The sequence below is a fragment of the Toxotes jaculatrix genome, chromosome 6 (genome assembly GCF_017976425.1).
Source record: "Toxotes jaculatrix isolate fToxJac2 chromosome 6, fToxJac2.pri, whole genome shotgun sequence".
NCBI classification, from domain to species: Eukaryota; Metazoa; Chordata; class Actinopteri; family Toxotidae; genus Toxotes; species Toxotes jaculatrix.
This window is the reverse complement of record NC_054399.1, coordinates 14183241-14244188: the sequence shown is the minus strand read 5'-3', so window position 1 is coordinate 14244188 and position 60948 is coordinate 14183241. Positions and strand designations below refer to the sequence as shown.

The 60948-nt window shown below is 39.6% G+C and overlaps 4 protein-coding genes across 5 annotated transcripts; 1 reads left to right on the top strand and 3 right to left on the bottom strand.

The window, feature by feature from the left end:
• Window positions 1–1607: 1607 nt before the first annotated feature.
• ankle1 (ankyrin repeat and LEM domain containing 1) lies at window positions 1608–11515 on the bottom strand. Its single transcript, XM_041039493.1, has 9 exons — window positions 11133–11515; window positions 9991–10143; window positions 9582–9687; window positions 9288–9411; window positions 6409–8907; window positions 5791–5959; window positions 5275–5437; window positions 5037–5169; window positions 1608–4126 (listed from the first exon to the last, which is right to left on the bottom strand). The coding sequence occupies exons 1-9, from the start codon at window positions 11195–11197 to the stop codon at window positions 3960–3962; spliced, it is 3579 nt and encodes a 1192-aa protein (XP_040895427.1). The 5' UTR covers window positions 11198–11515; the 3' UTR covers window positions 1608–3959.
• A 775-nt stretch (window positions 11516–12290) lies between these two features.
• LOC121183404 (alkaline phosphatase-like) lies at window positions 12291–18001 on the bottom strand. The gene is made up of 11 exons (XM_041040462.1): window positions 17914–18001; window positions 17208–17324; window positions 15873–15988; window positions 15513–15687; window positions 14978–15150; window positions 14692–14817; window positions 14522–14591; window positions 13975–14107; window positions 13435–13628; window positions 13193–13309; window positions 12291–12562 (listed from the first exon to the last, which is right to left on the bottom strand). The coding sequence occupies exons 1-11, from the start codon at window positions 17999–18001 to the stop codon at window positions 12291–12293; spliced, it is 1581 nt and encodes a 526-aa protein (XP_040896396.1).
• Window positions 18002–19470: 1469 nt separating this feature from the next.
• Window positions 19471–34900, bottom strand: alpi.1 (alkaline phosphatase, intestinal, tandem duplicate 1). 2 transcript variants are annotated; one of them, XM_041040238.1, is made up of 11 exons: window positions 34656–34900; window positions 29467–29592; window positions 27456–27571; window positions 25830–26004; window positions 24865–25037; window positions 23925–24059; window positions 23758–23833; window positions 22700–22834; window positions 22422–22613; window positions 22049–22165; window positions 19471–20759 (listed from the first exon to the last, which is right to left on the bottom strand). In XM_041040238.1, the coding sequence occupies exons 1-11, from the start codon at window positions 34702–34704 to the stop codon at window positions 20485–20487; spliced, it is 1569 nt and encodes a 522-aa protein (XP_040896172.1). In that variant the 5' UTR covers window positions 34705–34900; the 3' UTR covers window positions 19471–20484. The 2 variants fall into 2 exon arrangements, with proteins under 2 accessions (XP_040896172.1, XP_040896171.1); XM_041040237.1 differs by lacking the exon at window positions 34656–34900 and adding an exon at window positions 30543–30718.
• Window positions 34901–41046: 6146 nt separating this feature from the next.
• srek1ip1 (SREK1-interacting protein 1) lies at window positions 41047–44692 on the top strand. Its single transcript, XM_041039540.1, has 5 exons — window positions 41047–41184; window positions 42121–42168; window positions 42324–42482; window positions 42753–42822; window positions 44084–44692. Exons 1-5 carry the CDS (start codon window positions 41172–41174, stop codon window positions 44322–44324), a joined length of 531 nt encoding a protein of 176 aa, XP_040895474.1. The 5' UTR covers window positions 41047–41171; the 3' UTR covers window positions 44325–44692.
• The last annotated feature ends 16256 nt before the right edge of the window (window positions 44693–60948 follow it).

Sequence of the window (60948 nt, the reverse complement as noted above, 5' to 3'; positions counted from 1 at the left end):
AAGAATGTGTTGAATCTGAATAAATGCACTCCAAAATTATGAATGACCTTTTTGAAATAAAAAGACTTTTTTGTTTAAGTGACCGCCAGGCAAACCACTAAAACGTAGATGTAAATATATTAAAATCCCATGATTTATTAACTGTTGAAATCAGTTTGGTAGAACAAGAATTTAAATTTCATCTTTCAAGTGGTAGGCATGTTACTATGGAAGAAAGCTGTTTTATTATGTGTATTAAAATTTGTACTTGTACTGTATGCTGTTTGGTTTCTTGCAGTTTATCAAATAAAATTGTCACAAGTTCAGCCCTAAGTGATGTGTTGTGTCTTTTTTCATTATTCTTATTGATAAAAAAAAGGGCACCACTGATCTTATGCGTGTTTAAATGTACCAAACATTTACTATTACTACTAAATATTTTTTAACAGCTTTGGCTTGTGCTTTTTTAAATAATAAAGGATTTAACGTTACAACACCTCTTTGCCTCACATTTTCCTGCAAAAAACAATATTTGTTAAATCATTTTTTATGTTGTCTTATATGCTATTTACTGGTGAGAAAATAAATATACTGAAAATTATTCAAATAATTAGAGAAAGTGGTCTTACACATTTTTGACTATAGGAATTTTGTACGCTCTATAGAAATGATTATTGAGTCAACACATTTGTCAGACATTAACAGTAGTGTTATCTGCACACACAACCCCAACAAGTCATCTGAGCAGTCAGCACAATTAAAATCAAAACAACTTGCAACACGATTACAACAACCTTTACAAAACTATCTCCACTTTTAATCTCGCCTGTTTACACTGAATTCACATAGACCTATAGACATAGATTTTTTTTTTTTTTATTTTAAACATAGTGTTAGTGTAAAAATGAATACAAAATAGTTTTACTACAAAATAAGTTAAAACCAGCTGCTTATCCTGTTTGCCCAATTGAGACCAAATTTTGAAAATGTAATTTTGGCCAGTATGTAATTCCAGTAAATTAGGTTTTAATGATTTGTATTTTTTAGGACCATAATATATTTTTTTACTCTCTGTACTTTGTCCCTTTTTGTGTATGTGTGTGTGTGTGTTTGTGCTTCTGTGTCCACTAAACCCACTGGTTGCTTTCCACTGCCTTGAGACAATTACAAATTATTAAAGCAAGACAGTAAAATGTGTCTAAGAGTTTACCTCCTAGTGTGATTTGCTAAGCCAAATCAGTGTGAATGCAGTGCTGATAAAACACCCATACATAGCGGTCTTTCACAGTCTGATGGGTGAGTTAGTCGGCTGTTTCTGAAGTGTACTGTCCTGGCCAGGAAAAAGTATGAAGGAAAGTACCTGCACAGCATTGCGAACTGAAGAGTGCCGATTCTGTGTTAAAAACCGCTGCTTGACCTGCAAAAGTGACGAACATTTCTGGTGCAACAGGAAAACCCCTTTTCGACTTGGTCTTTTAGTTTCAAGTAGTTTCACAACTGTAATTTTAAGCTTTTAAAATAGTCCTGCAAGACAGTAATGGAAATGTATAGTATAACCAATATTTTAAAAAAATTGCGAAATTTGTGTATAAAAAGGCAATTGTTCAGGTGACATATGCAGCCCTGCTTAGTCATGTAATTTAATGTGTCAGTTAAGTCACAAAGTCTCAAGGTTGACACCAGACACGCACAGAGGACATTCATGGTGTTTAGTGTATAAACCATGATGATGTTTGTAAGGAAATTATGGCTAACCACTTCCAAGAAGCTGTAGATCTATGGAACTGAATGAGTCATGATAGCGGTAACTGAAGGCCACTGTTCCTCAGTTAGATGTGCATCTTTTATTAACAAGAAGAAAAACTTTGTCTTGCATAATAATTACAGCACAAGCACACAATTAACTCCTAAATGGTATTTTTTTATAGGACTGAGGCAACTGAAGCCCTTCTGGGCAAAATGGTAAATATTACAAGGAACTTAAAAGTTGTGAAAATTAATTAATTTTTGACTATTGATGTTGTCAAGTAAGGATATGAGTCTAAAAAACATCCTATAGCTCTCCATGAAACAACTGCTTGCAGTATTAACAAAAAAAAAAAAACACTAATTTTGATGAATCATAGTGGTGAAGATCTTCCTACTGCATGCAGAGAATCTCCGTAGACTTGAAAGCAAAATTAATTCTTCTTTTGTCCACTAGAGGGACACCAAGGTACAGGACATTAAAAAGACCAAAGGGTTCAGATCGGGTTTATGTCTTCTGTAATTTTTTTTTTTTAACATAAATGCAAAGTAAGGGGGAAAACAAAGCAGTAACAGCAGAAGTTACTGATCATAATGAAAAGCAAGCAATTCATTATGAACACGTGCGCAGAAATTATTACATATATACACGACTAACAGTGTTTGGACAATCAAGAAATCGTATCAAACATCAATCAAAATGAAGGGGCTTTATAATTATAACCCTGAAAAACCTGAAACCTGAAAAGGTGTCAACATGTTTAATCAGTGTACTATTAAAATGGTTTTAAAGTTTAATTATTAGAGGTAATTATTTCCATGCAAAAAAAGTTAAAAGTTAATGCTAATGATCAGGTGTTTTACTCCCCCTGTACGATGGTCTCATGCCAACAAGGAGACTGAGAATGTAAAAAAATATTTTCTTTTCTAAAATTCTACAAATTTATGTTTTTAATTGTTAGTCTTAAAGCCTTTTGTGTGAAATAAAGACCACGTGCAGTTTACAGACAGCTGATCAAGTGTATTCCCTGAGGAGATAATGAATGGTTTTGAAGCCCACCACCCTGCTCATTAATGTTACAAATATGGATCTGTGAGACAATTTTTCAAGGAAAGACTGTTTAAATTGGATGTTACTTTGACTGATTCATTGCATTTTAATAGCTAACTAAAAAAGACTGACAGCTGTAACCCCAGTGTCAACATCCTACACTAACTAGTTCTGCTACTAACTAAGTGCAGATGTACTACTGACAACTTCGAGCAACCCGTTTCTACGAAATGCCTGATCGTACATTTATAAACATTATTAACAATGACAAAATGGCACAATAACGAAGTGGAAATCCAGTCATGTAAACGAATGTTATCACGTTTTAACAAACATCGTTTCTAAAACTCTATACTCCATTGCTGATTCATTCATGAAGCCCATTACACTAAGTACCACTAACTGGCATCTGATAAATTCACCACCAGGTTTTTTTTTTTTTTTACATTACAAGAGTAATCTGATTAACTACCAAGCTTTGTTTGTAAATACCACTCTCCCAGCCTGCTTGAAAAACACTTTTTAAGACATTATGTTTTGTTTATGTGCAATTTAGCACCTGCTAATTTGATTAAACTGTATAAGATATTTGATTTTGGTTGTGGATCAATATGAAAAAGTCATTAGTACTACAGCAGATGAGAAGAAGTGTCTCACCGGGAAGTATGATTTAGGAAAATAACTTGCTGTGCTTATTTGTTGTGACTTCTGAAAGACCTGCAGTTAAAATTTTGACTTCATCATCTTCAGCAATTATATTGTTCCACCTTACGTTTTTCTTTTCCTCTGGGCACTGTATTGAGGAAATGCATCCCCATTCCACATAATGCATATACACAAAGCAACATTAATGCGAAAGAGAAATAAGGGAGTGATTTTAACAAATCTCTAAAAGTGTCATCTTTAAGTAGACATTAAAATAGCAAAAAAAGCGAGATGATCTTCACTGACACATTCAAAAGATGTAAATATTACCAGAGGATGTCACGTGTGTAACAAACAGGTAACTTTGCTGTGGGAGGGATTAAATGCCAGGTAAGAGCTCAAAGGATCCTGGTGTTGAAAACCCCATCCAACTTTTGAGTGCAAAATTGTTTAACCAAGGACTGCTTTAACTAGTGGTATTTCCCCGTCTGTGCACTGGTCTTTTGCTGGTGTTCATACCTCTCTCCAGTGGGGGTCGCTACTGTCTGATATCTGCCGGTCTGAGCTGTCTCTCACCCTCAGCCAGGAAGATCTGCATGGCCCGGTAAAGCAGATGGACACCCAGCTCCCGCTTACGCTTCGCCTGCCAGTTGGACACCACGCCATAGAAATCCCCTCGCTTCTGATTAGTGAGCATCTTCAAACCTGGGAAGTGATTGGATAATTGAGTTGGTTACACAAGAACAATGTTCTCTGTGTCTGTTGTTTCATTTGTGTTTGTTTGTGGCTCATCTCATCAAAAACATGAAAAACACTGCTAGTGGAGAAAGGATTAGTCAAATCAGGACAGACTCCTCAGGAAAATATAACTAATGCCTTATACAGTCTATTGTCGAAGGCCTGGAAGACTAAAACTGCAGTCTATCAAAGCTAATATCTTATAAGGTAAAGAAAAAAAAACTATGAAGTGTACTAATAAGATTACATGTGCTTAAGTGCTATGTCTGATTTCCTAGAAACAGAAAAAAGGGGAACTGAAATTGTGAGATTAGATTTTCAAAAAGGAAAGACAGACAGATGCATATATCCATTGACATTTAAAGAACATGACAATGGATGAGCAGCAAACCAGGCTACTTTTCCTGATTATAGGCAAAAATATCAATAGCACAAGCTATCTATTCTGAGTAGACTGTCACATGGATTTAACCAATCAAATTTTTTTCGATGACCCCATTTTGTCTCTTCTACGAGTCCCTCATGTTGCTCCTCAAAACCACATCCCTCTCTTGCATCTTCTACATTCAACTGTTCCACAATGCAAAGTTTCTGCAGCTGTTTTCAAGTCTAGATTAAGGTCGGATTACGTTCAGACATACAGCCTTTTTTGCCAGCAGTCATGAAGTCCCTCTACCTCTGTCATATTTTATATTTAATATGTGAGCAATAATTAGCTGATAATTATAATAAAATAAGCCTTGACAGGGTGATTTAAGAGCCTGATAAACAGCAGCTTAGGACTGAGTATTCAAACTGGAGTTCTCCAGTGAATTATACCACTCTTTCTCACTTTAAAGAGATAACTGCTGATGAGTTTGACCTTCCTTGTACTCACCGATGGCCTCCACCATGCAGGCCTCTCTTGTGTAAGCCTCCACGGGAATGACGTTCTGGAAACAATGCAGAGAGATGACGCCCTGTCCGGCCTTCCACACCTGAAGGATGTGCTGCACTTTGCGGCACAATGTCTGTTACAGAGAAGAAAAGGTCAATGTTTTATCTAAAAAATTTATATCTCATTAATTTAAATTTAATTTTAATTAACTATGACTGATCAGTGTATGCTTCCCTACCTTGGAGGTCTTGTCCCCTCTGTAGTACTCTAAAGCCTCATACAGGTGGCTGTAGGGCCGGGAGCGTTTTCCTTTGCCCACATAAAATATAGCGTGGATAAACGTCTGGAAACACTCCTGTGGAGTCATGGTGTGACTCCGGAACGGAAGATTTTTCGTCACTCTGAAAAGGAGAAAAACAAACATCCGTGTAATTATGTTTTTAATTATGTTTCAATATTACAAGGCTGTGGGTAGATAAAACTGCTGAACATCATAGAAAAACAGTTAAAATAAAGTTAAAATAGAGATGATGATTGCTTCTCATCCACTCCAGTATTCACAGCCTCCTGTTCTAGTTACCCACAGTGGCTTGTAGAAATGATTTTCATCCAAAAAAAAAACAAAAAACTGACATCATCTCATGACATCTGACAAATTCCGAAGCAGTCACTGTCTGCTTTTCTAAGCGAGCTGGCAACACAGAGCAGAAGAAAGGAAAGAAAAGCACAAAGCGACATGAGACAGACAGCAGACCTTGGGTCGAGCAGCAGGTAGTTGAAGCTGGACTTGATGATGCCCTCCCTCCACTTTCTGTTTTGATCTGGTTGGTCAAACTGCTGGCACAGAGCCTGCTCGTCAGCCTGGCAATCTGGCAGCTTGAAGGTCTGGAGAGCCTGACACAATTCCGGAGTATAACCTAAATCTGCATGAATTTAACAAAAAAAAAAAAAAAACACACATGAAAAGGGACTGTGGCTGTGTAAGCGAGCTAAATGAAAGTCTATGCCTCATTTGTTCAGTGGCTCTAATCTAATCTATCTACAAAGTGTCTGAATCCCCAAACAGTGGTGGTGAGCTTCAATACAAATAATGAGTTTAATTTCCATTTTCACGCTTCTTTATAAGAGTGATTTTATGGTCTACTAAAGGCCTCAAATATTTCACTGCTTCACAGGACAAATATTCATTTAAGTAGTAACAATAATTCCTTTAATTTAAAAAACATTTGTAAGTTCCATTTCTCTTCTCACACACTTCCCAACTCACCCCAGAACTGCTCAGCACAAGTTCAGAAAAACTATCATCACCTAAGCATAGCTAAAGTTTGGTAAATAATAATCAAGAGATTTAAACAAAAAGCACAAGCGTCACCTGTTTGTGGCTGGTCTAATTGCTTCTGATGGCGTGGTGATTGGGAGTTTGACTGCAACAGGCGGCACAGCCTTCGCATGTAGGTGGGCCTGGTGCGGCTGCTGATAGGACCTGGACTCTCCCCCAGCTCCACTAACTTCAGTCTCAGCTCCTTGTCAGTCATCCCTTTTGTCTCTGGCACCAAAATGTCCTCACCCTCATCATTTTCCTGTTTCTGAGACACCATCTGAGGCTTCTGGTTCTCCTTTCCTGTGTTGCTTGTCATATCAGTCTGCATGGAACGCCAATCATAAAGGATGGTCTCCTCGCTGCTGGTAGTGCTCATGCTGGAGCTGAGTGAGGTGTTAGCTGTAGGCGGGACGTGGGTCTCAATCAACTTGTGGCCCTGTTCTGTATCAGTGTAGAGGTACTCCACTGGTTCATCCAGGTCCTCAATGTGCGGACGCCCACCAGGTGTGTAAGACAAGTTAGCCAGGTGCTGTGGCCTGCGGCAGCTCGACAGCCTGCTCATGCTGTACCTTGGGGTGCATCCAGTGCCCGGGGTGCACGGAAGGTCAGTGTCTTCCCTGGACCTCCTTGGGGAAAAATAGCTGGAGCTGGATGAAGATGACACAGAGTCCGGTTGAGAGGTACAATCCTCAGTGATCCAGACATCTTCATTTTTTAGGCTGTCAACTCTGCTCCCAACAGCGGCATCATTTACATTTCCCTTTGTTGTTGAGTCATCTGTACTTGTCAGATCATCTGTCATAAAATCCCCACCTCCAGTAAGATCCCTGTCTTGGCCTTGCACAGCAAGTGCAATCTCAGCAAGGTTCCTTTCATAAGCATCAGCTGAACAGTCCTGATTTTTCTCCAGTACGACTGTATCAGATAAAGTCTGTGATTCAGTGGTGCTGCCATTTACGCTCTTGGAGAGGATGAGGGTATCCGCTTGGCTATTGCTAACACTTGAACCAGGTCTCAGGGTGCTGGACTGTGTGTCTGGGCAATGAGTAGGCAAGGAGTCTGTCTCTGTGCTACCCTCTGAATAGGATGATGTATAATAAGGTGCACGTGGTGAACTGTAATAGTCTTCGCTGCTCTGAGATCTGGGCGTCTGGCGGCGCGTTCGAACTGGTGTAGGTAGGGTCTCCTCAAACAGAGAAGACGTAAGGAAGAGGCTCTCAGGCGTTCTGCTTGTTCTCAGCGAGCAGCGACTCAACCTTGAGCGAGTCCTGCCAGTTACGAAAGGACTGGGTGTGAATGGAAGGTCAGCTACTCCCTCTAATACCTCAACAGCATCATCTGATCTGGTCTCTGCTGTTACCTTTGTAGCCACCTTTTCAATACGATCTTTGCTTGTAGTATCCACAACAGGACCACTAGGATCGAAAACATCATTGTTCAAGTGGTTTGTTTCATGTAAGTTCAGTTTCTCAAGGAAACCTGGTAAATGTTCTATAGCTTCAGGTTTTGAATCAACACGGGGTTGATCTGGTGTGAGATTCCCATCTCGCCTCGTAATTTCAGAATCAGAGTCTTTAGAAGTCTCAAAGTTTTTGCCAGTTTTAGCCCCAACAGAAGCCACCTCTTCTGCAGGGAGTAAAACATGTCTGTGGTGTATGGAAGCATCCAGAGCACTGGTGTAATGGTCACTATCACAGCTACTGTAACGACTACTTGTGGTCCCACTGCTACTGCTGCCCCCACATGAACGTGCTGGCTCTTCAGGTATATTCACCTGATCCTCTTTTGGATTTTCCCCCTCCTGTTCATCATCACTCTCTTCCAAAGCACAACGACTGATGACTGTTTTCTCCATGTCCTCTTCTGTGCTCTCACTGCTATCCCGGCAGAAAACATAAACATGGTCCGGTGATGTGACGTCAATGCCCTGTTTCTGTAAAACAGTGGCCATGCGTTCTGTATCCAGGAAGTCAGAGTACTCTGAGGGGTCAAAGGGTAAGTTGCTGGTGCTGCCATCAACAGCAGGTTGCTGCTTGGGAGATTCAATACCAAAGACTGGGAAATATTCATCTACATCCAAAAAGCTCACGCTCTTGCGGCTCGCTTGCCTGGAGGGCAACACTTGAACAGTGTCTCTTCTGGAGGAACAGATTCTGCCATCAGTTGTAGCAGCATGTTCATTTGCTTCTGACGTGAACACATCATCGTCAGTAAATAAATCACATTCCTTAAGAACTGGCAATGGAGCCGCAAGTCCCACTGCAGACATGCGGGTGCTTGATAATATGGAGGGACCTTCAGATGCCCAACGTGCAGAGGAATTGTTCCAGTCCTGGCTGTGATGCCTCTTCGTGTCCATATCAGAAAGTCTGTTATAGGATATTCCTCTGCAACTTGGCCTCCCATTAATGTTAGATAGGTTTAAAAATGATGAGCGCCTTGTGCTACTCAAAGGGGCTTCGCCAAAGTCACTTATCATAGATGAGTGTGAACTGAAGCTGTAGTCTGATTCAGGATAGCTGGACATGTCCGCTTGGTCTGAGTACACAGCTGTGGTGAAAATAAAACATACATAAATTAACACAATTTGTACGGTAAGGTAAAAAATGACTGGAAAAATAGTTACTGACAAATTTCGAAGTAAATTAGGTACAGATAGCAGGTATTGACAAAGTATTTTCTGCCCTGGCTCTCAGTGTTATTCAAATCATGCAATATCCAAAGTCAATACAGAGTTTCCACGCTAAAAATATTACTAAGTTTTCAGTTTATTATGTGTGATTATGAAAATTCCAGGGATTTAAACAAGTTAACACTTCACTGGTTTGCAAACAGTTTAATAATTGTGATATTACTATGATATGACAATCTGCTAGTGTTCAAGTACAAGGATGAGGACATGGACAGAGCTTTCAAAAAGATTATCTTACAATATTGGAATTGAGGCAGGTCATCCTCCTCTGTGTCCACTGAGCTGGCCTGGTACTCCTGGAGGAGAAGGGCGCATTTTCGATTCTCCTGTTGCTCTGCAAGCTGCCCTGGCGTATTCCCTTCCTGCATGAATGAAGGAGACAACAGGCATAAACCAAACTGAACAGACATTAGGAGAATTTGTAATTACTGTATGTATTTTAATAACAAACTGATTTTCCGTGTCTTGAAACCTGGCCCATGCACTTCCCATATGTAAAAATACTGACGATACAAGAAAAAACAATTCTTACATTATCTTTAATATTTGGGTCCCCTCCGTTCATCAAGAGCATTTTCAGATTCTGATAACATCCCCACAGAGCACCAATGTGAAGAGGAGTTAGGCCCTCTGATGACCTGGAAGAAATGCAAGTAAATACACAACTTTACAAAACATCACATAATAATTATGGGACAGCATACTGGAGAGAGCATAATGCAGAAAGTCGCTGCATGCTTTTATATGATGCAAAAAGGGTGTGGAAGACTGCTCAGAAATCTGCATAACCTTTATATGCACTTAAGAATGCTGCATTCATTGAACAGAATTTTAAAAGTAATTTCAAATAAATGGCTTTTGAAGTTAGTAGAGGTGGAGAGTGTGATGAGGAATATTATCTAGCACAGTGACATGCAGATTTTTGTCATTTGTATTCACACCTGGTATTGGGGTCCGCTCCATACTGCAGTAACATTTTCAAGCAGCGTGTGTTCTTCTCTGTCTCTTTGCCAACAGCCAAGTGTATCGCAGCCACCCCTTTACTACCCACCAAGTCAGGACACGCACCTTGTGAAAGAAGCAGCTGCACAGATCTGCCAAGGAAGAGAGATCTCTTACAATCTGATATACACTGCATTGCGGCATACATTAACATGATGTTGCAGGACAAAATAACATTTATACAACAATTCTATATGTACATAACAGTTAGTGAATGTCTAGTATTTTTTGAAACTGTCAGGGGTGTTAGTTCCACTTTCAGTTAGCATTAGTAAGGGTCTTCTTCTGTCACTGCTAACTCCTTTAACAGAGCAGTTTCTATATATAGTGTATAATTTTACCATGATGTCTGGATTTGGACCCTTTTCCATATAATATAGTTTTGATGTGTTTTCCCAGATGTGCCAGAAATTCAAGAAGCTTTTAACTGCCCCTTTTATTTTTATAAACACAAATGTCAACAGTCACTGTCTGAAATGATGTCACACAGGTTGTTTCTGTGTTTAACACAGAAATACTGAACTGAAAAAGAAGTATATGTTATTACTATATATACTAATATCATGGTTTGTCTTATCTGCATATCTAGCAGTCACTACATCACTGATGTCAGTAATGCTGATACTCACTGTAGGGCTATTATAACTACGTGTTTACGGCAAAAAAAAAATTTGACAGATCATCGGGACACTGTGTGCTTATACTTTAAAGCCTGCTCCTTATTATGACATTGTATACCACACACAATCTGCAAAGCGTCTCACTAATCCCAGGCCAATGCTTATATATTTGCAAACTAATGCTGTAACTTTACATTACAGCTTCAACAATGATCAACAGGAACACACATTAGAGGCAGTGCGCGGTGGCTTTTAAGGGGGAGGTAACCGGTTACAATTTAGTCGTGACCGGAAAATCAAACACACTCAAGTTACTTCAATATTGCATCTTGTAAATAACATGAAACTGGTTACGATAGTGTATCCAGTTTTCGGATGGTAATTTTCCACCCTGCTCCTTGCATCTTTTTCGACGGAAGGCATGTCTGGGCAAAACAAAGAGAGAGTGGGCAGAACATCACCTGGGATCTCCATCGTTCACCGCTTTGCACAGCTGACTTTCCAGCCTCTTCGTCTTTCGGTCCATGATCAACACTGTCCGCTGACAAAGTAGTTATGATCGTATACTGGCATCTTCCGATTTTGCCCGCAGCCTAAATACGTGCCGCAAGCTGTGGATAACTTTTACTCGAGGCTAACGCTAGCTAGCGGAGCTCTTCGCGACCGAGAAGCTGCAAAAACCTATTGACACTTTCCGCACCCCGAACTACATTTTTCTATACAGATAGACAACAATAAAATATAAAAGCATTAGATCTGTCATTTAAATACATAGAGGGGTGTTGTTTTCAGACTCTAAAAACATACATCAATTGTTTGTCCACGAAAGCTGCATGGCTTTCGGTTAAACTTCCCTCCAAACACACAAACATCCGCTTTGGCCAGCTTGCAGCGGACATCCCGCCCACTGACGTATCTGATTGGACAATCATTGTATTGTCACCAATCACGTTACTCGAAAGGGAGGCGCAGTCTCAATTTGTATTTACAGGCAGTTTCTGTCTCACTTTGGTACTTAGTGTGTCTTTCTACCTGATGTTTGAATTAAAGATGCTTTGTCTTCTGCTAAAGAAGGATTCCGCCATAATGTATCATAGCCTGACTTTACTGAAACCGTACACACCGTACTTGTTTTAGTCGCTCACTGTGTTACAGCTTTTAAGAATAAACATTTACCTGTATTAAAGCCTAGCAGGCTATGGGAAGCTGGAAGAGGAAGAAAATGGCATAAATGGCATTTGATTTTCTACAACAATCAGGTAAACATGACAGGACAATCTTTGTCTAAGATCTGTAGGAAATCACTCCTTTATTCAGAAATATTTCAAAAATAATTACATATTATACACACATTATAAATAAACTCAATGGAGAGTTAAAAGTCAGGGTTCAATGCAGTATTACAGTAATGTTTTTTTTACAAGAGTTTCTGATCAGCTAGGACTATCCAAAATAGCAAGGATGTCAAAGTTGTGCGACTATACAGCTTTTAAATTACACAGAAAGTAAAGTGTAAAGAATATATATGGAGGGAGGGAGATTTTTTTTTCAACCAAAATGCCTGATTGGATAGTTATTCCAATGTAACCACAAATTCTTCAGAGGCCGTCATCTCAGAGTCAGACAGAGCTGAGGGAGAGGAGAAGGAGGCCCATGAGGATGAGCAGGAGGCTTGGGTGGATGGCTCCTGCGTGGTTGGGCTCAGGCAGCTTGCAGTTTTCATAGGGCTCCAGACAAGCAGCATAAGCCATGACATGGGCGATGTAGCTCTGCTCCTGGACCCCATGGAAGAGGTGTGACATGGGACCTTTGGCAAAGATGGCTACATCCTCTATGCCATGGGTTTCTGAATCAAGAGGAACAGGAGCCTGCTGACGGTAGTCTTTATCAGCTGAAGGACAATGGGACAAAAGACAAAAGAGCAGTAGATTAGCTATATCAGAGTTTTCTGATTATAAACAAAGACTAATTACAAACCTACAGTGAGTACATAGCGTGGGTAATTAAAATAAAAGGGACACATTACAGTATGATGAAATCACATACAAAAGGCAAACAATCACAAACTTTATGATATTAGTATTTATTGCAGAACTACGGTAGCATAACTGTAAATTGGAAGGTTTTTATATACTCAAATGCTTTTATTAGTATTGTGTATCTTGGACTGCTAATAATATAATAACATTTATCATGCTGGTATTTAAGAGGTGTTCTGTTTTTATTTGTAGCTGAAAAAATATCTCTTGTGCTGTGTCAAACTCTTGTCCAAAACACTGCATACACATTGCAGACAAACAATTCTTTGGTACATTTCAAAGAGAGGATACAATTGATAGTTATTACAATATCTTTGAAAAACTGGAGTTGATTGCTGTCCTTGATTTTTTAAAGAGGTGAGCATGTGGGGCTTCACTGTCAGTAATTCTTTTTGCCTCTACAGTAGATATCCTGGTACACCACAAGATGGAGCTACTTTATTACTCTGTCTTCTCTACAAAGATTATCAGTGCACACTTACATGAAATCGACTGATTCATATCGGGGCGAGTTCCATTAACAATCTGGTATCCTGGTCCGTTTCCATACACAGCAGTGGTGAAGTGCTTCTTGTCTTCAGCAATTGAGCGAGACACTCCTGTAAATCACAAAACGAATAGGTATCTACACGTTTGTTTAAATTTGGATCGTCAGATGATTTTTACTTTCTATTACAAATCCTCCCTCAAGCCAACCTTATCAAAGTGTAGAAGTGCATTTTACCAAAAACAGAGTTTCCTCTAACAGAATGTCCTCCGAAGGCAAAGACATGGGAATGGTCAGCAGTGACCACAGACAGGGTGTCCAGCTCACTGGTGAGTTCAGCTGCTCGCCCGATTGCCCGGTCAAACTCAACAGCCTCATACAAAGCTCTTTTGGCCTTCCCTGCATGGTGCCCATGGTCAATTCTCCCACCTAAAGTCCAAAAGAAAATCACTGGCAAATTAGTACACAAGTAACGCACCCATGCTAATGGCAATTCTTAATTTTTCTGAAATCTAATTCATGTTCCATAGATTTGTAGTATATTATTTTATGTATTCATATGTACAGACATACTGATTTGGACAAAGAAAGGATCATGCAACTCTAACAATAGATATCAACTATTTGAGAACTGTGATCCTTACATAATGATCACAGGTGTTAAAATGACCAAAGTCAGAACATTGGACAGTTTGAAGTGACAGTTTAACATTGACTTGATATTTATTGAAACTTTTAAGTATGGGAAAGACCTACAGAAACCAATTTTACTTATCTTCTACAAAGAGGAAAAATCCCTTAGGGTTCTTGCTGAGAATCTGTATTGCTTTCTCCATCATCTCAGTGAGGGACGGGTCCATGGACGAATCACGGTCCAACTCATAACGACAGTCTTTGGGCTCAAATAGACCTAAGTGCAGAGAGAAATTGCAGGGCTCATTTTTAAGATCTGACAAATGCCAAATGTGCAGGCCCTTGTGCGGAAAAAATGTCTTTGTCTTATTTCTCTAAATTGCAAACCTGGACTGTAAAAGTGAAAAACATTCAACAAGCTTTCCTCTTGACACCCCATCACCCTAAAGGCTCAAGGGCAGTTGAAACCTTTAAGAATCACTTGCTTGATAAATACCTCAAACAAATATAGAATAATTGTTTCAGCACAAGCTTTATCCGATGCCTTGGTGGTTCACATAAAGTCTGCATCCTAGTTAATGATTATAATGATTGTGCATTTTTTCTGGAAAGATATGGTTTACATCTCTCATAAAAACTAATGGTATGGTAAACAGTACACACTCTGAACTGGTGAAATGGTTCTTCTTACCCATCAGGAAGTCTGTATTTGCAGGATTGACAGCATCAAAATCAGCTTTGTTCCAGACATATTTAACATTCTGTAGGCAACAAATAAACTCTGTTGTAATTCAGTCAAAGGGCTGAAAACATTTATTTATACTCAACCTGATGAGCACACTCATAAAATCCACCATTTACCTTTTTGTTCTTCATCCATTCCGTAACAAGATTTTGTCCATCCTTTCGGTCTCCTGTAGAACTTGGATACTCTGGATCTGGTTTGTCTCTGGGAAACATGTATTGACGACCTCCACCAAGAATGACCTGGATTGAGAGACATGGTGACAGTTTATATATATTTCAGGCCTTTTAGTGCACTGTGCATGCAACTGAAACACTTTCCTCTAAAGAACTTTCAGATTGAGGGACTGGGCATGAGCTTTCTACCGTTCTGCTATACAGATACCTTTATATTAAGACTTACATTTATCTCTGTGTTGCTAATCAGCTGATATGCAATGTCACGGCATCCATTTTGGACAGCCTCAGCAGGGAGGTCAGAGTCAGAATACCAGCTGCGATCGGCAGAGTGAGCATAGTTTGCACCAGGAGAGGCGTGCTGCACACGGGTAGTTGTGACAATTCCGACAGATTTTCCTAAAAACAGAGAAATGTGGTCATAATTTGTTCAACATTTTGTGGACAGCATGCACATTCAACCTCACATACGCTGTTTATTCATTTTGTTTTGACAGAGAAAGCCAGACACACTGCAAACTGAAAACTGTCCTGTAAAGCATATTTTGTCAGAGTGTATTTGAACAGATTTTGTCAGGCACAGTAGCCTTACAAAAGCAAAATATGTGCAAACCACCAAAAACATAGAGAACAGAAAAATATTGTTCTGTCTGCACAAATTTCCTTAGTGAATAACACCAACAAAACAGCAACAGAACCAATGCAAGTCCACGGCTAAAGGAAGCCACTAAAAGTAAAGCTTTGTGGAACGATGTACCTACCTGCTTTCTTGGCACGGTGCAGAACAGATGTCACTTCATTTCCATAGCTAGCACTACAGTTGGACCTCGGGGTGGCAGCAGTGACACCCAGGGTGCCATAGTTAGCCTTCACACCACATAAGTATGCTGTTGCTGTGCCAGCGCTGTCTGGCATCTGCTGGTCTACATTGTAAGTCTGCAAGGGCCAAATACAATCTCACAGATTAATGTGAACAGTGTTAGCTCATCTGAATTGTGTGTTTTAGTTTTTGCAGTAGGGTTAAAGTTATGTCACTCCCTAAATGTGTGGTATCGCCATTTTAACTGCTTAAAATATACATTCCCACGTAGAAGTTAATGTGTTGGTCAGAGTGGGCTGACCTTTGACAGCGCCAGGTAAGGGAAGGTATCCATGACCAGACTGGTCTCCTCGCCTGATTTCCCTGCCAACTGGCCTTTGAGGATCCGGGCAGCAGTCACTGTTGGTATCCCCATACCTGGAAGCAGGTGGAAACACACCTGAGTGTTAGATAACATCGAGCAGGGAAGTACAGAGCTGCCATTGTGTTCAATAAACCTCAGAAGGCTCAGCTGATGTGAGAGTTTAAAGGCCAGTGAAAGACATCCAGGTTATTTACACTCACAGATGGTGGCGAATATGCAAAGCAAATACAGTAGTATTCCACATTTCTTCTCTTTTACAAACTTGATAGTTTATGGTAGAAGTTATTCCTACACAGAAAGGTATTACCATTGGGTCACTAACACCACGAACTTTGCGATTTGTTCTCATAAACATATCACTTATGGGGTGGTTAAATGTTACTGATCAATCTAAAACACTGATAAAACCCTAATTGTGCTGCTATCAGCGTGCATGTGGGTTGGGGCGGAGGTTGCTGTGACCATAAATCCATAATTAGTCAATAAATTTGTAATTTGTGCAGTGGAACTGCTAAATCATCGTGTCAACAGAAGGCGCTGCTCAGCAGTGGCTACACAATCTTTTTGCAAGGCCAGGGGGGTCATGGCTAAGGTTTAAATGTCATATCATAAAAATATCAGCTCATCTTGTTAGGTTTCTGTACCGAGGTAGATATGGATATGGAAAATACTGTTTTCTTTAGTCCTTACTGCAGTGGAAAAGATTCTCTTTGCTACATTTTTTTTTCTTTACATTTACACAGCCTAATTACAAAATTAAGAAAGGAGTTTTCAATCAAAAGTTACTTCATGGCCTGAAGTAACCTGTATATTTAAGACCTGGTCAACTACGAGTTTAAAGATTTTAGCATTGAAGCCCAAATTAATTTAAGAGGCGGCCAGTTTCTAAAACTTCAGCTATGCACGATGAACTTGTCTGAACTCTTTGCACTGATTTAACTTTTTTTGGTGTTAAGAAATAGTGTAGACTGTGGTTTAGCCTCAGTTCACTTTGTTATGTGTGGATTTCCAAGCAGTAGTAACTGCTGGTGATCTGATGTCAACATTCATCTCCTTCTAACCATACGCATACGCTTTCTGAGGGTCACATAATGCATTTGGTTTCAAAAACACTGTCACCCTCTGCCAGTGAACTCAACCACAATGATGATGAGACTCACACTTTCAAGCTCCATTGGCTTCCCCTCACCTGAGGAAATGAATTCAACCTAAAAGCAATAAAAGCTCAAAAGGACGTCTTAAATGGTGGGAGAGCTCCTTTCTCAGACTTACCGTCCCCCAGGAAGAGGATAAGGTTCTTGGCTTGGTGAACATTAGGCTGAATTTTCAGGGCGCTGTGAAGAGCCTGCCTTCCTTTGTTGTTCCAGTAGCTGGCATGGAGCTCTTCTTCTGTAAGCAAGAAAAAGTGGACTTACTAGATGTAATTTGTGTTGCATGCAATAATAGGTGTATAAACATCACAGACACTGAAAGCAAATTGAAAAAATGCGTACACCGAGCAAAGCCATGAAGGACAGGCAATTACCCCACTTTCCCATGCCACTTTTTCCCATACAAGAATGATGATATTAAATAAAAAGGTCATGAAAATTGATAACAAATAAGACCATTAGAGAGGCAACCTCATGACTTTCTTTTTTACCATACCATTTTACCATTTTTTTTTTACCAGTTTGTAATAAAAACTATAATATTTTAGTATATTTAATAATAATATAGTATATTCTCCTGCAACTGCAAAAGGTTCAATCAATTTAATTTCTCTTTAATCAATGAAATAAACAATTTAAAAAAGCATTGGCAACTGATTAGCACTGCTTTGGAGTCATCATGTAACTCTTTTATTACCTTATGTATTAAGCTTGTGTCATTGTCTTTGTGTTGTACTTGAAATTGAAGTAGTTGTGTAACTCCAATCTAAAAGCAGTTCTTAGTTTCTAAAGACACCTGACAGTAACATTGTGTAACCGATCCTTACCTGAAATACATACAGTCCACTGCACTGAAATGAAAATCAATAGTCCAGTGAAAATTAGTTTATATTTGCTGGCCATGGTGTTGACCATGTGTGAATTAAAGAATAGTGAATACAGGTGCTTTTTTCCCCACACTGAGGTCCTTTTATAGCTGCATCCAAGGAGCAAAGGGCACATGAGGAAGCCTTACAGAGTGAGCAAGAAATTATAGTGAACACACACACACACAAACACATAGCCTATCTATGATTTACTGGACCCATATGAACTCAGTAACAAGCCCACACACACACACACACACACACACACAAAGGATGAGAGAAGAGACCGCAGTCTTCACTTTGGCAGAAAAAAATATTTATACAACAGGCTCTAAATTCAGTGTGACAGGAGTTCACTGTGTGATGTCACACATGATAGCACTTCTGGTGGCAAAGCTGAGGCGAATTTGGACTTTGTGTCCAAATGGAGGAACATTTAAAGAAGGTTTCTCACAACAGCTGATTTTTGCCAGATATCCGGCCCCACACATCACTGTTGACAGCAAACAATTTCCAAGCAAAAATGATCTTGAAGTGCTTTTGATAGGTGTTGTTCTGAGTACACTTGGCTGAAAATGATAGGGTCTTAATTTGAAGAGGGGTATGTGTGCATGAGGCGCATTAATCTTAACTGTGATCTAATGAATCTTTATCTGGTTTTTTTTTTTTTTTTATGTTTGTCTTTATTAGTTCCAAGTCAGCTGAAGTGCAAACACAGCTGGAATACAGAACATTATCTGGCGATTGTTAACCAGCAGCAGCTTTAAGCACCATAAATTGTCATATAACGATGATAATGATTAGTGTGTTATGGTACTTTGCTTTTATTATTTTGCGGTCATACAGTCTCATATATCTCATATTTGAGCTGACAAGAATTTAGCCGTTGTCCGAATAGTTTTCTAACAGAGAACACATTTATTTGAATTTGTGGCGTAATTAATTGATAACATGTGAGCCTGTGTGTGTACAGGTGGGTCTTACTGCACAGCTGTGTGATGTTTTTCAGCAGTGTGGTTAATAATCCTCAGCACTCTTGCACGGGCTGGCCTTGTGTTTCAGACAGACCAACACAAGGTCAAATATTTTATTTTATTTTATTTTTTTTTTTCAGTTTGACCATTGAGTCCACTGAGTCTGAAAGACAAACATTGGACATAGTTTCTGTTGCTAGGACATGGAATGTGACCTTGACTTTCACCAAAAGGTCGATATACCATGGAATTTGCTGTAACTGGCAATGTTTTCTCAAATGTTTGTAACAGCTACTGATCCCAGCACAGATTCCTGTTTGTCAAATGTTTACCCTGATGAAGGCTTAGAGAGCAACTGCTTAGCTTTTTTTTTCATTTAAATGTTCAATTAAAGCACCTGTGCAGAATCCTATTCTGTTTTTTTTTTCCTTGAACGTTTCTTTATTTAGAAATTTGTAAGTTACAATTAACTGAAGGATCAGTTAAACACCACCATTTTTTAGGGTAAAATTATTTCTATTAAATGATCTGGACAATAGACTCATCAAGAAAAAAAGTGTTTTTTTTATCCTTATTTAAGTAACATTTGCAAAAACATATTATAAAAAATACATTGACAACATTTGCTTACAAAATACATTCATGTACAATCCAAATAGATTATGTACTGTATCAAGTGACAGGCAACCTGACAGAAAACAGATTTACTGTTTGGAACCAATAAGGTCAAGATACAAAGTATAAAAAATCTTAAAAGCTATGTTTTGTAGCTCAAAGAGGTACAGTATCTGTATAAGTTCTTGTAAGGTCTGTTGGTGTCGCAGCTTGGCATGGCATGGTGGCCCATAGCTCAGGTTTCTGTCATACAGTCATTTATTCCATGAGCATCAGTAGCTGTGTGTCCTGTCTCAGTGAACTGAACAGTGAGCCCTCAGCCTGCTTGCTTGTTTCAAGTTATTCTGGGTAAAGCCTCAGATTAATGAGTAAATAATCAGTTACAGCTCCTTGGATGTGCTGGATAGCTCTAAGTAAGCAGATCGGGCGAGCAGAGATTGTACTTAACTTGAAAACTATGAATAGGATAAAAGTCTAACTAACTAATGAAAGAACTAGTTAGTGCAAGATAGTAGTCATGTTGCAAGTACATGCTGGACATAGTCTTAGTAAAACACTGATGGATCTGCAAGGGAAACTATTGCATGGAGTGAGGAACCACTTACATATGAATAAATGTTAATGTTTGCATATCCCTTTCACAATCTTTGCATGTGTTCTAACCTGCAGTGTCTACCTGTTTGTTAGTGTGAACTTGAAAAAAAGAGATACTACACGCATGCTAAAGCCTGCATTTTGCATGCATGTGGATGTACACTGAGTGATATTTTTCAGTTGTCACACACAGTACTGTATATGTTTATCCCTGCATTCTGACTGGCCAGCCTGTGTGTATACAGTGAACGTGTGTGGCTGTATAAATGTTTAGTGCATTGTCTGTATTGCTGCATGCATACAATGTATTTGTGTGAGCACTTGTTTTGAGATGTGTGTTTGGGGGGGGTCATCTGAACAACCAGAGGAGCCCAAGCACGCCAAACAGGAGGCTTGAGGGTGTGTTCACACATCCAGTTGAGGTGTGGTTGTGAGGGTGAGGAGGGCAGTTTGTGTAGGGCTCCAAACAGGCAGCGTAGGCCATGACGTGTGCCACATAGTTCTGCTCTTTCACCCCGTGGAACAGGTGAGCCATTGGGCCTTTGGCGTAGATGGCTACATCCTCTCCACCGTGTGTCTCAGCATCCAACGGGACAGCAGCCTGCTGCATGTACTCCTCATCGTCTGGAAAGAAACGCGTGTAGAATGTAACCAAACAGACAACTCTCTACTGAGATGATCAACTGCAAATGCAAAACAGATGCTACCAGACCATAAGTTAACCAGGATGTCAATTCATATTTACTTAATTTCTCACTGTAACTGAAAAGGCACCTGTAGACTATTTACTGAGACGTCATACATATCACTGGGCCACACAAATAAAGCATAAATTACTACAAAACATGGAATATCCTGCCTTTTCTACACTGACATTAAGTTCCTTTTAGCATTGCTGTTACAAGAGATTGTACAAGAGATTCAACTGGATCCCCTTTGTTCCCTTTGTTTATGAACCCACTTCAGACAACGTCTTTGGATAGCTTTAAGAGTACATTTGCCTCGTAGATGTTTTTGTGGCTGTTTTGCCCATAAAAAGTGTTTTGCAAATGTTCTGTAATTTACATAATTAAACTTGACTACAACATTTTTAGAACCCAAAAGGTAATTTAAATCCTTTTGATAAAATTACAGCATTTACTGCCTGACTTTTCAAAGTTTACATAACTTTTTCCTCCTCCAAAACAAACTTACACTGCTGAACAGCAGTGTAAGTAAGAAAGTATCTTGAAATCATGATGTTAAAAAAAAAAACTGTAGTCCTTTGATGCACTCCAGATAAGGGGTCCTATTACAGTACTGTGGGATAAATTGTTTCAAAAATCTGTTGGAAGCCCTTATTCGCTTATTCTAATCACACCTCTACTATAACAGAAAATTAATCACAACATAGATGCTGACGTTTGCAGGATCTCATATTTCTCTGGATGTATGCATAAAGTTTTACAGATGAATCCCCCACTTTTAATCACACATTTACTTAAGGTGCCAGACGGGTTGAATGTGAACTTTTAAGACACAACTACTGGTTCCAAAAACATAATGAGAGGCCAGTCCAGGTTTTAAAAGGTAATTCATCCCTGGATAGAGATAGTTCCTCCTTCAGGTATACACACTCATGCAATGATTAAAACGAATGGTGCAGAACAAGAGAGGGAGGAACCACATCATTGCTGTCCAGTGTTCCACAAAGAAACACAAATAACCTTTTAAAGTACAGTTATATGTACACAATGAGGCCTGTGCACAGAGCAGAAGAGAAGACAGCACTGTGCCATAAACATCATATTTCATCTTTGCTTTACAGAGAAAAACACAGGCATGAGTCAGCCTCAACCACATCAGTTCACGCTGTCTGTACTCACATCGGCGCAGACGAGTGCCACATCTGAAACCCATTAGTTTGTACTTACAGTAATCCACCATTGTGATGTTTTCTCTGGTTCCATTTACATGGACATAACCGGGGCCGTTGGCGTACAGGATGCTGGTGAAAGGCATTTTGTCATCAGCTTTCTTTGGTGCCAGACCTGAACAACAAAAATGGTTGAAAAGGTGAGTAATAATATAGTGGTCACAGTATATTTTCACATATGAGCACACAGACTTAAATATTATGTAATCACCTCCATATATGAAGCTCACAAAACTAGTCATTCTAGGCTTGTTCTACTATTTTCCATTCTGTATCTAAATACAGGCCACTTTGTTACTCTTAATTGTTCTCCCCCAGCATATTGTAAATTTCAAGTTTCTGAGTTGGATTTTCATACTGATAAAGTTTACCAAAGATGGGATTCCCTCGAGGTGTGTTACCACCAAAGGTGAAGACGTGGGAGTGGTCAGCAGTAACCACGGTCAGTGTATCTGATTCTTTGGTCAGCTGTGCAGCGCGCTGAATGGCTCTGTCAAACATCACAGCCTCTGTCAGGGCCAGCTTGGCAATGCCATCATGATGGCCGTGATCAATTCTCCCTCGTGCTAAAACACCACAAAGCAGTTCAATTAGACCTGGCCCCAAACATTAAATCTTGAGCAGAAGATGAAAGGGACATAATACTCATCTTCCACAAACAGGAAATATCCGTTGGGATTCTTGCTGAGGATTTGTATGGCTTTCTCTGTCATCTCCACAATGGAGGGGTCTCGTGTGCTGTTCCGGAAAACCTCAAATCTCATGTCCTTTGGCTCAAACAGACCTGGACCACAGAGAAAAAAAGAAAGAGAGAAGAAATTTAAAAACATGTCAGATTTGATCCAGTGGTAGCAACAGAAAAACAACAAAAGAAAGAAAGAAAGAAAGAAGCTGGCAGGACTGTTAAGTTACATCTAAATGGCCATGAGTTAGGATAGAGAATGAGAGATAATGTGAGAGTGTAAAAGGTAAAAGGAGAGTGTAATCTATGCATACTTATATAGCTACTGATGATCATTTACAGTAAAATCTTAGAATAACATAATGGAATCTGGCCTGTATACAAGATCATGGATACTGTTTACCTATTGCAAACGAAATTGTTTCCTATTTCCATTTCCATTCACAAAAAATCATAACATTGGTCCTGCTTAACATTCAACACTTTCTGACAAGCCACCCGATTACTCAACAACGTATTCCAGTTTTGCCAATGACACTTTGAAGACATAATTATTGTCCTTTGGGGAATTTGGCCTATTTTCTCTTTCTCTTTCTTCTCTTATTATATGTACTTTAAATGTAAGAACACTTCAAAATACAAGAAAGATTTCACACAGGACATGTACATTTGTAAAGTGAAAGCTGTGTTACTGTGCAAAATGATAATAACACCAACTGCATCTGTATTACTGTCATACGCATTACTGTATCACTGTAGCAAGGGGTAATAGTACCAGGTGACTGATTTGATTTTACAGAGCACCATCATGATTACTTTACATGGTTGTAAAGATGAAAGTTGGCTTTACTGGAATCCTCTTGTTTCACAGCCCTTGATAGGGTTTCATAACTTTGATAAGAAATTTATCTGTCTACACCTGAATAATGTAGAGCTACAAATAGTGCCTGTGTGTGTGTGTATACACACATACACTGTCTATCAGATGTGTAGTGTAGTCAGTGTTAACACATTTGTATACCCACCCATGAGCCGGTCAGTAGTCTTAGCATTAATCTCATCAAACTCCTTCCTGTGCCAAACATAGTGTGATTTCTTGTTCTGAAACACAAAACAACGGATACATGAATCTGTGAGTGCTTATCTTTAAAATATGTGAAAATAGCTGACAGCAAATATTAAATGCTCCTACAGGCTTAGCCTTTAGCCACACGTCAATGAGGTTCATCTTGTCTTTGCGGTCCCCCTTGCGAGAGTTGGAGGTGGGGTACTCTGGGTCTGGGGTGCCTTTTGGTGTCATGTACATCCTCCCTCCCCCCAGAATCACCTTAAAGGAACAACAGACACTAAGATTTTATCATATGATCTGTTAGTATTTGGTGTGGATATCAAGTGTGCGACCCAAGTATGGCAGCCTTTTTTCACTATTAATTTTAAAAAGCCTTGTATTCAAGCTATTGTTAATCAGCTGATTGTTTTGTTGTGGAAGATAAAGAATTTCAACAGAACATGAACACACCAAAGCACAATAACAAGTGTTAGTTATTAATACACACCAGCATGCAATGAAGGTTTTAACACAGACACAATTATATTATAAAAGCTGCACCATGAGAAGAGTTTCTCTGACTAAACATGTTTATTGTATTTGTATGATAGTTGTAGCTGGAAAAAATAAATACTACACTGTGGATTGGGGCGTATAACTTGTATGAATAAAACTCTAGGCCTGTTCTTGTTTTCTTTTTTTCCCCGCACCATGTCTGTCAGTCCTGTATCTTGTTATGTCTTCAACCATTTAACCAGATCAAAGTCCTTGTGGACTCACAGCACTTTGAAAATAAAATGAGTCATATTCTAATAAAATCCCTCAGCTTCACTTCATTTACTTCTGAGCAATAGGGAGTACAATAAAATTACATTGCCTGTTATTCATCTGTAAACAAAATAATCATGAAAGGACTACTATTTTAGATAAGCACATACTTTGTTCCAGTTGTGCAGCTAATTGTGTAGGAATAGTACAGTACGTAACATTATAGTGTTTCTTAAATTGAACTTGAACAAGTTAATCAAATATCTTATTTGGTCATTAAAAAAAAAAAAAGCCAAACCAAATTGTTCTTACATACATCAATGTCAACGTTGGTAACCATTTGGGTGGCAATGTCCACACAGCCCTGTTGGCGGGCGCTGGAAGGAAGATCTGCATCACTGTACCAACTGCGGCTGACAGAGTGTGCATAGGCAGCAGCTGGGGAGGCGTGCTGGACACGGGTGGTTGTCACTATACCAACTGATTTACCTGGAACAATGCAGAGATGCACCCAGATCTGACGTGAAACAATAAAATAATCACTTGTTCAGTTCTCAGTGGGTGTAGCCACAGTCTTGTAATCTTTTCTGACCTAGTAATGAAGCCCAGTGGGAGAAGAAGAAAATAAAAGAGTTAAACATAGAACTTGTTTTTCTGTAGGAAAGTTAGAAAGCCTGCTGCCACAGCAATAAATAAGTAAGAAATTCTGAGAGGCCTTCCTTCTTTGCAGTTGTCAATAATTCAATTACAATGCCAATTAGCCTCTGGAAACTAATTTTTTTTGGCTCCAACCACTGAAGTTTCACTTGCCTATATACCTACTGTATCTGTGACACTCTACTGTGCAGTGTAGTGACTTGATAACAGAGAGACACATAAAGCAGAATAACACATAACATATAGGTAATGTTGCTGCACATGAAGGTATAATATTTCTCATAATGGACTGTAATGTGCCCTTTTACAGGAATCATAGACATGCCTTGACATCCAAATAGACATTCCCACACAAATGGCATGTTGTGGAATGGCCACCACCACAAAAGTGAAGGCTGGTCAATGTGAAATGACCTCCTAATTGTAAATATTCTGAACACTGAACTGTAACTGGTGATGCTCAAGTAGCAGAGAACATGCTTATCAGATGATTGTTTTATTCCTCACATTTTATTTTAAGATATATATGGTCCGTGCATATCTTGAGATAAGAATATTCAGACCCATTCACCTTTCCATTACACAGAACACCCACTACTTAGCCAAGTTATTTACGGACTTTACCTTGTGCCTTGGCACGTCGTAATACCGAGTAGACCTCGTTACCGAAAGTGGTGTTACACTCGTAGGCCACTGCATTAGCGCTGAGTCCTACTGTCTTAGCGTTGGCCTTCACCCCACAGTGGTAGGCTGTAGCCGTGCTAGCGCTGTCAGCTACCTGTTTATCCACACTGTAGGTCTGTGGAGAAGAAACACAAGCACAATTATTTATATTTATTATGTTTATAATCATATATTTAAAGTATTTCCCTTTTAAAAATGACATCTTTTTCTTTGCTTGTTGCTTAGTGCTCAGCAGAGATGAACTGTAACTCAAACAGTGTGAAATGGGAACAGTGGGAGATTCTGCAGGTGGCACACTTCAGCCAAGTTATTCTTATTATTATTCAAACAAATCACTGCTTCTAGATTCATATATGTAAGACTAGTTTTGTACAACAGACACAGGATATTCGTTGGAAAGATCTACAAGATCTACCCAACCAGAAAATGTTTTCTTTTTTTTTTTTTTTTTTTTGAATAAAGCAAATGTAAGCATTTTCAGTTAAAGTGTTGATTTAGCTAAATCCCTTGAAGTGCTTTTCACACAAAATGAGAGGGGTAGTACAAAGCAAGATGAAACATGTTGAGAGGACAAAGCATGTGAAAAATGGACACACATGCTAAACCACCGACCCTCCCTTCTTTACACCGGGGTATTCATCTGCAGTGGATCTCTCTCTCTCTCTCTCTCTCTTTCTCTCTCTCTCTCTCTCTCTCTCTCTCTCTCTCTGTCTCTTTGTCTCAAGGTTTTTTCTCTTTCTCTCACCATGTGTCTGATTTACCAAACAATCACAGACACATTCAAAGATTTATATACATGCACCCGAAGGAATAGCATGTTTGGTAATCACATAGCATGTAGCACTTCTTCCTCTCTCACACGCACACACAGAGACACACATGCAAAGTCTAACAACACCCAAAGATGACAGAGCTCATCCTTGGAGTCTGTCCATTGGTAGCAGGGTTGATTATGTGAGTGTGAGTGCATGTGTGTTTGTATGTGTGTTGGCAAAGCGATTCAGAAGTCACAGAGTGCAGAGACCAAAAAAACAAACTTTCTTTTTACAGCCTACTTTCATATTATTATTATTATTTTTTTTTTTTTAACTCTGAAGCATTTTTATAAATATGTGAAAAGTTCTAAATGAATGCTTTGTCTTTACTGCTGTGTTGTGTCCCATTTTAACTTTGAAATTGGCTAATGCTGATTCAGTGCCAAGGAGTTGTGGTAGAAAATGCTTTCTATTAAACGCTATAATAAATGTATAACCGTAACCAGGTCAGGAACATGTGCAGGTATGTACTGGTAAATGATGATGTTTATTTATTTAATAACAAAAGTTATAGCATTTTCAGGCACTAACTGTGGAAAAATAATGAACAGTAAAAAACATTTGGTATTTAAGCCTTAAAGCTTTGATTTCTGCATATAGTGCAATAAAAAGAACAGTTCTTCCTACTGAGAAATGGCACATAATTCATAAAATTTATATGATGAAACCCTACTGGCTCTCTAAAATTAGAAATGCGTTACAGTCTACATTTTGATGAAAAATGACCAAGAGGTCAGTGTTATGTTCTCACCTTAGACAGGGCTACATAGGGGAAAGTGTCCATGGCCAGCACCGTCTCCTCCCCTGATCCACCTTCCATTTGACCCCGCAGGATTCGAGCTGCCGACACTGTGGACACACCCATCCCTGGGAGAGAATGATTTACAGGTCAAGGTCACTGATATGCTCCAGCCAAATTTTTTAGCTCCGCTATCTCAGTCTAATGATTTATTGAACAAGGTATCAAAGATACAATGGTTTGAGCTTCTATGTGTACATATTCACATGATGTTTTTAAAGGTTGTACTCTTCTAACCCCACAGAGCAATGACAACTGTTCTCTGTGAAGTTTCTGAACTGGATAGAAATCCAGACCAGAAATATTAAAATGTGCTTGTTTGAAAAGCTCAGACTATAACTGCCACACTGAGGAAAAACATTGATTCAGTAATTCTCTAAGTAAACAAAGCCGAAGCATGGCAAGGTCATTAACATCAACTGAATCCGCAAATGGACGGGGTAGTTAAGGCAGTGGTTTTCTAGGAGAACCACATTTTCAAACACAGTCATCACACAGGCCCAACGCTGACTCTTCCAGGCAACTATTCAGACCAATATTTGTAGAACATTTAAGATATCAACATACATAAAAATAGTGCTATGTCCCCCGTTCAGCATGTATTACATAAAAGATACAGTATATGCCTTTTGTTCATGTTTTTAAAAACAATTAAAGAACTTGCTTTATCTCTTTCTGTGGTCCACTGTTGGATTCCACCTCTGACTTTGAAAGCCTGTCACTGAAGAACTGTGATGTACTTCACGCTCCCTTCAACATCACAGTCATAAAACCGAGAACAGGCTCTGGGCAGAGCATTACAGAAGAGATGCACAAAGAAAACTCAGCTCCGACCACCCAGAAATGTGACTAAGTAGGTTTGATTTAAAGCACACATTCTAGTAGTTAACAGGAAAAAAACACTCTTAAATCTCTGCCTTTAAACAGTTCCCCTCACAAAAATGACTTTCATGTCTCACCAGATGTAAATATATCACACAAATGGCAATTGATGTGAAATATTCAAATTTAAATGGAAACATTCCCCAACTGGAAATGGTCGTCTGTTTCGTTGACAGTACAGACAGCGAACGCCAGACTACACTTCAAAAGAATGAGAAAATGTAGAATGTCACCATCTTCAGAGTGGAAGCCACCCCCTGTGCTAGAAAGTGTTGCCACCTTAATTGTCACCCCACTTCCTGAGCTCCTAATTGGGTTTCTGGCCACCTGATGAATTGAAGTCCAATATTTGTTCTCCTTTTAGCTTTGTTTTGTTTTCCAAAAACTGCTATGTGAAACATCTGGCTCTTTAACTAATAAAGGCTCCATTGTATTCGCCAGATAGTCACTGACTTTGCCTGCTGTTTGGTGACTAGCAGGTAGTGTACAGTGGGTTTATCAAAGCTTCCCTTTTGCTTGCTGAGTTGGAAATACCTATGAACCACAACAATGAGCTGAAAGATACTCAAATGCTCGGTAGAAGTAAAATAAATTATCTGTGGGTTCATTGTCAGTGAGAGACCTTTCATTTCATTGGTCCATTGCTGCCATAAAAACTCTGATTAATCCAGCTTTAAGTTTAAAACTAAAACTACTTGTTTAAGGTCAAAGAAAAATCCTTTTTATAGTTAAAAGAAACCAGCGGACAGTCATTACATCAAATCCAAGTAAACTCAATTTATTTTAAGCAGCTGAACAAACCACCAGAACTGTCCAGTTTTATGACAACCACTGACTCATTAATCTTTACAAATCTTTACAAAAACACCCCAGCTCTAGTACTCATACACAATCCGCTGTCCAAGCCACGTTCCGTCAATACACTCTGAGCACAGCAAACAAACTTTAACTGAACTCATTTCAGTCCTGTTGCATATTGAGCCGTATTTGTCATTGCAACTGAAAGTAGCTTTTTCTGTTCAAACTTTACAAAGTGCTAAATGTCTGCTGGAAGAGAGTCCATAACGATAGCAGGACCTACCGTCGCCGAGGAACAGGATGATGTTCTTGGCCTGGTGATTGCGCGGGTGGAGTTTCAGTGCAGCATCCAGTGTTGCCCTCGCTTGAGCATCCCAGTATGCCGGCTCCCTCTCAAGTTCATGCAGTGCTTATGGTAGAATATAGATATTTGTTAAAATATTAGGTTTGACTGATATATGATAAATTGTATCATGTAACTGTGTTTGGAAACTGAGAATAGATAATGTTTGGATGGGGACAGGATGCATGTTTTGGTGGGTGTAAATAACAAAAGGTGTAATTAACAGGCTCTTATGATAACAATATGGTACCATCTACCCATTTGAATCCACAAGCTCAGCCTCAGTTGCTTCTTTAGGGAGCCACAACATGCTGCTCCATGGAAACACACAGATAGAGAATGAGATGAGTGAGTAGGGAATGTGGACATGAGTGGATCTCCTAGATAGAGAATAAGGCCTGTGATTGATATTCACTGCTTAGTATGTGCGTGGTGTTTGCATGTGTGGAATGGTAAAGCTCCGGTGCACAGGAGCTTCAAGTGAATTCAAGTGTGTCAGTGAGTGCCTGCATGCTCACGCATCTCTCTCTGCCTTTCTCTGACATTTTGAATTATATTTTGCCTTCAGGTAGAGAAGAAAAAGGGTTTTTCCAGAGGTGTCAAAATGACAAAAACAGCCAAGAGGACACTTTGGTTTCTGTCTGTTCATGCCCACTGAGAAGCTAACAGTGAACAAAGTCAAAAGGGAACATTCCTCCAGCCACACACCAAAACAACGGAAATACAAACAGTCCATCCCACATTTCACATAAACAGGCAGACACAGTCAAAAATATACTCACACACGCTTTTGTGCATCTGCACTAATACAGTCTCTCCATTACACCTACACACCTGAGTTCGTGCTCATGGACCACTGCAGCTGATGTTCTCAAGCACAGTCTGTCCTCACACACTCACCCTTTCCCAGGTTGAGGTTACCTGCTTAAGTCCCTCTGCGCGTCCATTTGTCTGCCCACAAAGTGCTACTAATATCACAACCGCAGGCAGCAATAATAACTCTGTCATCTCCTCACCTTGGCTGTCCACAGCAGCCTGACCCAAAGCCAGCAGGATGAGGCACAGAAGAATGAGCAGGAGACTGGGGCCCCTGCACTGTGGCATCTGCATCTCTAATCCAAGCAACCTGGAGGCTGGAGAGGTTGACACAGCCGGCTTTCAGAGCAGCACGCAGAGACCGACAGGCAGAGGCACAGGCAGAGAGCGTGTGTGTGGCTGCTACGACCTCCGGCCCTTCCTTTTTAAAGCCCCGCTGGGTGTGTAGTTAGGAAGGGCCCCGACAGCTCATAGGCTTAGAGCCACAAAAGAGGGAAGAGAGAATGTGAGAGAAGGAGGAAGAGCTAGAAGTGAGAGAAAAAGAGACAGGGAGCAAAGGACCACACAAGAGCACTGTAGCATCCCAGTCCCTCTACTCACTTTGATTTCTGAAAATGCACCACCCCCCCTTTTTGTTGTTTCAAAAGGCTGCTTTAATTTAGTTCTACCTCTTTTCCCTGAAGTGTGCATGATAGAAATTTAGACATTCCTTTGATGTGGTAAATGTATAATAGGTCTTTTTATGCAACCCCCTTAACCCCCCTTTAACAGGGGGAGAAAAAAAATGGCTGCCCAATTTGTGTTGGCATCCATCACGACACAAATCATAACCATGTCTCTTTCCATTTCTTTCCCCCCATCCACTGGAAAAACAGTCCAAGGGAAGAAAGGGAAAGAAACGTCCAACCTATTCTTAAAAATATCATGATTGAGTCTTGATGTGCTCTGCTTTTCATGTCAGGAAAATAGCCATGTTTCCATTTCCCCTCTCAGAAATTTTTTGCATTTAAAAGACCCCAATATTTTCCCTCTCTCACCAAGTCAACTTGGCTGTTTTTCCATGGGTAGTGAAGCTGGGTTTAGCATTTTTCTTCCGTGAGGTAGTGGAGACCGCCTGCAGAATGAAAATGTCTCTCTTCGATGCAAACACAACAGTTAATGTGTGAAATGAGGTGAGTTGAGCCAACTTTGCACCACATGACCAGAAGAATCAAATTCCCAGCGAACGGTTCTCGCCTTGTGAACCCGCAGGGCTGAATCTCGTTACAATTCAGGGCTCTGGAAGACCTCTGCTTTCTGCCAACCACTCACCCATTGCCAACGGGGGTTTGCAGTTAGTCACATGTGCCTAATCAAGACTGCAATAAAATCATAGCAGCAATCTGGGTAAAAGAGGCCTCACATGATGTAGCCCACACCACATGAACTGGAAATACCAGCAGCAATGTGCTAGAAAAACTTGCAGGGGCATGTCTGTCTGTCCGTTTGTTATGGGTTTGTCCCTGAGAGAGAGCCTAGCTTACGTTGGGAAAGTCAAATTAGTTTCCTGCAAGACAAGTGTAAACACCTGGTGGCAGTTTTAGGTCTCAGCGTGGATCATCTAGCCACCAAAAGGTGCTTAGGCACTTATGTGGCTGATTATGTGGTAAGCTTGAATGCTCATGGGAAGGCAGCTAACTCCTGGGAATTTAAAAGTCTGAACAAAAACAAAGCAATGTATAAGAACAGTTTACGAAATCCAACCCTAGTGTATTCTTTTATTCTATAAATTACAGCAATAGAACATTCAGTATCTAAGATTAAAGCTATACATCTGATCCAGTCTTGAAAAAAACATGTTACACACTAAATACTTGTTCTAGTATCTTTACAAAAACTAAAAAAAAACAAAAAACAAAAAACAATCACTTGTTCATATTTGTCCTACCTCCTACCTCTGAGGGGTAGATAATAAAAACATATTTCATCCATGTATTCTGCCAAGCAAAACAGTCATGCAAGAGGGGTATGGAGATACATGCTGGTTTTGAAAAAAAAACAACAAAAGAAAAGATAAACACATATTTTCCTGGCTTCCGATAGAGAGCAAGTGCATATGGGATATTTATAGTGTAGCAGATGGTGATTTGTGCACACTATCGAGATCACGAAGAGGAGGAAACCGTACAGTGGGGGGCTTTTCTTCATCATGTGATGTGCTTCAACAGATGTCCTGTTCCATTCAACCCCTCCAAAAAATGATCTCAGGAATATATAGGATCCATGCCAGTAAAGAATAGTCATCATCTACAACCACAGACTGTATATAGAATGTCCAAAACGAGGACTAATACAATCAACTGTTGCTAAAACAGTATTTTTATTTATTCTGAACCTATGACTGTACTGTGGTTGTGGGATGACACGAATTGTTTTAACTGTGACTTCCTGTGTTTGAATCAGATTTGAAGTTGTGAGGTTGTTACAAATAAAAGTCAAATACTCAAAAACTAACTGAAAAAATGGAAGAAAGGGATATGCTGGTGGTCTAAGCGCTAGTCCAAGTGCTGACACTGAATTAAAGCATTTCAGGTTTGAGTCTGGTTGGGGATTTTGTAGCGTATAATCCTCCATCTCTCTCTTTCTCCTGACTTCCTATCACCTGTACTGTCCATGGTCTAATAATGGCAAAAGCTGCCCTTAAAAATAGAAGAGCATATATTTAAAAGAAAACGTATCTGTATAATCATGACTTCTTATGGGTAAATTCCTCTCAGGAGTTTCCAGTATATGGTTGATTTATAAAGAACCTAAAACAGATCTTTTTAAAGTGTTTAGAAATATACACTGGTTTTACAGTTACACACACACACACACACACAACCACAAGCACTGCCTTATTCCAGCATCTGGACCCTGGGTCAGACTCTATTCTCCCCTCTGCTTTCCTCCACTCTGCTCTTAACATGCTGGGATCCTTAAACCTATAGATTCTGTAAATTACAGTGGTTAAGCAGATTTTGGGTCTAGATTACAACTCATGAGGGGAAATGTTTAGGTTCAGGTTGTCAAAGCATGGATGTTCATGTGGGTGGTGCCAGACCACACAGCCACATTTTCAAAGAAAGAGCCAAATCCTTTCCCCCTGACTTTTAAGGGACTGCTTTTTATTTATTTTCTTACACATTCTGATTTTGCAAAGATAGAGGAAAGAGAGATCAGGCCAAGGATATCGATGGTGAAAGTAATTGATGCTTGAGATGGTATCTGAAAGAAAGGAGGGAATCAAAAATCTAGTAGGGAAAGAATAAGAGGGAAGAGACAGAGAGACTGCCAGATCTTAAAGACAATAAAAACAGAGACAGCTCTGGTGAAACAATTAAACTAAGTCTGCAATGATGCCTGTGATCTATTTTGGCCCCAGCACAAATATAAGCCCCCTTCCCTCAAACACACACTCAGACTGACATCAACAAGACAGATGAAGAATATATCTAGATCAATTTAAGGAGGTACCATAAATGATGTAACTCATTTTTATGTGAAGGGCTAGTGACTGAGATCCCATCTCTGAATAGTTGGAAGGACAGTCATAAAAGGTTTTACTGCTGGCATGCAACTCAGTTGGGGGACAATTACAAGTGGAGTACCGAGAGACCCAAGTCCCAACTCAAGGCAGCCATTCACAGCAGCTTCAGCAAGTGATTGCTACCTCAACATCAAACAGTCTTACAGCTTCGAGAAGTGGCCCCTCTTAGCTTTTAATTGGACTCATAAAGGAAATATGGAGTTTATCCTAATTAGGCTATGGAGTGTGTGTGTGTGTGTGTGTGTGTGTGTGTGTGTGTGTGTGTGTGTGTGTGTGTGTGTGTGTGTGTGTGTGTGTGTGTGTGTGTGTGTGTGTGTGTGTGTGTGTGAAATGGTGAGAGAGTAAATTAAAGAGACTGGTTTAGCAAAACACAGAGAACATGTGAGTATGAGAGAGATTGAAAGAAAAGTTTATATGTATATGAGAAAGACAGTCTGTGTGCAAACATGCCTGCTTGGCTCTTTGTGATGTGTTATAAGTGTGCATGGTTTGTTATGTCTGACTTCAGACCTATAAGTTTTGACATGGAAAAAAGTAAATTGCAGTAAACTCATATCCAGGCTCAGAGCTCCAGATTTACTGTGAGCACTGAAGAATATATTGCATTTGACATCATGTCATAAAAAAATGCTTTCATGGGCACATTGCGACCACATCAAATCGTTGCTTATGGCTGTTGGTTTGCTAACCTTCGCCCTTTTTCTCGCTCTCTTAGCAACATCACAAATATAACATTCTGACTCACCTGTGCAGCCGCATCCAGTGAGGAGAAGTAAGCTTAACAACACTATCATCTTGCCTCTGAGCCTTAAAACCTCTTCAGCTGTCAGACTTATTTCTGTTTCCCAACACTATTCCACTCCACTTCTTCTTCTTCTTCTTCTTCTGCTTCTTCTGCTTCTTCTTCTGCCTCTCCTGCTTTCTCTTAAGCCTCCAAAAGCTTACAAAATTACAATCTCATACACCAATCGTCCTTCTGCAGCAGTTGCTGGCGAAGTTTCTCACCTCTAAGGTATCCAGAGAAGTAATAAATGAATGATGGAATACAAAGTTGTTTTTCTTCCACCACTACCATTTTGTAGCCTTGGCTTGCATCTTTTGTTTGAGACAGAGGCAGAGGAGGAGGGGGAAACACATTTATTTGGACACACACACACATATCCGCACCGCCAACAGCACTCACCTTTTTACCAGTTTGCGTCAGAAACATCCATCAAATCAGTGAGCGGACCCATTTCCCTCCCCACGCTGCCCATCTTTTTCCTCCACAATGCATCGACTCAAAGTGTTTGTCTCTCTTGGTCCTTTGTGGACGCACGTCTGTCAACAGCTCACACAGGTTTGGGCTTTTTAGTTTGCTGCAGGAAATGTCTGAATTGGTTTCAGAGGAGTCAAAGTGGGACAAAGGGTTTGAGGGAATGCTGGGAAATAAACAAGTGTGTATTTGTTGACAGGCATGTGAAAATAAACTTGTACTAATGAGCTAAATATTGATTGATAAACCATGATTATGCGGTAAGACAGAAACAGTGGAAATCCAAAGAGATACATTCGCATTCAGGATGGTCGAGAGTGGTCTGATGGGAGAAAACAGGAGTTTTACCTGTATCATATTCCTCGTCTCCCACTCAACTAAGCACTCTGCTTACCCTAGATCTCCTCCACATCAAAGAGCCCTCATTACAGAAGCCATCACACATGCACAGAAAGATTCAGGGAGGGAGAACAAGAGAGCTGGGAGGGAGTAAGGGAGGTGGAAGACAGAGGTGGGGGTGGGGAACAAACACACTCCTACGGCATACAGAAGTATCGTTCAAAACAAATCAGTTCCAGCTGCTGTTTGCCCCACCTGGCAAGACCTTGAACACAAAAAAATAGCTGTTGCCAAAGAATGATGTGCAAAATGATTCCTAAACCAGTTTGTACTGTAGTCAGAGTGAAAGTAAATGGACAAGAAGATACATGTTGATAAATTATAGAGTCCAGTCAGTGTAGTGGAACAGCATGAATTTGGAGTCTAACTCTTCCTCTTCATAACTTTTGTTTTCACCTCTGAGAGGATGCCAAAGAGAGTTCCCTTTTCCTGCACGGCCACCCAGGCGTGATACTCGTGCTTGTGGGAGGAACATTGTGTCAGGTGGTGGGGTAAGGAGACTCCACGACTGGCGCTTGAGGTCAGACGTAGGTTTATTTTCCTGGGAAGGCTTCCGTCCAAAAACATCCTCTGCAGCGTCCTCGGTGTCGGCCAGGTGCTGACCAGACAGAGCCTGTTAGCAGTGCAAGCAGAACTGCTGTGAGATGGACCGCTTCTTTCATTTAGGTCACACATTCGTGCATGGATTACCAATAAGCCATTCAGATGACATTTCTTGGAGACCATACTGGACCACCCAGGGGACTGCATGCACTGTAGATAAATTTGTTATTCACAGGGTTTTAAGTAAACAGCAAGCTTCAGTGATGACCTGTAAGCACTGCAGCAGCAGTTTTCCTCTCTGCCACACTTCCCACTTCTCCTCCATCTTCTCCTTGAAGATGAATAAATGCTACAGAAGCAACATGGATGCCCAAGCATTATTTTCTAGACTGTCTTCTGCATGTTTGTTAACTGTTCAGCTTTCATCTGCTACTCTCCTCACCCATTACTCACCTGACAGTCCAAGAAAAGGTAGCACTCTGTCTCTCTGAGCCTTTGCCAAGATTTCTCAGAAGTTGTAGCTATGTTGGTGGTGTGGCTCCAGGGATCAAAATGTTGGTCTGACACCTGGTCGGGCCATGTCTTTGGTCCTGACTGAAATACCTCAACATGATTTGGATGGATTAAGAATATTTTTTGTACATTTGATCCCCTCACTTTTCTTTACAGCAACATTTTTGGTTTTTAGTGATATATAACATTCAAAATAAGATGTTAGTGCAGAATCACAGAGCCACACTTTAGATGTTTTGTGCACACTTCTTTCTTATTCAAAAATGAGGAAGAAGTGTGCACAGAAGATTTCGACATCCTTCTCAAGATCAAAAATATTTTTTTCTGTGGGAAAAAACCCCTCATACCTAAACATCCTGCCAGCCCCCGGCCCAGTTCTCCAGATGTCTTGTTGGGGTAACATGAAATTGGGTGACAACAAATTCCAGGCTGGGGAAAACGGTTCAAGGAACCACCAGAGTACTTTCTTTGAGGCTGTTGTTTGAAGCCATGTCTTTGACATGTGTATGTGGCAAGAAGATGCAACTAATGAATACGGGTTCATTCAAAAGATGGCAAACAAGTAAATACCTTTTATATTTTATTGTGTGTGGAACATCCCAGCCGAGTACAGATTGTTTCAATCTTGTCTTTTCAACTTTGTTCATAAACAAATTGTCAAAACTTTATTGAAAACATTTTGTACTGATTTGACCTGGAGTGTAAAGACCATGATTAATTTCTTTTGGAGACTTTCATAAAACTCCTAAAGGAATGAAAACCAACCATGTCTATCTAAGGCACTTTCTATTGTGTGTCTTTGCATTGTTCAGCAGCTTCAGCATATGACTAAATAATGTAGTTATGTAACTAAGTAAGGGTTTACTGTCCCTGAGGAAGAATTTTTTTCTGTCAAGCCCCTGCAGGGCCAGCATTATTGGTTTCATTAGAAATGCTTTGCATGCAATACCATTTCTGATTCCAATATCAATCAAGAAAACTGTCTACATGTTAAATGGAAGAATCACATTTACACACTTATTGCCATCAAAGTTTTAAAAAGTTATGTTTTGTTTGTTTCCCCAAAAACAGCACGTTTTCCTTTAACAGTTGTTCAGTGACTCATAGCTGCTGCAGAAAGACATTAATGTCTGTGTTAGACAGAAGATTTTACAAAATGAGGAACGTGGTCAAAGGTGTGGCCTTTTGAATATAGTGGCACTGAATTAAACTGGAAATTTACTGCATATAATTTCACAGGTACAACTCTCCTTTGTTGTTTTTGTCAAGTAACAGAAGGTAAAATAGAGGACAGACATTGTGCACATGAGGCTTAGTTATCTAAGATTAAATGAAAATAGCACCAGAAAAGCAACAGAGAAATGTTTGTCTTATCACTGTCAGGGAACTTTTTATGACATGTGCAGAAATGTAGACAAGTTTGTGAACCAGCCTGTCAGCAGCTACCAATAACAGCCTCCTTAAAGGCCCAATCCTTAGGCCCAATTTAGGCCTGAGGCTTGAGTCACAAAGCAAGATTAGCTAAGTTGGCCAGCAAACTTTGGATTTGTTTTCAGACATCACAAAGTTGGCCCACTCCTAGTTGAACTAAATCACCATGTTCATTTCACAGCTAACCAGCTCCAGAGCAGATTCGGGGGAAGATCCAGCTCGGAGGATCAGATAGATCAAAATGTGTAAAAGGTCCACCTGCTAACGATTCAGCTTACTGGTAGAACTGAGTCATCATTTCAACAAGTTCCCAATATAAAAGAAGTGCTGTGTTTTCAGTAAACTGGCAAGTGCTAATTAGTACAGAGTTATATAACTAGGCTAGAAACGCCTTGATTTCCATGATAATTCCATTTAAAGCAACATGTGGAAAGTGATGACCATTTTTATTGATTAACTTTATTTATTTACTGACCTAATTTTTGCCCTGATCTGTTATGTGGTATGTGACTGGTTTCTGATTATAATGCACACCTCTACCTCTTTCTGTGAATGGGCACATAGCTAAACAGGCCAACCTGGGGTGAACACAACCAGTTAAAAACTAGCTTTGTGAGACTGCTTATCCAGGACTGGTGGACTTATTGAAATGAGAGAAGCCAGACAATCGAAATAGAGATTGACTAAGTTAAACTTAGAGCTTTTGTTCTTTCATTTTTGAGTACCTCCCTTTGTTTACATTTGGATGACATGCAATAAATCATATGCAACAAAGCTTTGAAGATGAATGAGATGAATAACTGTTTTTAAGTGGAACCATCATCTTAGACAGAGGCATCTGTGAGTGAAAACGGAATAAAAGAGTAAAACTTCTGAAAGCACATCTGGAATAACAGTTTGAGATTACATTATTTTGAATGTAATATGATATATACAGTAAATTAGTGGCCGGCAGAGGAGTCCCTCATCCCTCTCTGACTGGTGGAGTGCATTTCTTCCACTGTGCTGGCGTAGACAGACAAATGACCAATATAATTATAAATGTTGTTAACTGTCTGAATGTGTCATGCAGTTTTCTGTCTCGGGCTTGAAACCTACTGTATGTCCCATAGAGACACAAGTGGTATTGTGTCATTTGTCCTTTATGTGTCTATTCAGCCTTTTCTCTCTGTACTGTGGCAGCAATTGCAGTCTATTCATTTGAACTAATAGTCAACTATTTTGAACTGTTTTACAAGGGTTGTATCTCAAAGGTCTATCTGCTAAGTGTTCTTTGCACCTTCCAGTGGCTGAAAAGTGAATTTAACATGTCTCTTCACAGAAGAAGTCAACATACAGCAAACAGCTGCACTGGATTCTGACAAATACTTGTTGTTTCAATCTCTCACTTGAGGCAATAAACTGACACCGAGATAAAGCAGACTCCTTTGAACTGTATCTTAGCCTGGTTAAATAATTGAGGCTTCTTAACAAGAAGCCCAGATATTAATAACTGAAATTTGTTTTAAAAGCCAGGAGAAAGACTTTACTTAAACAAGATAATATAATGTAAAATTTACAAAGAGACAGATTACTGTGCTAAAGGAATTTTACAAGGGAAACATACCAATTACAATATTTTCAACCAAATATGAAACAAAAGGATCATCATTAAAACAGCCTAAGGCAGTCACAATGAAAGTTTCCTTTCTCAATATAATCTCTGGGAAGTTCAATTCGTGTGCTAGCATCAGTTTCATTACTTCAGTCATACAGAGACAAGGTCAATTATGTTAGACAAGAAAGGCTTAAAAGAAAAAAAAAAGATGCTCAAAGTTCCACAAATGTTTTCATTTCCGGCTTGCCTTAAATTTTTAATGCAAAAACATCACCTTCTCTACAAAACCTATTCAGATTTGTGGGATTCTGATAGTGAAATTCATGACAAAACGTGCAGGTACATCTGGCCAATCTGGAAAAGGAGCGTGTGACACGTGTTTTTAAACATGTGAGGTGACTACACAAGCAAAAGAAAAAATAAAATGAGGTGTTATGGATCAAAGTCCTTAGGCTGAGTGGAACTTCAGAGCTGTGAGGCAGCTTATCATGAGGCATCATCTGATTAGGTAACAGTGACTGGACTAATTTCAAGTTTAATTGTAACTAAAGTGAATTACAGCATTAATTCTGGCAGAATGGTCGCTGAGGCAGATGGCATCATCAAAATACAAAGATTTAGATTGTGTGTGTGTGTCTGTGTGTGTGTGCCACATTCACAGACGTGATGATGAGAGCATGTCTGGGGGCCCCTCATCTGTCGACATTTTCCATCTGCCAGTCTGACTCTGGCTGCCTTCAATTAACCCCTGACTAAAACCACAACTGGCTTTACTGGGAAAGCAATCAAGCAGTGGGCAAATATTACTCCTAAAAAAATTCTTAACATTTTTTTAATCAAGTAAATTAATGCATGGAATTTCCCAGGACCAGGGAAATTCAGGATATAAACTTTACTGTACTCTCACAGTGTGATGGTCTAAACTTTTCCACACACATTGCACCACACTACATGTCAGTCTCTGCTTGTGTGGCACCTTAATACCCACAAATAAGTATATGAACATTAAAAGATAACTCTTCTCTTAAATGAGAATTCATAATTGACACAAATATAAAAAAATAAGAGAGAACAGAGCCGTTTGCATGTGTTTTACACATCCTAAACACCATATCATACTATTTGCTTCTAGACCAGTGTTTAGCCTACTGTTTTTGGATGTGATAAATGCAAAACACACAGGGATTCAAAACAACTGATTTCAGGTTTACTTTGATTTAATTGTTGACATAAAAAATAAATAAATTTAAAAGTTCAGTTCCTCAAAGACACCTTAGATGTATATGTTAAGCCGTTAACGGAGGAACATACCCATTTAAACCAGTTGGCGGCGGTAATGCACCGGTAATCCGCATTTTCCGCCAGCGAGGACGGAAAACGGAACAAGTCGAGGGAACCCAGTGTTTTCTCGAACAAACGTTCCCAGTCGGCGTTATTTTGAGGGAGGGCCGGTGGAAGTTCCTTCGATTGGCGCCCTGTTAACAATCAGCCTTATACTTTTCGGCTTCACCGTGGAAAATACAATGGCTGTTCCAGGTAGGTATTAGAATTCAGTAATATATGCAAGTTGACATTTTTAGATGTGGGTTACACTGGAAAACTAATGGCAACGAGAGGAATGAAATGGTAAAACAATGTGGCGCTAACCGTAACGTTAGCCTAACGCCGACCTAACAACGTCTCAGTAACCGGCATCTTCCCCCTCCAACGAGAAACAGTTTCACACAATTAAACTGTACTGAATTTATATCCTCATAAATGTGTAAACATAGTGCTGTGGCAGACACAGCAGTTTATACGCAGTAGCTTAAATGTTTCTGTCTGAGCTTTTAGCGACTCAGAAACTGTAGCTCTAAGTGGAAAGTATCTTTGTAGTTAGTTGTACGTGTTTAGCAACACCTACAGACGTGGACTGTATTTCTTAGTAGGAATTAAAGTGGCATGTTATAATCACAGGACACACCGAGCGTTATCGCCAGATACAGTTTATACACAGTACTGGACAGAGGTTGTAGACACTAAAAGTAAAGTGAGGGTGCTTTCAAATATAATGCCATGGATGGCCTTCAGTTATCAGTTAACTTTATAAAAAGTGCAATAAACATAACCAAATCAAAATTTGGTGCGATACTGTTTTTGTAAACGTACTTGGCAGGTAGGTTGATCCAAACATCCACTTCTGTGGATTTAGGATGTTTCAGCAGCAGCTTCTGTAGGTTCATGTAATCCCAGACTGACTGCATGGAATTTAGATTGAGGCTCTGTACGGGCCAGACCATCTGCTGCAGGACTCTTTTTCTTCTTAAAAAAGATAAAAGTATACATAATTAAACTGCCTGAAACGTTTCCATGTTATGGAAATCGGTTATTAACCTAATAGTCTTGTTATAGGACATCCATGTGTATATGTCCACAATAAATACAACACAGTAAATTACTTCACAAAGTTAAAACACTCTTTTTGTATTACAGGTCCTAATAAGGACAACATCAGAGCCGGGTGCAAGAAATGTGGATATCGTAAGTAAAGCTTTGACTCACAAGTTCCACAGCAAGTTGAAGTAGGGGGTTTTTGTGTGTGTATGTGTACATGTGTTGCTATGAGTCGCTCTGTTAACCTGGGTAAATAGTAGTGTAAAAGTTATGTTGAAACTGATCTTTTGTTTTTGTTTCAGCGGGCCACTTAACGTTTGAGTGCAGAAACTTTGTCAGAGTTGATCCACAGAAAGACATTGTTCTGGATGTAAGCAGCACCAGCACTGAGGAGAGTGAAGACGACATACCTGCAGCTCAGCGCAATGAGAAGCTGGGGCGAAGTGGCCAGCATCGTAGAGGTAAGAAATACAATCAGTTTTTTTTAGTTTTTTTTAAACATATTATAAAGCTGGGTTTTGTCTACCTTGTCTTCAAAAGACAAGGGGTTTGGTGATTGTACAAAGATGAGCAGCAGGAGTAGCCTCAGAAGTGTAAGAGGTTGAAGCCTCAATCTTGCTGCTCTTGGGACATGCTTTTTCATATGTTGATGTACTTGTCTTTTTACTTTATGAGAAACTATTATAGTTAAAAGAATATTGACTGTTCTCTCTACAAATGTTACGCATTAGGTTCCCACGATGATGACACAAAGGAGAGACGCAAACTGAAGAAGAGCAGGGACAGAAAATCAAGAAAGAGGTAATTTTTTTCCTACCAATTTTTCTGTTCTTTCATTCACACTGAGAGTAAATGTCACTACTTTTATACTAAACTCCTCTGACAACAGAAACATAAAGATGTGTAAATATATGCTTTGTCTATATTGTGTGAACTGATATACTTAAATAGAAAATAAGTTATCACAGATTTAAAGCAGACACGTATTTTAAGCCAGTGATTGTTTTACCCATAATACCTGACTCATGCTTAAAGTTTGCGTAGGAATAAATACATTTCTCTGCATGTCTCCACACATCTCCCCACAAAAATTTTCAGTTGCTTAGTTTTGTAGGGGTGTAAGATAATATTGATACACTAGAGTATTGCGATATTGTGTTTTGTGATACTGTATTGAATTGATGCTGAATTAATTCATTTACATGCAAAGATTCATGACAGGCAGGTTTATTTTGTGTTGTGTTTAAATCCCCAAATCGCTCGATAGCAGTGCTGCAGTTTATCTTCAGCTGTTTAACTCTTCCATTCCAATGGAACAACGCAAGGGCATGCTGTTAACGTTAGCATTAGCAGACCAAGCGAATCATTACAGCATATCACAAAATGAATGAGTGGAAAGTGGACTTATATGTCATACGTGCTACAAAACAAGAGTGATGCGTGACAGCCACATAGGAGAGAACATCGCAGGGTTACTGCCGTTACCGAATGAAGCTTGGAAAGATCCTGTCATTGCAGCAGGCAGTGCATTCCGATATATATGCTGTGGCAGGACTTGCAGACACGACCCACGTACACAGTCTGAATCTCGCCTCACAGAAAGAACTGAAATTGCCAACAGTGGAGGGACTACTCAGCAGGATCAGACATGTCACAGCCTTTTTCAAATGAAGCACCTCATAACCACCCACCAGCTAAAACACAAACAAGACTTGCTTTAGCTTCCAAAATGTTGTCTTCCAAACTTTGTCACAAAGTGGAACAACTCTTACAACATGACAGAAAAATTTTTGGAACAGCATTCTGCAAGCAATTTTTTTTTATTGGCCGATGTTAATTACGTTGCTCAGATTGCTCAAAAAGCAGTGCTATGATGTTAGATGTTACAGAAACTGTGATAAATGCAAATGTTCCGTTTAAATAAGACTTATTTTCCTAATTTTTTAATGTCGTTTTTCACAGACATAAATTAGTGTTTAAAAAACAGCCAGATTTGCTTTTATTAGTCATTCTATAGGTTTGTGACCAGTCAGTCATATTTGTTTTGTTTTTTACTCCCTAGATCTGTTTCGTCGTCAGGTGACGAGGAGACCACTAAGAAGAAAAAGAAACGCAGCAGGTCCCAGTCCTCGTCAGATAGAGAGGAGAGGAAGAAGAAAAAGAAACTGAAAAGCCACAAGAAGAAAAGCAAAAAGAACAAAAAAGAGCATGGGAAGCATCACAAGAAGAGACACAAGAACAGAAAACATGAATCATCATCTTCTTCCAGCTCCAGCGACTCATCAGACGGTGAAACACCTTAACAGTGCAGTGTTGGCCTACATATTAGGTCCTACATATTTAATGGATGCTTGCATGTCCCTTCTCTTTTAAGTTCTATGAAAAACATTTTAAAAGGTCAAATATGGATGGAAAACATGATTCCACTGGGGATAATAGCTAAAGATGACAATGACAAATAGTTGTAGCTGACATTTTCTGATTTAACCACCCATACTTTGTTGGAAACCATCTGGACCTTTCAAGTGTTTATTCCAAAACATTTACATGTCACAGTCTTGGGAACTGAGCCTCATTATACATCTTGTTAATTTCCTATTCATTGTTTGCCTGTTTTGGTCTCTCCCCAATAAATGTTCTTTTATTTTAATAAATATATATTTGTATCAAACTGTTTTTTGAAGTAATTCATAATTGTGCCATGATAATTATGATGCCAGAGAGGTTTACTGACATTACATTACATGGAGCAGACAGTTATATTTCCTGTAGAGGGCAGCAACACACCGAAAATATGTTAAGATCTAACTGAAATCTCATGTAGGACAATGTTCTTAATCCAAATCTAAATTTAAAAATGTTATACATCATACATAAAGTTTAATATAATTCAATTAAACCATGGAGTTGTATTGAATTGTATGAAAAATTATGCTCTCAACTGACACCATTGTAACTGACCTCTCCCATCTTCTGAACATGAGGAAAAAGAAGCAAAACACAAAGTTAATAATTTGTCGAATTTCTACAAAAATTTGATAAAACAGTAAATGACAAAAGGACCAAATAAAAAAATATTATTAAAATGTATGTTTGTTTGTTTTTTAAGTAATTTCAAATGTAAAAAAAACAAGTTATTAAAACTGACCTTACTCACTGCAAATATCTTTACTCCGCCTAGTGGTCATGGTGTGAACATTGGGAGGCTGAGCTGAATCCCCTCACGTTGCTGCCATCATCTTTAATGATAATGTGCAATGAAGAAATAAACATCCTTGACACTTGTTTGATTTGCCAAATAATCATGAATAGACAGAAGTTGCTGAGTAACAAGACTTTTTGGCTCGACTCCCTAATGGCAGAGGCACCTGTGTCAAACATCAATCTCACTTTAAACAGTAAATGTTCTGAGGGAATTTAATAAACAGAGGTAGTCCTGTACATCACGTCCTCACAGAGAGATCTGATCCATGTACACAAACAAGTGCACTAAATGTACTATACACGTACAAGACGCATGAACATGTCATAAAACATCCTCACACATGAACGTTTGGATTCAGAACACACATATTTCATAAACACAAATTAATTCATAGCGTTATTGAATCCACATACACACACGTACGCCTTCCTGTCGAAACCTGCAGGAGAGAAACGCCACAAAGCTCTGCTCAGTTTTCAGAGTTTCAGAGGCAGGGCATGGGGGACAGCAGGGGGGAACCAGGGGGGACAAACCGTAAAGAGGAGACTGGGGCTGAACCACCTCCTCTGGGGACCAAGGCAGGCAGCCGTGGGCCCGAGTCCCCGTGGTGGCCTACGGGCAGGTACAGCCAACCGTGTGAAGCATCAATTTAATTTCTGCCCTCACCTTTCCACCTCCATGCAATCAATATCAGTCCTCGCCAAGACATGAAACAGCAAAAAGGTACAAACAAACCTTACAAACCAAGAATTTTTAGAAGGCCTTGTGCTTTGTTGGATCTGGGCTGTGTGACAGGTGTTTACAATAGCGCCATTAATTTCACTTTGCCTTGGGGAAGGGGATATCTTTTTAAACATCTGCAACATCCTGACAGCTACATGCATGGCTGCTGATCAGAGGCTGGCATTATGACAAGACATATCCCGCTCCTTTATCTTATCAAGGTCCAGAGGGGACATAGATTCTATTTTTGGAAAAGGAAAACAAAAAAAAAAACATTCAGACGCCGCTGACAACTAGGTGAAGACAGTCAAGCAGGCAATTAAGTTTCTGGGAATGAGGAGTTCATGATGTCTGATTCCTGTTAGAGCAACTGAGGTGATGGATTTGCAATCTGACATCGTGTCCTCAAAAATCTTCACACAAAATGGGTTGTTTGGAGAAGCTCTTTCGAGTTTGCAAGAGCAATACTTGCCACCACCAGGGCTGAATAAAGAAAGAGTGGCAACTAACGGAGGCATTGCAGTTGAATGAGAACATGGACACACAAGTTTGAACATTAAATTTCAAAGTCCTGACTGCAGACTGTTAGCTTAGCTTAGCAGAAAGACTGGAAACAAGGGGAAACAGCTAGCCTGGTTCTCTCCAAAGTTTAAAAACATCTGCCTGCCAGCCACTCTAAAGCGTAAAAGCAACCTGTTGTGGTTTCACAGTTGTATGCCAGACTTTGGGAGCAGTGACTCCAGAAAGTCACTGCATGAAATTTTCCATGAGCTTAATATTTTAACAGACAAAATAAAAGCTGATTCAACCTCCTCCTCTAACTTCTAAGAGTTCTGAGGACAAAAGATGTTTGTAAATTAAAAAAAAAAGATAATCGGCATTCATTATGTTAATTCTGAAATAACGGAACAATTACATGCATGCTGTACAACATATTAATACTGTGCATATGCTTAATACACTTGAGTCAGGGTCTTGTAAAGTGTTGACAAAAGAAACTTGGAGAGTGTGAAACTTCATAATTGCCCAGATGGTGGTAAGAGGACTAGATACAGAGGAGCCAATGAAGTCGAAGGATTGCTGCCATGTGCAGCCACATTGAGCTAACCATATGCTGTTTGTATAAGACAACAACAAGGTTTTCCTCTTTTCATCAGCTCATTGGCTTTTATTGAGCCTGTTGGGCTGTAGGAAAGCGGAGAGCAAATGGTTCTCCACTGAGCCATTTAAATGAAAATGAGATGGTCAAAGTCATCTTTAAGAGAGTTTAGCGGTGGAAGAAGCTTCCTTGTAAGCATCTTTGAGGCACTGATCTCAAACTGAGTGCAAATCCTTTTTGCAAAATGGCTGACCAGAATGACTATGCCATAGGGGTAAATGATCTCTCATTAACACAAGGTGTGTTTTTCAATTTGTTTGTGTAACTTTAGTGGCTCAGTTTCAGGCTTGTGTGGGCAGCCTGGTAGCCTCTGCACTGATGTCTGTTTTTAACCTTTCTTGGGGATTTGAGCACACATGCTCTTTTTTTCCAGCAACGCCCTGTTTCACATTCACATAGTTACATTCATCCGACCTGGGAGCGGCCCAGTGCAACCACAGTCTCCTACTGAAGCCAGTGCACAGATGCAGTTAAATGCTTGGCTCAAAGGCACCTCAGTGGGTAAAACATAACTCAGTCTGTTTTAGCACTTGCCCTGAGAATTCAAACCTGCAACCTTATGGTCATGAGCCTGCCTCTCTTAGCCTTAAGGCCACCACCGCTACACAGCAAAGCATAATATCTTCCCAGAAATAAAATGAAAATCCCTTATGCTGCACTTTGGTGGGAACAACCCAAGCTGAGAGATGGCGCCGGTTTTGCGTCTGTAACCACTGTTGAAATATTATTTCAGAGGCAAGCCGTCCCCGCATCTTGGAGCACGGTGAGCGCAGCACTTGAAAAACGTTTTAGGGCCAAGGGGCAAGTTGGAGGCTATACATTTGCTACCAATTTAGTTCTTGCATCTTAGATTTCGTTCTTTTTCTTCCTCTCCTGGCCCTGAAACCAGGCCTAATGTAGTAAATAACCTCTAGGATAAATAGACAGCAGGCTACATGACCCCAGCCATCAAAAACGGAGGCTGTAATAAATACTACATAGCTTTACAGGAAGCATGTTCAACAGTCTCCCAAAACCTGCAGGGAAAGAAAACGAGGGGGCGAACGGGGTGAGTCTCTGTTCACCGCTCTCTCTTTGGTCAGAAGCTTTTTTCCTGAGGTCTGTTATTACCGGCCTAGTTCCTGGGTTCCCATTCAGAGTGGAGCTTGTTCATATAAACCTTGAGGTTTTGAGGCATCGCTAGACTGACTGGGTGGCTTTCACCAGGGAATTAGCACAGGGTCGCATTGGATCATGATCAGTAGGCCCTCTACAGCTAACCTGTATTGGACTGCTTGTGCTTGTGGAGGTGGTGGTGGTGAGGACAAGTTTCCTGGCTCTGGAATATGGGTCAGACAGAACCCAGGATGTGTAGGCCCTGATCCTGTAAATCATGGATCCTCCTGATGCCTTTCTACTTACTGTGTAGCTTCTAAATCATTTAATTTAACCACCATTTTCCAGATTAGTCTTGATGAGATTGGGAATCTGTTCCACTTTAAGACATTTTTTTCCCCCTTTTTTTTTATAGCAGGAGGAAGTACAGTGTATAAAGTAGTAAGTAGTTTCAGCCACAAACTGTACAGTATGAAGATACTTGTAAACATAGAACAGCTTGAGGTCAGAGAGGACTTATAAAACCATACAAATTGTATTTATGGTGAGAGTTTTCTAGTTCTATAACCTTTGGCAACAAGAGAGAGGGGGTGAATGTAAATGATCTTTGTCTACATTTATTTGCAAATTCATGCTTCAAAAATATACTTAGATGGAGAAACATGGGGGTGGTATTTAGACTATGCATCAAATATTGCTTATGAAACAGCTCACTTTACAATTTCATGGTGTTTTGTTTTTTCAGCATCATACACCAATGGATAGTATCTCTCTTTTGAGAAACCACCAGCAAGATTCCATCTTGCCTGCCCCATCAGGGCAAATTCAGCTGTTTCTTGTGTGCCAGGAGCCAGGACTGAGGATATTTTAGAAAAGTTCCCACAAGTCCATGCTTAATGTTCATATGTCCATAATATCATTATTGGCATCAGTACTGTCACTTCAGCAGTCTGAAGTTCTCATGATAACCTTTTCTGAATGTTTATGCTGCTTGAATCAAGCGATTGATCAAATTGCATACTTGCAAGACATGGTTTCAATGCGTGCAAAACTTGTTTTCATCGACAACTGATTAATTTGTCCTTGCACCATTTGTCATTGTAGAGATGCTGTCCATCACAGTCCCCCAGGAGACTTTATTCTGTATTTTAAGTATTTTTTTCCTTGCTCCATGCAAATTCTAAATCTCCAACTTGCCTCCTCTCTTGCTGGCAATCCATGTCAGTGGTTGTTTCATTCCTCTGTATTCCCCTTTAACCTTTATTGCCTTTTATTGTCTTTTTCCTTTCATGGAAGCTTCCAGAGAAAACAAAAAGAAAAAATCAGCACTGAAAACACCCCACTCATCTCGAAGCAAATTCTAATTTTGTATGCACCTTTTGGGTGATGTTCATTCTGGACACACAAAGACACTCTTGACCTGTTGTTTATTCCTCCTTTTCTGATCCAATCCATATGTCCCACAGAGATCCAGAAGGTGGCAGAAGTGACACTGCTGACAGTTCACCAGCAGAAAAAAAAATACAACCAACCCAGCAGCTTCAGCACCACAGCTTCTTTCCTCTCTGCTGCTTGAATGACGATAGACGTTTTACATGTCCCCAACATCAGACACATGTGGCTTTTTCAAAGACGAACGACATGGTGTCATCTCTGCGCCTGGCACATCTGCTCACTCTTACTCTGGTTTTAGTGTTCTTTCCACTCCACATTTATATGGAAAGTGTTTTGTGCCTTTGTTCTGTTCTGTGGGGGGTTTCTGTCCCTTTGTTTGAAAGAGACATCAAACAGGGCCAGAGGGGCACATGATGGCTAGAACATGGTCAAGATGGTTATTTTCTGTTCCCTTACATTGTCACTAGCCTTGGCTCCTATTTTTTTTTCTCTTTTGATGGAAAACTTCATCATAAGAGAGAAAAAAGAAAAGTGGAACAGATGCCATCTCTTTTTTTGTTACAGATGTTGACATATGTGTTCACAGTCTGTTGGATGGTCGCTGTTGGTCACTGTCACGTTGAAGGTGTTTAGCCTCACTTATGCATTAACTGAAGGACATAAAGTCTTTCACAGGATTTTTTTTTTAAACAAAGAATACATTTTGCACATCCCACATATGTTCTCAGCACGTCATGATCTAATATTTGCTTATCTGTGAAAAATGAATTGAGCTTGTTTTATTTAGCAAAGTCCAGCTTTATGTTCAGGCTTGGGCGCTCCACTGGTCACTGACCCCAGCTGGAGCAGCCACAGGGTTCAGCGCCTTGCTTCGCGGCACCTTAGCTGTGGTTTTTAAGTGAGCAGAGCATGTTACTCATTTTCCCCAGAAACTTTCCCAGCTGGTACAGGGATACAAACCAGAAACCCTCTTGTCACAGTGTTTCTTCTCTGTAGCAGTTCTCATGAGCAGTTAAGTGCCTTGCTCAAGGCCTTCTCAGCAGTGGACATTGAACAGATTTGAAACCAGCGGCTCTTCCACTTGTACTGGTGTAATGTGGAAGCTACCACTGTACCTGCTGACTGAATATGTAATCAGAACATGTTGAGTTATTCTTGTTACATAATTACACTTCTTTAGAAAAGGAAGTTGACCCCATTCTTGGGCTCAAAGAATGAAAACTTTTTTGTTAGATTAAGTTGGAGACACAACATACAATACAGATTTTCCATATTTTATACACTTGAAGAAACATCTGGGTAAAAGCAGAGTGTGACAACAACTTCCCATCTTTTCCAATCACTAGAGGAGTGCCCTCTGGTGGTGCTACATATCAAAACTCAACATTCACCCTCTGATACCTCAGGTGTGTGAAGAGCATTTCATTTTGTTCCCCTTGTTTTTTTGAGCTTATATGCTGTTTTCTCTATTAATGGCAGAGTGAGGGAATGAGGGATGCAATCAAGAAAGTGAACATTTAAGATATATGTGTGTGTGTGTGTGTGTAAGAATGTCATGATCTACCTCACACACCGTACAACCTCTCAATGATATAAAACCATATTACTGTTACTCAGGGGCTATATTCATAAATGGAAAAGAATATGAGGCCAACCATGTACCTGAAGGTAGAAGACCTTGAGAACAGTGTTTTATGGTCAGTTTTTTTTTTTTTCTGCTCTTTCATGACTACCAAATTGTTTCTTCTAAAGTGCGGTATCTGGCCCATAAACTGCCAAAAGTTCCCAAGGCAAAATGAGCAGACGTCTGTAATTGTCTAGGTGGTCGGGTAAGTGTGTGTGTTTGTAAGACTGGAAAAGAGAAAAAGAGGAGATTGCAAAGAAAGAAGATGGAGGGAAGCCTATTAGGCAGCGGGAGAAAAGTAAGTCCTGTGTGGTCAGTGTGGGTGTGTTTTAGCATGGGGTTCCTAGTTAACGTTTTATTCAAAGGATCAATTATTAATTCAGGCCTGTGGCAAGCTTAGCTTTCAGTTGTGAACATCAATAGAGCTTAATATTATGGCAATTAAAAGGCACATTCTGGGGCTAATTACAGTGTTTTTTTCTTTGCAGTATCACAGAGAGCAGCTCCGTTGGAATACCCTCATGGTTCACACACAGAGCTGGTTTTATCTTCAATTTCATGGGCACTGGACTTTTAAAGAATAGAGAATGACTCCAGTACTACCTGAACCTGGCCATGCCTCACAACCTACGTCACTTTCTTTACATGGGGAAACAAAGAATGCAGTGAAAAGCACCTAGAACCAGGATGCCTGTGCCATCTACAGGCAGATACAAACATTTCAGATAAATACTGGATTTTCAAAAAAAGTGCTCCAAATAAAATGATAAAATGCATTGTTTGTAACTGACCCTCATAACAATGTATGTAATTTTTCCAATCTGACACCTGTCTCAGCAGGACACAGTAACAAATCACAGCTTTTGTGATCTTACATCACTATGCTAAAAGTTTGGTTAGGTTTAGACAAAAATCTCACCAACAACTTGGTACGGTTTAAGGAAAGATTATGGTTTAGGTTAAAACCATAATCCTCCCCAAAAACCTAAGATTAGAGAAGCACTGTTTGGGTTAAAATGACAACTTTAATTAGGTTAGGGGACCATCGTCATTGTGGTTACAATAATAACCACAGGGTTAAGGTCAGGGATCAATCGTGGTCATGGTTCAAAGGAAAAAGGAAGTGAACAATGGACTCCCACATCAAAGTCCAAGATTTTGTTGACCCATCCAGCCACTCCTGCATCATCCCTCGGTGGACTTTGTGGCTCTATAACATTACATTGCTTCCTCCTTTCTTCTCAGAAGACAAGAGTCATAGCTGTTGCTAACCTTCAGTAATTACATTTTTGTTTTAGACCTGGTTACCTGCTGGACCAGAATGCATTTAATCGTTCAATATCTTCTATTACCATATTATTTTAACCTTGAATAAATACTGACAATGACTGTACAAGACTTAAATAGAGAAGAAAAAGAAAATTTGCCATCTTGCGCCAGAACAGCTGTTTGGGAGGCTTTTGCCCACTCTTCTTGAGAGCTTTTGAAAACCCTTGATTGAGGCTTTTGATCAGAGGAATAAGAAGCAGGACGGTAGGATAGAGCCCAGCACTTGCATCCAACACTTGTATGAGGTTTCTCATTGCCAGTGAATAGCTCTCACCAACCTGTTTTTTAGGTCAGAGCGAGAGTATTGTCATTTTTCATTCATGACTTCAAACGAACCACTTGTAAAAATTGGTAAGGAGCATAGCCACAGAGGCGGAGGTAACCAGAGATGTTTTCTCAGTAATTCCTTCTTGGATTTGGATATAACCACGCCTGAAGCGTATGGGAAAGGCAGTTCACTGCAACAGTGAGAGTCAAAGAGACAGAGATAATAAAGAGAGCTATAAGAAAAAGCATGAAAGACTAGAGTGACAACTAATGAGATGAGAGAGCAGATGAGAAAGAAAGAGATAATGCCTTTTAATATAAGAAACATGGACTTACTGGGATGAAAGTGTTGGAGAGCTGGTTTAATTGACTTGAGGAGTTTTAGCTTCCAGGAACAAGATGTGGACAGTAAAGGTCCATATTTGATCCACTGCAAAACAAATGAAAACTCAACAACAACCTTGATAGATAAATGAAAAATTTCACAGTTAATTATGTGGATGTACAATATGTGTAGTTGAAATATTCAATCCTTTAAAACTGTAACCATTTTTTTTTTAAATTTTATATATTAATTGATAGCATTCAATTGAAATAGTTCTCTGGTGCTGGTATTAGTAAAAGAATAATGTGTCAGTCATTTCCATTTAGTGTTTATATAAATATACTTACAGTAGATGGAATGGTGCAAATTCTGAAACACAAGTTGTTGATAAGTTCCTACATCATAAATAATGCCATAAATAATTCATGTGCTTGTATTTAACTTGAAGGTAATCAGGCACGTCTGTTTAAGAGCTGAAACGTTGTATGAGAAATACAGAAGGTAATTTCATAAATATATTAAAAAAAACAAAGATAATCTACAACACTTGTTGAAATAGAACTGCAGTGGGATGGCTGACTTATTTTCCAGGTGTTTTAAGTGTAGTAAATGAAAAAAAGTAATGCTCAACCAAATCTTCTGAATTTCCAAAACTAAGATAAAACATACATTATGAAAATAATTTTAAGTAAGCTTTAGGTGAGAAATGCAATATGTACCTTTATGGAACTTCTTTTCCTGTAATATTAAAGACTTCCACCCCTACTAAAAATACCATGGTTATTAATTAATACAAAAAATTAATAAAGTTAGTCACCCTGTTGCCAGATGGAAATGATCTTGTTATAATCCAGCTAGAGCTTGAACAGTATTTCTTCTAAGAATAAGTGGTGGCTTACGGGTAATACTTAATGAATATCATGAAGACATGAAACGTGTGCCTTATTTATGTTTCACTTTTACAGATTAAAAATATCCACTTCCATCTGCCAAGTGTCATGTTTTTTTATTCCTCCTCTGTGGTGATTAAAGGGAAAACCACAGTGAAATGAACACGAACCAAAAAACCTTCAAATCATTCAGCTCCTGACTTTTCCACTTCATGTGTCACCTGTCAGGAAAATTGAGAGAAAAGAATAACACATGGATCAAATTACCAGAAACACTGTGCAAAGAAGGAAAAATAATATATACAAATTCCTCCTTACCTGACATTAATCTTGAAGCTTTGTGCTAATAGTTATCAAACTGTTCCTCTAACATGAAAGTGTGAGAGCTTAGATGTTCAGGTGCCAATTCAGCGCGGATGTGGAGAAAATGTGGGTGGACTGCTAACAAAAAGCTGCCTTGCACGTAAATGACCCATTTGGAGAAATGTGGTGTAGTTTTCCATTGATTAAATAGTAACAATAGGAGGACACTGAGAAAGAGAAGGATAGGGTCAGTGGAAAAGAGACACATCAGAAAACCTGAACCTAACCTGCTGACGGTGTGACCAGCCGTAGCAGCGAGGCTGACATTGTTTTCATATAGTGTGTCTGTGTGTGTTAAATCATGAGTAAAATGTGGCCTGTTCAAAATAAATAAATAAATAAACTTAAGCATTTCTCCCCCTAAAATTTATTCCTGGCAGTCTGGAGAATGGTTTGAAGTATAACTGAATTTAATTTTAAAAAACCAATACCCTGTTTGATGACGTCAGTACTGTATTTCTAAAATTTTAGCTATGTCCAGACCAATTTGATAAATAAAGGTAGAGGAAATATGCGTCACTTAGGTAATTCAGACAGAATATGTCGAGTGACGCTGATGTTGCTGACTGTTCTGAGCTGCAGGGGCTGTTTTAATTTTGGGTGTATGCTGCCAGTGTAAAGACTTCCAATATCTTCCGATGTCAGGGTTAACGGGTTCACTTCAGGATTTCTCCTATACAAAAGAATGCATACACTCTTTGTATAAAAGCAGCCACCAAATGACGATATTATACATACTGTTTAGCATCAGCAATTGATGAGTTGTATCTCTACTGCGCTCATTTAACTGCTGTCAGTTTGGTAAGTGGGTAAGCAGTTGCAGGTATTTGTCAGGCTGGCCTGACAGTACTACAGGAGCCACATGTTTGCATCAGGTTTGTGTGTGCAGGGTGGGGGTGGGGGGTTGTACTGTAGCCAGGGTCATTCATCAGTTCAGGGTGGGCCTAACGCTGAAAGAGACCGTGTTGAACTGCTTTGATTGATCTGTGCAGGAGATTGGTCATGGCCTGGAGAGGGGCAAGTCGTTCTCTGCTCCAGCTATGGCCAATTATGTCAGAGGGGGTTTTGACTTATGCAGTAGTTCAAAATACAGCCTGCTTTTCTCTCCCTGGAAAAAAAAAAGCAAGGCCCGAATATCCAACATCATTTTTATGCTATGTCTGGACATTTTTCATTTAATTCTTGTTGACTGTTACATAAGTGGCCTTCTGCTGTTGGCTGCCTGTACTATTGACGGCTTGGGAAGAAAATCTGAAACACAATTACCTTTTACATCCTTGCGGTTTTGTATTTCAGCATTTTTTGTTGATTTGACTCAATATTCATAAAAGAGTTTCAGTGTTCTCCTACAACAAAATTGGAGGGGACTGGATTGTATTTTATATTGGGAAAATTGATGTTCTCCTTTGAAAATAAATCGTTGTATGGACACTTTAGTGAGCAAATAAGGTAAATCTCAACAACAAAATTAAAAACGTAAATCTACACGGCTACATTTGAATGTTTAAGCTTTGCCTCAGATCGAATGGACCAAGGACCATGACTGTGAAAACACAATTAAGAGTCTATAGCCATGTTAGCGGCTCTATGAGGCTGTGCTCATGTTCACAGCGGCAATGCATCTTCATTTAGCACGTTAGCACACTAACATTTACTAAATAGCAATAAACACACAATCCAGCTGAGGCTGATGAGAATGTGCAAGTATTTGATAATAAAGCAAAATCGTGGACAAATTGAAAAACTGAGCTGATGATAGCGCTAAAGGAAAATTAGGGGCTCACCAAAGTTATTACAGTTTGTCCTGTCTAAGTTTCGTGGCAATCCAACCAATAGTTTTTTAAATATATGAGTCAAAACCACAAATGTCAACGGTCTGGTGGCACCAGGGGAGAAGTCAGAGAATCAAAAGTCGTTAGACTTGTAATTTTAATTGTTAATACAGTGTTTGAATGGGAGGATAGCGGGGAAAGTGGACACTTTGACTCTGGAGTGGCTGTCCCAAGTCTTTATCAAAGGCATTTACATTCTCAGTGCTGCAGTTTTATGTGTGCCAGGTGTTGTTTATGTAATGTCTGATTAACAATATGAAGTGACATAATTCTCCTTTTCCATTCTGGTCCTGTCGCCATGGAATCAGGAACTGCACAACCGTACAAGAAAGCAAGAAAAATGGGAGAAAAAGGGAAGGCAAGGTTGAATAATAGGACTGGGGTAATGGATGGCTGCTGTGTGTATGTGTCTGTCTGAATGTGTGTCCCTTTGTAGCACCAGGTTGGCTGTCACCCTGCTGTCCTGACATTGCGCTGGATGCCTGAGCTCTGAGTATCACTGCCAGAATGAACACACTCCTACACACCCCATTGCTCCTTAGCTTGACGTTTGCTCTTTAGGCCACACTGGGCGACAACAAAAATAACAAAGCAACAACACAGTAAGTGAATTATATTTTGGGTGGAGGTTGATTCCAAAAGCAAAATATATTGTTGATTCATCTTCTGAGACGTCAGTGTTTGGAAAAGGTCACGGTAATTGGAAACCAAAACAGCCAACCTTGAGTTTTTTTTCCAGATTCCCGTCTCCCTAAAATCAGTTTAAACTATTTTAAATTGATGATGTCATTATTTTGACAACAGCAACAGTTTGATCTTGAGGAGTCAGGCTGCCAGCTCATACTTTGAAGAGAATTTTGTACTCAGCGAGGGGCACTTGAATCAAAAGATTAAACCTGTTTCCTTTGGACCTCCTGTACGATAGATTGAAGTAGATTTCAAAGCTTTCGGGTGAGGGAATCATTTCCCTTCAGTGAGACTGAGCAAACTGAAAACCTGCATTACTTGGTTACCATTTGACAGAATCTGTGATCTCAGTTCAGGTGGTAGGTACTGTTGTGACATCTATGCCAGTCAAAAAACAGAGCAGTTCAAACAGAGGACACAAAGAACCAAGCTGCAGTGACAGAATGGTGCTGAGGCAAACTCAGACATCACCTGAAATTATAACTGGATGTATTCAGGACTGACCAGTTAAGCAACAGCTGAACTTAGATTTGACAAACATGCTGTCAAATCTTTAGTTCAACAGTTAAATAATGTATGTGAATATACCAAAAGTTTCAAGGTTTAGTTTATTTTTGGTAAACAAATAAAATGCATTTTAATGAAAACACTGAGTCGACACTGATTCTCTTGGATACACCTATGGAATCGAGGAGACTGTTCTCAATATAAATAGCATTTGGGCAACTGAAATATTTGAAGTCATTGTCCTTTGTGCTGTCTTCCCTGTATAATCTTTGCAATGAGCAGGAAATTCACAATGGCTCTGAAAACTGTTACGCTACCACAACTTCCACTACTACACTACTTCCTGTTAAGGTCTCAGAGTCTCTTGATCTTTCCCTTTCAAACAAAGACCGATGAGTCATATTTGAGGAAGTTGTGACTGAAAGAGAGTAGGGAACATTAAAGTCAAACACTGTCTGTAACCCCAAACAATGACTTCATCATAGGGTGGCGTGGGCTGCGGCTCTGTGACATTACATCAGTGTAAAAGGGTCTGATTCAATTTTAAAATGTTTTTTTTTTTTTTTTAAGCCGATGAAAACTTTAATTAAAACAAATAACAAGTCATGGTGTATTCCATCACAAACAAAGATCAGTTGATAAGACCAAGTCAAAGTCAGTAGCCTGAAAGCAATATAAATATTTTTAAGATGACACTGTAGTAGTGATTAATAAAATAAATAAAAAAGATCATACATATTACTTAACAGTCAGGTATGAAAAGTTAGGCATTGCACATGGATAGAAACTAACTAACTAGGAAAATGTGCCAAATGGTTCCCACAGATCTAATTACCACAGAATAATCAGCAATAAACTTTAACAATCTATTTGTATCCACACAAAACTGACTGTCCTTTCTCAAGATAACTTCAAAGCAACACTGAGGTTGAGGAAGGGTTTTTCCTTTTTTGCATGGAGCACTGGTGCTGAAGAACAGCTCCACTGTGTCCACTGGCCTCTAACACATCGGGCTGGTCAGATCCTTTGAGCAGACTCACTTTTCAATACTGTATAGTCATCACATATAAGTATGGTATAAGAAAGTCAAAAGTTATGTCAAACAGTTGTCCTATTTTAGAGTCATAAATAATACATATGAAAACCACATATGTGGAAGAATAACATTGAGTATTTTTATAGAACACTTACTTTCAATAAACATGTGATATGAGTGTCTTACCTTAACAAACACTGCAAACAGTGAAACAACATCACCAAACAACAAACTGGCCCACATATGCAAAGTGCATCTATGATAACTGATTTTTTTTAGATGCTGGGGCTTTGTGGTGTTTGTTTTCCTTAAAGTTCTTACAAGTAAAACCCTACTTTGGCCCAGACTGGAGTTACTGTAGTTGGGTCAAAGTCTTTTCACAAGCATCTGGGCAGGAGTCCAAAGCTAAAATGCCCGCCCCTTGCAATTTTTATGTGTGGGAGCTTTTAAACAAAGCTCTCGGAATATGTTTTTTTTTTTTTTTGGTGGGGGGGGGGTCTTTTTAGTTTTTAAACAAGATTATGCACTTTAATTACCTTTCCTGGATGGTTGCCCCATGATTTTTGGTTTCCAAACAGTAAAAAGCGTATTCATTACTGTATTTGTATAACCGGGATGCGTTAATTGCATCAGTCTCTCTCCCACGCTCCCTAAACCTTTTAAAAAGAGCTTTGTGCTATAGCAATCAGAGATGTTCACAAGAATGGCTAAAGTTTGCCACAATTAAACCGCTGTGTGCTGTATCAGTGTGATGGAAAACTGCTGCACATACTTCATTCCTCTCTATCAGTGATGGTTTTGGCAGAATGTTTGATGCTTTGATGAAAACATTAAAGCAGTACTTACTATTTACTCTTACTGTTAACTTTTTAAACTGTTTCCTCTTACAGAACACCTATGTTGTCGACAGAATGCAAGTCCCACAGGCCATTTAATGATAAACTATTCAGGAATTCTGGTGGCATCACAAGTATAAATCTATTAGCCAGGATCCAACGTGGGTACTGGATAACATGGCCTCTTCACTAACGATACCGACCCCGAAACTCCAACTGCAATACACAAGCCCCTCCTCTTACTAACCATCCGTTTTCATCATGAAGTCAACATCTGTCCAGCTTTCCACCTTCACTGCCAAAGAACAAAGGCTTTTCCATTACTACCCTGGGAAAGTGAACAATTATTTGGGCATCAGCAGTACACATAGTTGTGTAATGTAAGAGATACTTAAGGTTTTGGGAACTTTTTCTATTCAATATACAGTATAGGTCTGTGAAATTTTATATGCACATAAATATGAGATTCCACAGTATTTAGTTACAGTCTTAGGAATGATTCATCAGTTTAAATTGTGAAGCTTTTGGACTCATGCTCTCTCCTTCAAATCTATTCTATTTCATTACCCTCTCTCCTTTATCCTCTTGAGTAGTAGGAACTAGGCAACAAGCTAAAGATGAGCAGGGATTTCCATCTTGGTGAGAAGATGACGCTGTTGTCCTTGTGAAATCCCCTTGTGTGATAAGTAACGTTATTAGTTATGTTATGATGACTGCTCAGTCTGACTGATGTAGTTATATAGCATTGCACTCATCAAAGGTTCACTGTCTAATTATAGCAGTGTATTATCATGACTGTCATCCGGAAACGATGGGTGATTCCCAAATGCTGTCCCACCATTAGCAGCATCAAATTAGCCTGCTAGCTCTTAGCCAAACATAAATCCTCATGTGAGCGGCCTTAGTTGAGAATGAGAAGGCAAACCATTCTTCAGTAGGTCTGTACAGCACCCCAGTGTCCACGCCTGGAGATTTATTACATGTCCCATTTGCTTTTCAGCCTCTCCAGGACCCCTAGTAAATCGCCAGGCAAACGTCTGACTGACCAACTCATGATCCAACATGAAAAGAGACAGAGGAATTATGTCTTTTGAAACTGGCTAAACATTGAAGACTGGGAAGCTTCAGTGGTCCATTAAAACTTAGGAGGGCAAGAGAAATACAGCAGTCAAAAGACAAATGGGCAGGCCTGCAGTGCGTCAGCTTCTGTAATTCCTGAACAATGGGAAACCCCTTCACACAGTGAAACATCCTGAGGATTCCCTGTTAGCATTTACCTGCCCAGCACTTTGCTGCTTCAGGGCGCTGGTTTTATTGTGAGATCCCATCTTAAAACTACTACACAGGTTTCTATTTTGGGGGGGCCCATACTGGGCTGGGTATTGCAATATTGCAACCAAAATAACTCAATAAACTTTTAGTGGGAAAGTTTAATACCTATGCGGCTCTTGTGTGGTCTCCTTTTCATGATAAAGGCCTCATTTTCCACTCAAACTCTGGAAACTCAAGCTCTAAAACAAGCCCTACAGTAACTTCAGAGGAGTTACTGGTCCTGCACTAAGTCCTGGGGCCAAGTTTCTGAAGCAAGCCTGGTACTAGAAAATCCCTCTGCTGGCCAGTGTCCTAAATAGTCTGAGAAAAGGCCCTCCCCTCA

Coding starts and splice junctions, on each gene's coding strand:
- ankle1 (XM_041039493.1), bottom strand. CDS start 11,197: ATGGACCGAAAGACGAAGAGGCTGGAAAGTCAGCTGTGCAAAGCGGTG. Junction 9,688..9,990: donor GGAGCGGACCCCAATACCAG/GTGTGAATACAA, acceptor CATTTCTTCCAG/GTCATCAGAGGGCCTAACTC. Junction 5,960..6,408: donor ATTAGACCAGCCACAAACAG/GTGACGCTTGTG, acceptor AAATTCATGCAG/ATTTAGGTTATACTCCGGAA.
- LOC121183404 (XM_041040462.1), bottom strand. CDS start 18,001: ATGGTCAACACCATGGCCAGCAAATATAAACTAATTTTCACTGGACTA. Junction 15,688..15,872: donor CTTACCTGGCGCTGTCAAAG/GTCAGCCCACTC, acceptor TGGCCCTTGCAG/ACTTACAATGTAGACCAGCA. Junction 13,310..13,434: donor TAGAGGAAACTCTGTTTTTG/GTAAAATGCACT, acceptor TGTGATTTACAG/GAGTGTCTCGCTCAATTGCT.
- alpi.1 (XM_041040237.1), bottom strand. CDS start 30,636: ATGCAGATGCCACAGTGCAGGGGCCCCAGTCTCCTGCTCATTCTTCTG. Junction 26,005..27,455: donor CCTATGTAGCCCTGTCTAAG/GTGAGAACATAA, acceptor TCTTCTCCACAG/ACCTACAGTGTGGATAAACA. Junction 24,060..24,864: donor TTACCAACGTTGACATTGAT/GTATGTAAGAAC, acceptor TGTTCCTTTAAG/GTGATTCTGGGGGGAGGGAG.
- srek1ip1 (XM_041039540.1), top strand. Junction 42,483..42,752: donor AAGTGGCCAGCATCGTAGAG/GTAAGAAATACA, acceptor GTTACGCATTAG/GTTCCCACGATGATGACACA. Junction 42,823..44,083: donor GACAGAAAATCAAGAAAGAG/GTAATTTTTTTC, acceptor TTTACTCCCTAG/ATCTGTTTCGTCGTCAGGTG.